Source organism: Natrix helvetica (assembly GCF_964273705.1).
Source record: "Natrix helvetica genome assembly, chromosome: 5".
Classification (NCBI taxonomy): domain Eukaryota; kingdom Metazoa; phylum Chordata; class Lepidosauria; order Squamata; family Natricidae; genus Natrix; species Natrix helvetica.
Window position 1 is genome coordinate 128751468 of NC_138551.1, and position 71562 is coordinate 128823029.

General features: G+C 47.1%; 1 protein-coding gene across 1 annotated transcript; it reads right to left on the reverse strand.

Moving 5' to 3' along the window:
* Window positions 1-16804: 16804 nt before the first annotated feature.
* LOC309392874 (uncharacterized protein) lies at window positions 16805-24745 on the reverse strand. The gene is made up of 4 exons (XM_081954415.1): window positions 24476-24745; window positions 18097-18234; window positions 17671-17830; window positions 16805-16997 (listed from the first exon to the last, which is right to left on the reverse strand). The coding sequence occupies exons 1-4, from the start codon at window positions 24516-24518 to the stop codon at window positions 16994-16996; spliced, it is 345 nt and encodes a 114-aa protein (XP_081810541.1). The 5' UTR covers window positions 24519-24745; the 3' UTR covers window positions 16805-16993.
* Between the last annotated feature and the right edge of the window lie 46817 nt (window positions 24746-71562).

Sequence of the window (71562 nt, forward strand, 5' to 3'; positions counted from 1 at the left end):
AAGCATAAAAAGATGCAGCAATCTCCAAAAAATTATAATAGGCCCTTTATTGGAATGGAATACTTAAGTTGGCATTTGAACTTAATCTAATTGTGGTAAATTATAGGGATGATACAGTAATATGATTTATATTTTTATAGTTTTTAATTTGTTTGCTATTGTCTGTTATTATGATACAATCTTGCTAAGTGTCTTTAATATTTTAAACAATGACTAGGAAATGTTTAGGAAACTATTCTAATACATTCATGAGAACCAGTTTGGATTTATTAAAAGCTAATAGTTTTCATTTGATCTGACCTCAAATATAAAACAGCTTTCTTCATTGCTCTTTCAGATCAGTTATGAACCTTCTTCAGAGGCTTTGAGTGATAAAAGTCAGTTCCCCTTTTTCCACCGGATGCTCCCCAAACAAGGGTTTCAGTACCCAGCAATTGTCCAACTGCTCCTCCACTTCAGATGGACCCTGATTGGCCTCTTTGCTTCAGACACAGAGAAGGGAGAGAATTTCATGAGGACTTTTCCTCATGTGCTTCTCAGGAATGGAATTTGTGTGGTTATATCACAGCAATTTTCAAAAACTGAACATGCAACCCCCCTCAGGGAGGCCCTCTCCAAGTGGAGACAGGTCAATGTCTTTGTTCACTTCATAGAACTTGATTCCATTTGGGACAGAATTAACCATTTTCATTTAACATTTATGGGTTTGCCAGAACCCATTGAAGGAAAAGTCTGGATCCTCACAAATTTTGTAGGGTACGTAATAAGCAAGCACGGACCTCTCAAATACATCCATAGTATTTCGAACTTTGGTTATCTAACAAAAAAGGGGTCAGAAGATGATGTTTTTGAACCCCATTTCTTTGTGGAAGAAAAGTTTCAAGATCATTATTTTCACTGTTCTCTTTCTAAGCACGTCTTTTCTTTCAAAGGCCGCAGAAGATGCACCCAGAAAATCCCACTGGAGACCCAGGAGAAAAGGAACAGGATCCAGATCACAAATTACTCTCAATATTACAGTCTCATGAGGACTCTGGCACAGGCCTTGAATGCTGCATATTCCTCCAGATTGAGGAGGAGAAGGAAGGAGGGAGAAAAGATCTTGGGGTCTCCAAGGCTGCAGCCGTGGCAGGTATGGGGGTCCCAATATGGATCCATTAATCTTAAGATCCTTTGGAGAAGGAATCCAGAGGAGAAGGAGGGGAACCATCTCAACAGATCTGGCCAATTTAATTACTCAAGGAATAATGGTTCCAAAGAGTAGACAACATGACATTTTGATATTTAGCACTGCTAATTTGAAAATGCTGCATTCTTTTTTAAATAAACTTTTGTATCTACCGTATTTTTTGGAGTATAAGACGCACCGGAGTATAAGACGCACCAAGGTTTTGAAGAGGCAAATTTTTTAAAAAGTAGGTAGGTAGATAGATAGGGAGAGAAAGAGAGAGATGTACATTAGGGAGGGAGGGAGGGAGGGAGGGAGAGAAAGAGAGAGTAGTTAGATAGGTAGGTAGAGAAAGGGAGAGAAAGACAGAGTGGGTGGGTAGGTAGGTAGGTAGGTAGGTAGGTAGGTAGGTAGGTAGAGGGATAGAGAAATAGAGAGAGAGAAATGGAGTAGATAGGTAGGGAGAGAGAGAGTAATTAGGTAGGTAGGTAGGTAGGTAGGTAGGTAGGTAGGTAGATAAAGGGATATAGAGAGAAATAGAGAGAGAGAAATACAGTAGGTAGGTAGGGGGAGAGAGTGTGTGTGTAGGTAAGTAGGTAGAGGGATAGAGAGAGAGAAATAGAGAGAGAGAGAAATACAGTAGATAGGTAGGTGTTTCTGCTGGCACAGCGCTTGATCAATGTAATTCTCATCAATCAGTTAAAGAGCTTTAAAGGGAAAAACAGTTTTTGCACTCTGCAAACCTCACAAAAACGGGTCAGTTTTTTCTTCAAAAAAAGACATGAATAGCTTTGGGGGGCGGGCTTGCAGAGTATTCCTAGAGGGGTCCCCCCCCCAACAACAAAAAATGGCCCATTTTGTGTCAAAAAATGGTATGCATAGCCTTATGGAGGCTTATAGAGTGCTGCTTGGGGTTGGGGGGGGGGGGCAAAAATGGTCAGGTTTTTTGCTCATTTCTGCCTTCCCCAGTCCCCAGGAGCTCTCTGAAAGCCTCCATAAGGGTATGCACAGCCATTTTGGTGAAGGGGACGGGGCTTCAGGAGGCAAAAAAATGCTGTATTCGATGTATAAGACGCACCCAGATTTTCAGCCTCTTTTTTGAGGAAAAAAGGTGCGTCTTATACTCTGAAAAATACGGTATGTGTTTGTGATTAGCATCGTGGAATTTTACCTTTATAAATTTGGAGGAGACCCTGAGACATCTAGCTCAACCCCTCCTCCCAGCAGGAATCCCAGTTCAAGCTTCTCTGACTGATGGCTGCTCAGTCTTTGCTCTCAGACAATCCATGAAGAGGAGACTGAACTTCTCTGCTTTACTGGCTCAGCTCTAAAACAGCTCATCCTTTTATCATATTTTTCTCTCATTCAATTAAAATCTCCTCTCTTGTAACTGAATTCATTTTCCCACGTCTGACACTCTGGAATAATAGTGAGCAGATCTTACACTCATGTTTAACAGGAGTCAGTAATTGGAAGAGGGCTGTATCCTCCCTTCTCCAACCGAGAGATTGTGACAGTTGGAAAAGGGGCTCCCAGACTCCTCTTGATCTTCAGCTCTTCTCCTTGTGGTCTTTCCTCAAGGCTAAGAGCAGTTCCTTTGATCTCTTCCTTGGCTTCCTTGTCCTTCCCTGAAGTTCACGTAGATTTTGTGCAAATTCTCCTCCAAGTTTGGTGCCTGCAAGGGGACCTGGTCCTTGAGTTGGGGTCTCCTTAATTCAGAATGTTCACTTCCTCAGATTCTTTTGGCTGCATTTGCCTTCTTTCCATGAACATCTCCCTGCTGACTCAGATTCTGTTTCCAGTTAACTATGAATTTGACATCGTTTTTACAAACATACATATCAAATTTGGTATCCTTCATCTTTCTTCCAGTCCATCACGAATGTTCTTATATGAGACTGTATTGTTAGTCAAGTCCTAGTAGCTAAAAATCAGATATTTTTCTACTGCTTTTTACTTATGCACCCTTCTCTGTGTGCTAATCATAAATATTGTTTCTGGAAACTTGATATTCCTCTTATTAAATTTTATTTAATTCAAAAAAGTAAACTACAAATAATAAAACTATTACAAAGGCGAAGCAAAATTAGATTTTTTTAAAAATTCTGCATTAAAAACAGGCAAAAGCATGCATATTGTCCCCTAGTTGAATACAATACAGCAATAATACTTCCTCCCCCTTGCAAAATAGGCCCTTCCATTATAAACTACACATCTATTTGCAACTACTTGACATATATCTGCTGTATATAAAATATATAGTTAACAGGCAATCCAACAATAAAGTTCAATTTCAAAACTTCAAAATGGTCTGTTCTCTTCTATTGGCTTTAACTCACAGAAAATTAAAAACAGATAAAATCATATATGCATATATTGTTCCCCAGTTGAATACTTACAGATGTATTATAGCAATAATAATTTTCCCCCTTGGAAAATAGACCCACAATTATAAACTTCTACAGAATATTTGCAACCACTTGGCTTGTCATCTATCTACTGCTATAAAAATATAGTTAATAGGCAATCCAACAATAAAGTTCAATTTCAAAACTTCAAAATTGTCTGTTAACTGCTATTGTATTTAACTCACAGAAAATTTACAGAGGCCTCTTATTTACCACAGACCAACACAATCATTACCTCCAGATTATGTCCAGATTTAAATATCTTTGTTTGATTCTTAATAATAATACATTGCCTTAAAATTTTAATTGGGATCTTTCCCAACAACTGCTTTCCATTCCCCAAAGTCATAGGACCTCCTGTAAATGGAAAAACAATGGCTCTTAAGACTTGTTTTCCATTTAAATATGACAAGTTGATTCCCAAATCTCCCTCAATCTTCTTGAAAGAATCCATTTCATCAGTCCTCCATTCTGTCCACTTTGAGTCTTCAGGGTCCATGGCCTCTCCAGCCATCTCCAAGCAGCCTCCCTTCAAACTCCTCCTTCAGGGATGCCAGCAGCAAGTTAAGTTCCAGTCCATCCAATTCAACAATTGTTGCTTGCTTCTGATTATCACATTTAAGTAGATTTAAAACCATCGTTATTTTATCAAACTTTTAAAATGAACTTTAAAATAAAGCTTGTAAGTTGAAATACTTTATATTCTATAAATCACATCAAATTAGCTTATTCTAAGATCGTATTAATGACCATATTAATGACAACATAGAAAAATAGATGACCAATGGCAAATTGTTATCCATCAACTTCAGGTTTCATAGGAAAGATTAAAAAGAGTTAAAATTATTTGAGTACTATTTTGAAGACAGTTTTTATACATTTAGGTATCATACCACCCCTCAGGTTCCCAATCACATCACACAATTCTTTGTGAGTCCTTTACTGAAATCCAGTTCTATCACCAGAGTTCCCATAATCTATTTAGAAAGTGCGATGATATGTGAGAATGACTTTTGGGATGAGGGGAAGGGAGGCTGCCTAGGGAAGGATCAGAGAAGAGGGGAGAATCCTGCAGCTGCATAATGGGAGAGAAAGAAACTCAGAAAGGATCCTCACTAACTTTTCAGGCTGAAAAAATAGTTGGTGGGAGATTTGTTCTTTCAGATTTGCAAAATGTTGTTAAATTTTGTCACATTACAATCAAGCAGAATTAGTACAACTAGAAGTGTTTTCCCATCAGGATGACCAGGGAGAAGATTAGCCTGACAACTTTCTTTTTTGATCAACCCATGCTTTCTGGGAATCAACCTGTTGTTTTCAAAGAATTAATTTTCTCTGTTCATTTTATTTGTCATCTGGTCTAGAATGTTCCCTACAATTGACCAACTGTGTGCATTATATTTTCTCTATATTTTGTCAGTATGTGATTGACAAATCTTTCTCAAACTTTTTCATTCACTTATGAAGATAATGGCAGTATTTGTATCCTATTTAACCATATTTGGCGATTAGACAATTATAGAAGAAAGATTCAAAGTGGGATAAGAAACAAAGTTTTCTACTTTTCAAATTCCTGGATGTTCCCATTCTAGTTTCATCCCTTTCTGGAGAAGAATGAATTTTGGAATATTTCCTACTTTAAACTGTACTTGAACCAAAATGGAGAGATAATAGCAGATCTATTTATTGTCAGCTTGTTGGTTCTCCCCAGGGATGACCCCAGGAAAAAGACTCTGGCGTATTTTGTAACACAGAGACTTTCTATCAACCAAGAGGGATGGAAGGAGGCTGGGGGGCAGAGCGGAAGAAGGAACCCCAGCAGCCCCACCTGGTTCTTTCAGGGGAGTCCCAGAGGATCCCATGGCTGGAGAGGTCCCAAGAGGTCATCTATCGTACCCCACCCCAAGCAGGAGCCCCTCCTCCCCCTCCCCCCTCTCAACCTTCCCCTGTGCTGAAGCAGGTCATCAAGCTAAGCCAGCATCTGCTTTATGTATTTTGGCATGGCACCTATTGCCAAAATAGCAGCTCTCTTTCATTAACCCGGGTTGAGGGTTTTGTGCAAACTCAGATTCACCACAGATTGGGCATGTGATGCCCAATGCAGCCCCTTTGCACGCAGGATGGAGAGCTTTCAAAGGATCCCCTTCTGGATTCGGGGTTTTCAGCAGTCGACTGCAATGCTTTACTCTAACTATGGCTAAGTGAAGGGGGTTTGGAGGGAGGGCAGGTTAAGGATTTCCCACAATTTCTGGACAAACCTGGATAGAGACTTGCAGAGCTTTGTGGTTGTGTCTTCAGAGGATCCAAGTGGATCTCCAGCATGGGATACTCCTCTGATGCTTGCTTGCTATCGGCTGCCATAGTAACGTGGGGGGGCTGGCATTTGGGTGGGGGGAGGGGGCTGGTGAGGGGAAGGCCCCTGTGAACTGAAAGGGAGGTTTGGTCTAAAGAACGACTGCGCTGCTGAGTGGAGTGGTTGACACCCAGTTGAGGCCAACCGTTCTGGGACTCCAGATGGGCCGAATACCTAAAGATGAGCCTCACACGACATCACCCTGAACGTTGGTTGGACCCTCAGCAAAAGACCCTGGGGGGAGGCAGGGATTTGGGGGAATTTTCAACCTGTCACTTTTGCGCCTTTTGAATCAAATCGTGCCTTGCTTTGGACACCATCAAATGTTTTTATTATTATTAAAAGTTTTAATAAGTTTTACAAGTATTACCCCTTCCCCTTCCCACCCTCCAACCCTCCCCCCCCCAACTTCCCAGAGCAAAATACAGGATATACTCTCAAAATACAGGAAAAAGACTCTGGCGTATTTTGTAACACAGAGACTTTCTATCAACCAAGATGCTCTTTCACAGCTTAAGCTACTCAATAAGGTAAGAGAAATTTTGGTGTCTCTTCTCTGTTTCCCAAAGCCTGAGGTCCCATTTCAAGTGGGCAAAGCCCCTAGTCTCCAGGGTGGTTGGCCTTCCATGCCAGTTGGTGTCATCTAATGGAAGTTCTTTAACAGATAGGACCTAAGTGGAGGGGCTTTTCAATGTTTTATGGAAATCTTTCAAGATCTTATGGTCAGAGGTTTATTTCTTCTTCACCGTTTTATTCTACATTAAAAATGTAATGGAATAAAAGTTTCCTAAATCTTTTACAATAAATTTTATTCCCAGTTTTAAAATGAATACATCATCATACTTCCATCTTTTTTCAACTCCATCCCTCAAGACTTTAAGTAGAAAATTACTTTATTGTAATATAAAATGCCAAAAGCAAAAGGAAGGAACTAAATGAAGAATCTGCCAGTTGTTATACCTCCTGCATCTGTTTAGAAGTAGTCAGAGGTTTCATATTTACCTCAGTGAAGACCAGAGGCTACTTGTCTCCATCCATTTCTCCCTCCATTTTCCATGGACGGAGAGTCCTAACATCTTTTCTTTGGCATTCCTTGTTTTTCTGCTCAGTCCTTGCCCGAGTCCAAATGTGTGGAAAGTTGTCATCCTGGATTTGTCAAGAGGGCTCGAGAAGGAGAGCCAGTTTGCTGCTACGACTGCATTCCTTGTCCAAAGGGGACCGTCTCCACTCAGGAAGGTGGGTCACATTGAGGAAAATGGGAGGCTTTGTGGAAATGGGTCCATCCAGAACATTTTCATGAAGGTGCAAGTTAAAAGACAGAAGCTCACCTTTTTTTAATTTTTAACATGCACAATTTCTTATCTAAAAGGAAGTAAATCAAAAAGACTTTGAAGGAGGGGCTGGGAGGGGCTGGGAGGAGGGGGTGGCAGACTGGGCAAGCTTTACTCACAGCAGAGGAAACATCTCTCTTCTACTTTTTGTTAGGATATGTGCTACTGATGTTAGCACATACATACAAATGTTACAGGATACTGTAAGTATTCTCCAAGCCAGTATATTAACTGCCATGTGGCAGGACTCAGGAGGTTTGCCTAAAATTATTATGTGATACATTATTAACCTTTTAATAATTTAGGTTGTTATGAAGCTTCTACACACTACACAGGAAATAATTAACACCTGGGACTTCCCTCAGCTTCATACATCTAACTACATTAAAAAAAATTAAATCCGTCTTATGCTCTTTTTAATGAAATCAAAAATGCCAATTTCTGTGCTATCACGTTGTCCAAAGAAGGTATTTCTTGTAAAATAAAAGGACAGAATATCAAAGAAAGTTTTTTTTTTGGTTTCTCAGATACCGAAAAATGCACCAAGTGTCCAGATGACAAATACCCAAATGAGGCCAGAGTCCAATGTATCCCCAAAGTTGTAACTTTCCTGTCTTATGAAGAACTTCTGGGCATCATCCTGGTCTCTTTTGCCCTACTCCTGTTCCTAACCACAGTCCTTGTTTTAATCATCTTCATTCAATACCTAGAAACTCCTCTTGTCAAAGCCAACAACCGGGACCTCTCCTACATCCTCCTGGTCTCCCTCCTGCTTTGCTTCTTGTCTCCTCTTCTCTTCATTGGTCAACCAAGGAAAGCCACCTGCCTTCTCCGACAGACGGTTTTCAGCATCATCTTCTCAGTTGCTGTTTCTTCTCTCTTGGCCAAAACCATCACGGTGGTGCTGGCTTTCCTGGCCACAAAACCAGGAAACCGAGTGAAGAGATGGTTGGGGAAGAGCTTGGCCAACTCCATCATCCTTTCTTGTTCTGCAGTCCAAATTATCATCTGCTCCATCTGGCTGGGAGTTTCTCCCCCCTTCCCTGACTCTGACCTCCACTCCCAGCCTGGAGAGATCATCCTGCAATGTAACGAAGGGGGTGTTGTCATGTTCTACGTCACCCTCAGCTACATGGGCTTCCTGGCTGCCATCTGCTTCACGGTGGCTTTCCTGGCCAGGAATCTGCCCGGGGCCTTCAACGAAGCCAAGCTGATCACCTTCAGCATGCTGGTCTTCTGCAGTGTCTGGGTGACTTTTGTGCCCACCTACCTGAGCACCAAAGGGAAATACATGGTGGCTGTGCAGGTCTTCTCCATCCTGGCCTCCAGTGCTGGTCTGCTAGGCTGCATCTTCATCCCCAAGTGCTACATTATCCTCCTGAGGCCAGACCTGAACACAAAGGAGCATCTCACAGCCAGAAGAAATGTGGAAATGTGAAAGAGCTGTTCTCCATACATGAATGAGCTAATTATTTTTCTTGAAATAATCAAAGAGTTGTTGGAAGATTGTAAGGAAACCAATTTGTTGGAGGAACATGTTTGTTAACAAGATAGAAATATAGAAGAAATGCATGGGGCAACCCTTACACCCTCATTTCTCCATACATTTTATCTGAACTGCTATGGCAACACAACTGATTATTTTTATTTACACAATAACAGTTTCTTGAGAATAGTAACAGTAAATGGTCTGGGAAGTAACTCGAAGCTTGCTAATTATAAATATGTATGCTTATATCATCTATTGACTATGATATATATGATTTTCTTTCTGTCCTTTCCTGAAATGTATAAATATGGTGCATCCTTTTGTCTGTGGGATTTCCTTCCACTATTTTCTGAAAGAAAATTCCTCCCGTGGACATTGAATAAATAGCAACTGCAGTGAGCCTGGATTATTGGTTTTTTGTGTTTGATTCCACAGAAATTGGTGTCAGGAGAGGGATTCCCACTCTTCAATCTGCCACCCGGGACAGCAGTTGGGGCAACCCTATAGGATAATTTAATTTTTTTGTGAGATTGATCCCATGCCCTTCCCATGATCACATAAAGGCACTACTGAGGAGTGTGTGTGTGAAGCCATGGTCTGTGTCTAAGTGTCTGTTGTGATTGGGGAGGTTTGTGGAGTGTATGTGGTCCCTTGCACCCCTGTTCTCAGCCACCCTGGTCCTGCTGCAACCTCAGCTGGGTGATGGCCGGAGGTGTCCAGGAAGGCAGGATGAATTTGGCTTTGGAGGGTGAGAGTGACCCTCCACATTGAAGAACGGAGACTCACCCAGAGACTCTGTCCAAACTCCCTTTTTCCTATTGTCTGAATGGAGGGATTGCCTGAGCTGATCCTAGACAGGGAGGGAAGTGGATGATGGGGCTCAGGCAGATGCTGGTTGGGGAAGGAACCTTTCCCAAAGAAATGTAGATAAACCCTCTGTGGCCCAGGGTTGGGAGAGGGTCTGGGGTCCTCACTTCTGCTTGAGAAGGTTTCTTTTTGTGGATTAATTTGCTCCAATATTGCAAGGCTGTTATCTGAATAACTGGGCAAATACTATCATGCCATTAGAAATAGAAGATTTTTTTTTTATTGATCAGCCTCCCTGTCAACTGGATTCCACACAAACCACCTACAGGATTGTGACGGATCCCATGCAAGCCGAAGCAGGCAGGCGTCTTTGTTGTTCTGCTAATGTAAAAGGATGTTGGGTTTTGCTTTGTTGTTTATTTGTTCATATGAATTTGTGTGTCCCTGTGCACAAAACTTCAGGTTGAAAACCGGTTGGTTTATATAGAAAGAATTTGGAAGTTGTATGTTTGTCCCTTTAAAAAGCTGAATTATGTTTGGTGCTGAGTGCGAATGTCCACATCCAGCACTTATTATGGATGGATGTTGTGATAAGTCAAGAAAGTGGAGATGTTTGTTTTTCCTGTTATGTATTTTTTCATTTTTTGAAGTCTTGAGTTTTTTGTTTTTCTTTCTCTTTTTTCTTTTTGCTTCAGCCTTCCCCAGCCGCCAACCCCCCCCCCCCGCCCCTGGATTTTTTAAGATTGGCTATTACAGGTAGTCCTCAACTAAGGACCACAATTGAGTCCAAAATTTCTGCTGCTGAGTGAGGCAAATTTTGCACCATTTTTCCTTGCCACAGTTGTTAAGTGAATAACTGCAATTCTTAAGTTAGTAACAGGGTTGTTAAGTGAATCTGGCTTCCCCATTGACTCTGCTTGTCAGAAGATTGCAAAAGGGGGTCACATGAGCCCGGGACACTACGACCGTCATAAATAGGAACCAGTTACCCAGCATTGATTTTGGTCACGTGACCATATAGACGCTGCCAGGGTCTTAAGTGTGAAAAACAAGTAATTTTTTTCTTTGACATTTTAACTTTGAACTAAATGAATTGTCGTAAGTCGAGGACTACCTGCACTGTCTCTATCTCTTGTCTGTCTCCATGCCTTCATTGGAGGCCACAAAGAGGAAGAAGAGGTGGAAAAGAGGAGACGCAAGGCAAGGCTTCCCCAAGAGACTCCTCTTTTCTTCAGTTTACTTTTTGCGATCTTTCCATCCACACCTCAAATTCCGTCCTTTGCATCTGCACCAAGAGTTCACGGAGTGTCTGTGCATGTGCAGAGTGCAAAGCCTGCAGGTTTCAGAGGGCCACTTTACAAAGGTACCATTTTTTAAGGCTGCCTTCTAAAATATTAATTTGTCTTCTATTGGAACTGCTTGATGGAAACAGCATATAGATAGACCTCGACTTAGGACCACAGTTGAGACCAGAATTTCTGTTGTTGAGTGGTGCCCAATTTTACAACCTTTTTGGCCATGGATGTTAAGCAAATCACTGCATGCAGTCATTACGTGAATCAGATCTTCCCCATTGACTTTGCTTGCTGGAAGCCAACGGAGAAGGTTGCAAGTGGCGTTCGGGGGACCCCGGGACTCCCCAACTCTTGTAGATAAATGGAGATTGCCCTGAGCCCAAATTTGTAACCCGTGGCGGTGGGGATGTTCCGTTGGTTGTAAGGGCAAGGACTGGTTCTACGTCACTTTTTTCAGTGCGGTTATAACTTTGAACAGTCACTAAAAGAAAGGTTGTAAGTCAGGGACGGCCTTTATTCCTAGGAGGGAAAAGGTGAGGTTACAGGTTTATGGCGTCAGATGAGAGGCTCCCTGATGGGATGAAAAGGAGCTCAAAGCGTCTTTAAGGGAAAAGGTGAATGATCCCTGTTAGATAGGGTAATGAAGGCACAAAAGGCAAGTGATGACAACAGCTCTTTATTAGGTCAAGTACAGGCATCCACTGACTAGGGGCCTGGCAGCTCCCCTTTTTAAGGGGAAGCTGCCCAGCTCTTCAGCCAATCAGGGTCTTCCTGTTCTGCCTGAAAGGAGAGGACCTGAGTGGAGACTGCGATTGTCCTTGTCAACAACTAGATAGGGGGGAGTATCTAACACCCCTCCCCCCTAGGATGGAACATCCTAGTAAGTGACGTAGTTGCGCAGGTAGGCGGGCCTCTGGGTCGACCTGCTGGAACCGCGCAGTTCAGATGGTTGGGTGTCCTCACGCTGGACGGTCGGACCCGTTCCTTCTCTGGACTTGTTGGATGGGGACTCCTGGAACCTTTCGGAGGTCTCGGCTGGTATCGTTGTTCGAGGACTTGCCCGTGCCCCGTCGGAGTCTGCTAAGTCCCCGGGTCCTTCCCCCGCAGTCTGTGGGGGGTGCGGCTCGACCTGCACTGGTGTCGGTGGCGTTTGCCGGCTCCGGGAGCTTTCTACTCGTCCCCGGAGTTGGTCGATGTGCCGCCTCCAGTGTCGTCCGTCCTCGAGCCTGACGGAGTATGATCTCGGTCCCGATATTCCGACGACGGTCGCGGGCATCCACAGGGTTCCCCCTGTGTAATTGTGGGCATAGACTGGGTCTCCGATGGTGAATGCCCGGATCTTTCCCGTTGAGTCAGGCGGTGTGTCGGAGGAGTAGTTGGGGTGCAGCCGGTCTAAATGGGATCTGAGTCGGCGCCCCATGAGTAGCTCCGCTGGGCTTCTGCCGGTGGTGGCGCTCGGCGTGATGTGTTGGATCAGGAGGTAGTGGTCTATACGGGTTCTCCAGTCGCCCGGGCCCATTCTGCTTAGTGCCTCCTTGGTAGATCTTACCATCCGTTCTGCCTGGCCGTTGGATGCCGGGTGGAATGGGGCGACAAGGGCATGCCGGATTCCCTGTGTTGCTAAGAATTCTTCGAAAGACTTGGCCGTGAACTGTGGCCCGTTATCTGACACCAGCATGTCCGGGAATCCGTGGGTCGCGAATAGTCCCCGGAGCATCCTGATAACAGCATCTGTGGTGGTGGATGTGATCAGGACTACCTCCAGCCACTTCGAGAATGTGTCCACCACGATGAGGAAGGTTTGCCCATGCATTGGCCCTGCGAAGTCTATGTGGATCCTGGACCATGGTGCCTGGGGTCGCTCCCATTCTTTCGGGGGTGCCTCTGGGGGAGCTGGTCTGGACTCTTGGCATGGTGTGCATGTGGCCACCCACTCTTGAATGTCCTTGTCCATGTTGGGCCACCACACATAGCTCCAGGGAAACGCCTTCATCCTCACTATCCCCGGGTGACCCTTGTGGAGGGCCTCTAGCACGGCCACTCGTAGCTGTTTCGGAATGACCACTCGGTCCCCCCACAACAAACAACCCCGGATGGCGGATAGTTCATCTCGTTTCGTGGCGAATGGGTTGAGCTCTGCCCCAAACGGCCCCTTGGGCCACCCCCTCCACACCCAGTTCAAAATTTGTTTGATGGTTGGGTCTTTCTCGGAGTGGTGTGCGACGTCCCTGGAGGAGATGGGGCCCGAGTCTAGGCAGTCGATTAGGAGTACGACGGTCTCGGGTGTTGGATCGGCGAGCAGCTCCGGTAGGGGGCATCAGCTCAGTGCGTCTGCGTGCCCCAGTGTGACGCCCGGACGGTGGATGAGTTGGTAGGAGTACACGGCCAGGAAGATCGACCATCGGGTCATGCGGGGGGAGAGGGACACCAGTGTTGGGCGGTCTCCAGCTAGCAGTCCCAGCAGCGGCTTGTGGTCTGTCACCAAGTCGAAATCCCTGCCGTACAGATATTCGTGGAAACGCTTGACCCCCGCCACTGCAGCCAGGGCTTCCCGGTCCAGCTGGCTGTAGTTCCGTTCGGCAGCGGACAGCGTCCTCGAATAGAATGCGATTGGGGCTTCCGTGCCGTTCAGCATCCGGTGGCTCAGGACAGCGCCAACTCCGAACGGGGAGGCGTCGCAGGTCAGTACCAACGGCAGGGTTTGACTGTACTGGACCAGGAAAGAGTCTGCTGATAAAAGTCCCTTCACGGCGGCGAACGCCTTGGCTTCGGCTTTCCCCCATGACCACTCCGCGTTCTTCGATAGCAGGCGGTGTAGCGGTTCAGCAACCGTCGCTTTCTGCTTGAGGAACACGCTATAAAAGTTAAGGAGTCCAAGGAACGCCTGGAGTTCAGCCTGATTCCGGGGAGTGGGGGCTTCCCTAATGGCCCTGATTTTCTGGTTGGTCGGGTGAATCCCGGAGCCGTCAATCATGTATCCTAGAAACTCCACCCTGGGTACGTTTATTTTGCACTTCTCTTTTTTGAGACAGAGGCCCTTTTTCCGGATTCTGTCTAACACAGCGCGAACTCTTTCTATGAGTTGCGCTTCATTTGCGGCGGAGACCAGGATGTCATCGAAATAGGGGATGACTCCCGGTATTCCCTGCAAAAGGCGTTCCATAATACTTTGGAATAACCCAGGGGCAATACTAACGCCGAATTGCAGGCGGTTGCACTTGAACGCCCCCCTGTGTGTTACTATGGTCTGGGCCTCTGCAGTAGCGCTATCTACTGGCAGCTGCTGGTATGACTGCGCCAAATCCAATTTTGCGAAAACCTTCCCTGGGCCGAGTGAATGCAGTAAGTGTTGGACTACGGGTACGGGGTACGCACTTTGTTGCAACCCCTTGTTGATTGTGCATTTCTAATCGGCGCACAATCTGATTGACCCGTCAGGCTTAACCGGAGTCACTATTGGCGTTTCCCACCGGGCATGATCAACGGGTTCGAGAATCCCCTGGCTCACCAGTTTGTCTATTTCTTTATCTATTTTAGGTCGGAGCGCAAAGGGCACTCTCCTGGGTTTGAGCCGAATTGGGGCCACGTTCGGGTCTAGGCTGAACGATATGGGGTCCCCCTTGTACTCACCCAGGCCGGAGGCAAAAACGTCCTGGAACTCCTTAAATATAGTTTCCGCGGTGCTCCCTGTGGCGGCAGTGGTTGCTTGGTCCGCTTCTTCTAGGGCATTGACTTCGGCCACGACCATTCCCAAAACCTGGAACCAGTCCAGTCCGAAAAGGCTCTGGGGGTTGTCCCGCACCACGATCGCCTGTAGTTTCTTCGTGATCCGTTTGTAGCGTACCGTGAACATGCCTTGTCCCACGAGGGGAACCAGGTTCCCTTGATAGTCACGGAGACAGATGTCGGGGCTCCTGAGGTCCCCCTTTCGCATCGTGGGGACCGTCCGTTTCAGCACTGCCCATGAAATGATCATAAGAGCTGACCCGGTGTCGATCTCTATCTCGCAGGGGGCACCTTCGATGAAAACTGTGACCTTGAGCTTCCTTGGGCGGCTGATCCGCATGTGCCGAACAGGGACCGTGACACTTGGAATCGAGTGATGCCCCTGGTGTTCCTGGTCAGATGCGGTGAGGTTGGCCACGTGGTCGTCAACCTCTGCCCTGCAGAGCTGCCTCTGGCTGGGTCGCTGCCTCCGATTCGGCCCTCTCTCTGTTCTCTCGGGCCGACCGCTGGTTGCAGGGAGTTCGCTGCGGCATACTCTGGCTATATGCCCCCTCCGTTCGCATCGCTGGCATGTCGTGTCCCGGAACCGGCAGGTTGCTCTTGCGTGATCGCCGCCACAGCTGGCACAGGGCAGGCCGGGCGATTTGAGTTTTCGTGCCGGCACTGCGCGGCTACTGCGCATGCGGTGGCTGACCTCCTCGTCGCTCTCGGAGCTCTCTTGTTCTACAGTTTTGCGGTGGACGCGGGTGCTCCTGGGGGCCTTGGAGGTTGCGGAGAGGCGTTGGAGAGTTTCAACGGACTTCTGCGCGGACTCGGTCGCCCGTGCCTCGTCGAGGGCATTCTGGAGGGAGAGGTTGCTCCTCGCCAGCAGCCTTGCCTGCAGGCCCCGGTCTCGGACCCCCATTATGATCCGGTCCAAAAGCGCATCGTCCAGATCCCGGAATTCGCAATGAGTTGCGGCTTTCCGGAGTTCGGCGATGTACTCGTTTATGGACTTGCCCTCCAACTGGTTCCTCTGGTGAAAATGATAGCGCCGTACGTACTTGGACGGTTTCGGGGCGTAGTGAGTCTTCAATGCCTGCTGTAAGGCGGACCAGGAGACGGCTGGTAACGGCGTCGGTTCCGAGAGGTTCTTGGCGGTGTCTAGAACTGCAGTGCCGCAGTATCCCAGGAACAGATTCTTCTTCCGGAGATCCGAGGCGCCCCCGAGATCGTTCGCCTCCAAGAAAACGTCGAACCGCAGCATATAGGCGTCCCAGTCGTCTGTGGCTGGGTTGAACCGAGGTGGTTGGGCATAGGTGGCCATTCTGACTCTCTCTCTGGGTTCACAAATGGCTAGTATGCTTCCCTGTGCTCCAGGCGGAATCCCTGTCTTGTGACCAAGCTCTTTGTAGTGAGTTTTGCTCTTTTGTCAGCCTAATTGCCTTCCAATCCATCCTCGTCGCCAGTGTTAGATAGGGTAATGAAGGCACAAAAGGCAAGTGATGACAACAGCTCTTTATTAGGTCAAGTACAGGCATCCACTGACTAGGGGCCTGGCAGCTCCCCTTTTTAAGGGGAAGCTGCCCAGCTCTTCAGCCAATCAGGGTCTCCCTGTTCTGCCTGAAAGGAGAGGACCTGAGTGGAGACTGCGATTGTCCTTGTCAACAACTAGATAGGGGGGAGTATCTAACAATCCCATTGATGGCAACGGAGAGGTGGAGCTCAGAAAGGGATTAGGCCAGGTGGGAGGGGAGCCCCTTCTCCCTCGGAGCCCTGCTTAAAATGGGAGAGGAAGACTCTGGATTCAGAAGCTTTTATCTATGGATCCTGTTTGGAAAAAGACATTGCTATGTAAAGGAGAGTGAAAAACCTCCACTCTGAACACAACACACCAAAAATGAAGTTCCACTTAAGTTGAAGCTGAAATTCAGCTTTTAAGAACATGAACAGTTGCCTTATAACTCTTGATTTACAAGATTCTGTTTTCCCTAAATCCAAAAGAGATTTTGTCCGTGAATAGTGATTCAACATGTTGGCACGTGCTATTGTGTGCTGATAACTCCTGAACATGGACAAAGTGCAGACCATGCTCCTTTACCTTATTGGGACCAGCTCTGTACTGGGAATTATGGAAAACTTCAGGTCGCCCCAGAGGCTGTTATTTTTACCTTATTGCTTTTCTCTTCTACACACACAGACACACGCGACACAATGGAATATTTCTTTTATTCAGTAACTTGTTTATATCTGGCCTCAGAGCTCTAGTAAAAATATTTGAACTTGAAAGAAAAATTCAGAATTGCTATCTAAATACTTTTACGTTCTGTTCTTCTTTAATATCATTTTTTCCTCTGAGGAATTCCACCTTCACCCCATCTCGTTTTCGAACCCTGCAACTCAGATCTTGATTCTCCTTTCTGGCTGGTCCATCTGCTCATCTGAAACATCAGGGCCAAAATAAAATTAGCCCTTTTAGGTTTTTTACTTGAATTATCAGTCTTATTTAAAATTAAAGCTGTTTAAAAATACCTGGTATTTTGTTTATTATCCTTAGCCTTACATTTGAATTAATTAAAAAGTTCCCTTTTGGAATATTAACTAATTCAGTTTAGCTTGGATTTAATCTAGTTATCAGGCCATAAATGACTCCCACAAGGAAAACTTTGATGGAGGTAAGAAATGTGACAGAAAAAGAGAGACCTCGGGGCTATTGAAAGCACATCTTTCCAAGAAGAAAGTGCAGCACACTGTTGGAAGAAATGTCCAACTGGGTTCAGTTCCAAGTGGGGAGAAAGACACTGGAAACATGGAGGCTGTTTGGAAAGATGGTTTACTGATGAACAGGGTCAAATGGGTTTGAAGTCCTGGGCAGCCGACCACATGGAGGAGAGAGGGAGAGGGGTATTTATATCCTCTCTGGAGGCTTGTCCTTGAGCTTCCTGTTTCTGTGCAGGAAATGTATTTTATTGGCTGCTGTCAGACTCCCATGGGGCTATGGCTAACTTTGTAGGCCGTCTAACAATTAAATAACAATAACAACAATAATAATAAAATATCTTTAAAATGGAAAAATAAAAGATGACAACCAAATTAATTCAAACACTTACTAACCTTCGCATTATAGACCAAGGAGGAACATCTGACATCCTTCGTTCATCAATTGAGATGATGTTGGGGTAGATGGGTTCAGGTATGTACACTTGCACCGTGATGCTATCAGCCTTCACATCTTCATTTCGTTGTTCTGGTGACACTTGCAAGGACTTTTTTTCTGGGGTTGAAGAAGAGGAAAAGAATGAAATATAACTGACTGGTACATTGGTTTCTTAACAATGATAATGAAGCTTATTCTTAATGGGGGCTCCAGATTTTCAAGAAAAGATTGGGGGTTGGACTAGAAGACCTCCAAGGTCCCTTCCAGCCCTGGGGGATTCTATCCTTTCTCCTGTTAATTCCACCAACATTTTGGGGGGCTTTCAGTGCCCCAGGGCTCCCCAGGTTGTGATGATGATACTCCCTTTAACAGGAGCAACTTACTTGCAATGGTGATAAAAAATGCAGAGGCCAACGAAGACACAGACCCCAAAGGACAAACAAAGTTCGCCTTCCAGGGGTCCCCAAGGACGTTCTGGGGTCTTTCCCTGGATGGCCACAACAGCTCATTAGGATCCATTTCTGAAAGAGAAAAGGGAATGGAAGATGTTTTAACAAATATTTAATGGGAACATCTAAGGACGGATTAAGACATTGATTTTCAGTGTGGAAATCAGGCCTTATTCCAGCATTTTTATTCCCTGAGATAAAGAACGGGTTAAAGAGGGTTCAGTCGGGATAAGTAGGGATGGGATGGATAGAAGGTCCTAATATTATTCCCCCCTAACAGCAGGGGGAAAAAGGATGAGGCCTTTAACTATATTGACCTTCTACTTGGGATTTGTATGTCCTGAAGCATTACACAGAGTCGTTTTTCTTCCCCTTCTTCATTTATGCTCGTTTAATCAGGGTTGGATGATCTCGGGGTGCCCCCAAGCAGAGCAGCTATCCCAGCTTTTCACTTTAAGTGGAAAGTGCAGAAAAGACGAACAGTATTCATGCTAGCGTCATGTATTTTTTTCCATTAGCCACCTGCCCTAGTCCTCCTACCCCCTCTGCCCCCCAACTCCCCTCCCTCCCTTTGGGGGACCCTCCCTGAATCCTGGCTGGAGAGGAGAGTAAATCTCCCCACAGCTTTTCTTTCCCTCAAAATGGAGGGAAAAAGAATCGCCTCAGAAAAAAGAAGCCACAAAATGGAGGGCGCTGTGGGGTCTTTCTCCGCTTTAGCTGTCCTGCTCGCTGCCTGTGGGGAGCTGCTGGGACTGAAATGCAGGACTGTAGACTGCTCCCTACAGGCAGTGTGAGGGACAGCTAAAGCATGGAAAGAGGATTGAGGACTGTCGCAGCGAGCCTGCAACACACTCGTTGTCCGAGGTTCTTAGACTTTCCTTGTCGATAACTCCCGCAGGAGCGAATTTAAAGAGCCCCTCGCAAGGGTGGATTAGCCAATAAAAGACACCACACAAAAGATTCTCGGAGTGAGAGAGCAAGGAAATGCCCGGGGTGATGTTGTGTATCCCCCGAACAGATCAAAGCAAACTCTTTTTATTAAGCAGTTTCATTAGGGCGGGGGGAATTACACGCATAAAGGAGTAGCATATAGGAATCACAGAAAAGCATGACTCATTACATACGTAACAAAAGCTTAATGCTTCGAGGAAAAGGAAACTTATCCTAGAAATGAAACTAAACACTAGTAAAGAAACGAAACCTAAATGTGGCTAATAGATAGCTCTGTTACACACCAAATATTAATAATAATAATAATAAATTTGGATTTATTAGCCGCTCCCTTTCCAAGTAGGACTCGGGGCGGCGTACAATGGAGCATATAACATAAAATATATAACAACACTAAACGTACATACATATACAACACACATACATATACACGGAGGAGGAAACAAATTACATCAATAGACAGTTAAAAATCTGCTATAAAATACCCCAATTGTAAAAACCCAATAAAATTAATATTTAAGAGCAATTTAAAAACAGTTTGGAGGAATGGGAAAATTACGATTGCGATTGAGCCAGGCCGGATAATTGAAAGAGGTGGGTCTTCAGCTGTACACGGAAGGAGCGGAGATCGGAAGTAATCCTGATGTCACGGGGGAGGTCATTCCATAGGGCTGGGCCCATCACAGAGAAGGCTCTGCTCCTGGGTGTCGCCCCCCGACACTGTTTGGCGGACGGCACCCGGAGAAGTCCCTCTCTGTGTGAGCGAATTGGTCGTAGGGATGTGTGGGGCAGGATGCGATCCTGCATATAACTAGGCCCTGTGCCATGGAGCGCTTTAAAGATCATAATCAAAACCTTGAAACGCACTCGGTAGACCACAGGCAGCCAGTGCAGCTCGCGCAGGAGAGGTGTTACAGGGGAGTATCTGGTCCTCCCCATAATCACCCGCGCGGCCGCGTTCTGGACCAACTGTAGTCTCCGAGTGCATCTCAAGGGAAGCCCCATGTAGAGAGCATTGCAGTAATCCAGGCGAGACGTCACTAGCGCATGGGTGACTGTGCGTAGGGCATCCCGGTCCAATAAGGGGCGCAATTGGCGCATCAGGCGAACCTGATGGAACGCCCCCCTTGCCACGGCTGTTACATGGTTATCCATGGACAGCCGGGTATCCAGGAGGACGCCCAAATTGCGCACCTGTTCCATGGGGGCTAGTTGGACGCCCCCGATGGCCAGAGATGGAAGCACCTGGTTGAACCGGGAGGCCGGAAGCCACAGCCACTCCGTCTTGGAAGGGTTGAGTTTTAGTCGGTTGCCATCCATCCAGACCCGTACGGCCTCCAGACACCGGGACATCATTTCGACGGCCTCATTGGGGTGGTTCGGAGTGGAAATGTATAGCTGAGTATCATCAGCATACAGATGATATCCCACTCCAAAACCACGGATGATCTCGCCCAGCGGTTTCATATATGTGTTGAACAGGAGGGGCGAGAGCACCGATCCCTGTGGCACTCCACATGTGAGAGGCCTCCGGGTCGAACTCTGCTCCCCTGTCAACACACGTTGCGTCCGACCAGAGAGGTAGGAGCCAAACCACCGTAAAACGGTGCCTCTGACTCCCAGCCCCTCTAGCCGGTGCAACAGGATACCATGGTCGATGGTATCGAACGCCGCCGAGAGATCTAATAGGACCAGGATAGAGGAACAACCCCTATCTCTGGCCCTCCAGAGATCATCGACCAATGCGACCAAGGCCGTCTCCGTGCTGTGCCCGGGTCGGAAGCCGGACTGGCGCGGGTCTAGATAATCATTTTCCTCCAGGTGACGTGGGAACTGCTGTGCTACCACACTCTCTACAACCTTCGCTAAAAAAGGAAGGTTGGAGACTGGACGATAATTGACTAGGTCCGTTGGGTCCAGGGAAGGCTTCTTGAGCAGGGGCCTCACCACCGCCTCTTTCAAGGCGGCCGGTAGAGACCCCTCACCCAACGAGGCGTTCACCAGGCCCAGGAGCCAGTCGCGCGTAACCTCCCAGGATGCCAGTACAAGCCAGGAGGGACACGGGTCCAATAAACATGTGGTGGGTCGCAGACGTCCACGCAACCTGTCCAAATCCTCGATGGCAACCGAGTCAAACTCCTCCCAAAGCGGTCCCTCAAGACTCGCAACGGGCGTCTCTACTGAACCACTGAAAGGGGTCCATCCCATCCAGATTTGAGCGACTTTGTCCTGTAGATAATTCCCAAACTCCTCTGCTCTGCCCTGTAGAGGGGCTTCCCGTGGTCTCTCAAACAAGAGGGAACGGGTCACCCGAAACAGGGCGGCAGGGCGGTTATCTGCAGACGCAATAAGAGCGGCGCAATATTGACGTTTGGCCGCTCTTAGTGCCACAAGGTACGTCTTCAAATAGGCTCGTGCCTGTGCTCGGTCAAATTCGGAACGGGAGGATCTCCAACGACTCTCTAGGCGTCTCTTGTGGCGTTTCATCACCCTTAGCTCCTCGGTAAACCAAGGTGCCAGGGTGGTTCTTCGCCGCAGGAGAGGCCGCAAAGGCGCCACCCGGTCTAGGGCCCCGGTAGCCGCACTATTCCATGCGACTACCAGGTCCTCTACTCGGGGGCGGGTCAGGTCCACAGGAGGTGGCCCAAGTTCCGTCTGGAACCTATCCGGTTCCATCAGGCGCTTGGGGCGGAACCATCTAATACCTTCCGGTTCCGCCTCCTCGCGGCGGGGGGTAGCACCAGGGAAGTCCAGCCGGAGAAGTGAGTGATCCGACCATGACAGGGGAATAGTGTCTAGATCCCCTATTCCCAGATCACTCGTCCATTGGCCAGAGACAAAAACAAGGTCCAGGGTGTGGCCTCCCTCATGAGTAGGGCCCTGAATTAACTGGGTCAGGTCCATGGCTGTCATGGAAGCCATGAACTCCCGAACCCCCTCAGACGCTTCTCCCATCGACGGCAGATTAAAATCCCCCATCACTAAAAGTTTGGGGGTCTCAACCGCCACCGATGAGATCAGCTCAAGGAGTTCGGGCAGGGCCGCTGAAGTATAGCGAGGAGCCAGGTATACTATCAGCAGGCCCAACTGCCTCCCTGGGCCCCATCTCACGACGAGGGACTCACACCCGGATGTCTGCGGCACAGTGAACTCTCTCGGCTCTAAGTCTTCCCGGATAATCACTGCTACCCCACCGCCCCTTCCCTGGGCCCGAGGCTGGTGAAATGCTCGATAACCTGGAGGGCACATTTCCACAAGGGGTAGACCTCCCTCGTGGCCCAACCAGGTCTTTATTAAAACTAAGCATCATATATACATAAATAGGCAATACATGGCAATTCTAAGGAAGCCTTAAAAGGTTATATTCTCTTGGCCTATTATATTAATAACAAATGCTGAAGCCTAAGCCAGACTTATATCCATATGTATCAAACTTGTATCCATAGAGGACCCTGAGTGCTGGATAGGGAATTCTGGGAGTTGAAGTCCACCCATCTTCAGGTGGCTGAGGTTGAGCAACATGTCTAGGAGGCCCTACAGGGGGCAGTTGGACAGATGACCTCTAAGGTCCTTTCTTACTCCGTTTCCCCATTATTCTAGCCACCTGCCTCTCTTGTCACAATAATAACAAGGCCGGGCTTTACTCATGACTAACTAAATGAAGGGCACCCTTGCCCTACTGTCAGAAGTCCTACCACCACCAGAAGCCCCTCTGAAATCCCCCAAAGGCCCCCCTGAAAGCCTCTCATCTTCCGCCAAGGGAGCTGCCGGCCCAGAGAGAGGGGACAGCGAGGGGGCCACCCCCCCAGTTTTGGTGTGGCTGAGCTGGGTCCCCCGTGGGTAAATGAGGGGAGGATGCAGGACCCTCCAAATGGAGCTTCTCCCAGGCTGGGATGGGGGACTCAAAGGGGGCAGAGAAGGGGCTGCATTGGGCCAGTTTTCCCCGAGCTTCTTTGGGGGCTCCTGCTGAAGGGAAGCCAGGGGTCACCTGAGGACATGGGAGAACCTCCTCCTCCTCCTCCAGGGTCACCCAGCACCCAAATCTGATACTGGATCCAGCAAGAGGCAGCTGGGTCTTCTGAGGAGACCCTCTGGGGGCTTCTGGGACTCCCTCCCTGCCCGCAATGGGCTTCGGCTCTGTTGCCCACCCCCAAAATCAGAGGGGTCCTCTATTGAGAAACAGCTTCTAGCATGTATTTAGGGAAAACATTCCTTTTCTTCTGGGTGTTGTGAATGCCAGGCCCTTTTGACACAACCTGGGGGACTAAATCCAGCAAGCTTCTTTGTTTTATAATATCCGGAAGGGTCTATCCTAGATTATTGATTATCTGCCTCTGCCATTCCCCTGCTGCATGAGACGGAAAAAAGGATTATAATTTCATAGAGTTTACTTTTTTTTCTCTTGAATCCAGTCTTTCCTGACCTTTCTCCTTTTCTTAGCCTAATAGAAGTGGAATCCACTGAAAAATAAAAACCATCTAGGGTCTGTTGCCTAATGCAGGAGTGGCCTAGCAAGGATATCTTAAATTGTCAAAATGAAAACATCCCAAATTTCAACAATTTGAAAGGGAAGAAATATATTATTACTGGTAAAAGAAGACACACAAAGTAGGTAGACGCTCCTTGTATTTTAATGGGATTTTCTTTATTTCAGTCTAGGAGTTGGTGAGAATTATTCAGAGCCAAATCTGATGTCATTGCAAGGAACTGTATTTGACCTGGGAGGAGAGTCCCCTCCAACTAAATGAGGACCCCAAAGGAGGAAAAGCAGCCAAAGAACCAAGAGGAGAAGCCATTTCAATGATTGAAGGCTGGAAAGAGTCTCAGGAGATCCCTCCCTTCCCATCAAAGGATCCCCTCAGGAAGAAACCAGAACAATGCATGGAATGAGGAAAGATTTTCACATTGAGTCCTTCTCTTCTCTCCCAGGAAAAGATGCAGAAGGGAGAAACCATCTGAATGTGAGGACTTGGAGGGAGCTGCAGGGAGAGCTTCACCTGGCTTCCCAGAGGGAGAAACCCTGAACAGGAGATGCAGGAAGGGTGGAAAGAGCTTCAGAGATGGGATCTGTTTGTTTGCCATTTGCCCACTCTGCTTCTGCCTAAACAGAATGGCGATGGAAGAGAGGCCTTGGGTGATGCTGCGTTCCTTCTGCAACGGAAAAGAGTCAGGTTCTAAGTTTGGGAGGCTGTGTGGTGTCTTTCCCCCAGGGTCCCCCGTGTTCTCCCTTTCAGAAAGGGAGGGGGAAACCCTTCTGAGTCTCTCTCCATCCCAGGGAATATTTTGCACCCCATTGAGACTGGGATTCACACCCGGGAGAAAAGCTTAGCTATGGGGCCCTCTAATTCCAAGGGGTACCTACTGGTTGGTCTGTCTTCTTCATCCTCTCCTGGACCTCTTCCCATAGTTTCTGGCTCCTCTGTCGGTCCCTTTTACGACAGGCAGCCTGATGGGGTACGTTCTCTTAACTTTTGATCTCCCTTTTGGTGAAGAGGAGCTTCTTCTTTTGTATGGTGTCATTTCTGGGGAAATCTGGAGAAGGAGAGGCAGGTGTTCAACAGAGTTTTAGCTCTCCCCCAGATGAAAGATTTCTCTGGTTGACAGAGCTGGTGGAGTCTCCTGGCCATGAGGCATCTTCCCACTGAGGCCCCAGGCAAACCTTGCTCTCTATATTCTCCCTTCCCGCTCTTACCAAGATGTGAATAAGTGTCACCGAACCATCTTCAAGGTTCCCTGAAGAGCCAATTGGAAGGAGAAGTCAATTGGAAGGATGGAGAAGAGCCAATTGGAAGGATGGAGAAGAGCCAATTGGAAGGAGAAGAGCCAATTGGAAGGAGAAGAGCCAATTGGAAGGATGGAGAAGAGCCAATTGGAAGGAGAAGAGCCGATTGTGGGGAGTCAACATAGAGGCAGAAGCTGCAGAAGGAGGGATGCTTAGTGGGTCAGGAACAGCCTGGCCTCTGACCCCTCCCTCTCTGCCACCTGGAATCTGCAAAGATGCAGGTGTGTGTTCTGCATATCCCTGCATCTAGGTGTCCCTGCCTAAAGGAAATCCTCCCCTTTTCCTCTCAATGTTCCAGCCCAATCCAAAACATCAACTCATCACATCACTCTTTTTTCTGCAGCTCCACATCCACAGCCACAGATGTCCTCTCGGTAGCCTTGATGCCGTCCTCCAGTCGATAGTCTGGAGAAGTGGGAGCATCAGCTGCTGGGCCCCTCGCCTTCTCCCTTCTCCCTCCGAAACAGGAAAAGCAGCTGAAAAAGCCCTAGAAGAGAGAAAAAGGGATGTAAGGAAAAGGAACAACTGAAGCCTGTTTTCCAGAATCTCCCTGACTCAAGAAACCAGAGTGGGAAAATAATACTCTTGGCTTGAGTTCCTCACTTTTAACCTGGGTTTGGTTTACATGACTAGATGTGTTGAGTTGATCTAATTTTAAAAGGTTTTTCTTAATTCGGAGGTCTATTGTGGACCTCTCCCCATTCTTAAAAGGTCTGTAAAGGGGGTGTGCATAAGCACACCAGCACACCTACCGTCCCTGTCTTACTGTCTCCATTTATCTGTATTTATTTCCTTTCTTCCCATGTTTATCTTCATACCTATACTTGTTATCTTGCGCATGTTTGACAAACAAACAAACAAACAAACAAACAAACAAACAAGCACGCAGAAAACTAATTAAATAAATAAAGATGCTATGTGATCCTAATCATATGGAAAGTAATCAAACCAGGCTCTTAGTGCCAATTAGGAATTAAAGAGAAAACTGCCCTGAAAAAAAATTGCGAACAGTTTCTCTTTCCTAAGAAGACAAGAAATGGCTGTTCCCACCCGTGAAATTTCCCACCCTCTGAGAAGTTGGCTACAAAATTGGGAAGAGCCCAGGAGTCCTTCTGAAGATTACTTACCTCCTGAAAGCCATCTTCACTCAGATGATTGACAGTTAGCGGACAGTTGAGCTGGAAGGATGACGTCATCAAGCCAGCAGAATCCCAAGGAGATGATCAAAGCTCACCTTCTCCACCTTTTCCACACACACCAACGCCAGCCCAAGGCCCCTGGGAAGCTACCAACAGATCACCAAAGCTGCCTGTTTCTCATCTTTTGGCTCTTTTGTTGTAGACTGCCTCATCATATGGAAGCTCCACTAAGCTAGATGACTGAGCAAGACTGACTGATGCAGCTCTTGGTCAGCTTCCAGTTCGATTACCTTTGTGTTGAGATGCTGGGGTTTGTTTGGTTTTTTGTTGCTGTGGTTGTCGCAACATCCCTCTGTCAGCTCCCTGTGTTTTTGCTGCTTAGGTTCAGGCATCTTTTTCTGCATGCCAAAGTCTTGTTTGATGATTTTTAAGGGCAGAAAAAGGAGAGAAATTCTCTGCCTGGGTTTTTATATGCAGACATCATTTCTGATGAAGCTGAGCCCCAAATCACAGGACTCTCTTTTAGACAAGTTCCAGTGGGGGGATCCAAGCCAAAAGATCACATTTTGCCAAGAGGCCTAGATCTTCTAAGGTAGACTGCCCCTTACTACTGAAGCTCTATGAAGCCACACACTCCAGTGAGACTTACTATGGCAGTTTTCTGCCAGTTGTTTTCTTGGCAGAGAGATAGAGAGGAAGGGAGGGAGACAGACAGACAGACAGAGGGGGAGGGGAGGAGGGAGGAGGCAGAAAGAGAGGGGGAGGGAGAGAGACAGGGGCAGGTAGAGAACGGGGGAGTGAGTGAGAGAGTGTGAGTGAGAGGGAAAGAGGGAGGAGGGAGGGTGGGAGAGAGGGGGGGAGAAAGACAGAGAGAGGGGGGAGGGTGTGGGAGTGAGTGAAAGAGGGGGAAGGAGAGAGGGAGGGAGAGATAGAGGGGAAGGGGGAGAGAGGGAGAGAGAGAGAATGAATATCCCCCCCAACCATGCCCCTCCCCAAGACAGGGAGCCGTGTCTCACGATGAACAACCAATTTCCACGTTTTCATTTCCAGTCCAATACCAGGTGAATTCTCCGACATGCAAAACCTGAAATCCAGAAGGGGAAGAAATGTTCAGATGAGCAATGAATTCGTGGGATCCCTGCTTAGTTGCTAAGAAAGAAATGCAGTTGAGTCTCACCTCTGCTGAGTGTTTCGGAGGGCAAAGCAGACTCAATTTGCACCCCTTTTAAATGGCTTCATTTCTCTCTAGCAAGGAGGATCCAGAGTTGGAGAAGCTCTGCTCGAGAGAGTTTTTCTCAGGTTTAACACAGTTAGTTTTCCAGAGCATCAGTGAGGTCTATCTGACTGCTACAGGAGGGTTGCTGCAAAAAAGATTATTGGGTGTGCAAATTGTCGTAAAAGCCCCTTCGTCTGTCTGATTTTATTTTATTTTATTTTAAAGAAAAATGGTTTCGATTGAGGTTTGGTAGTATTGAGAAGTCTGAGTTCAAGAGTTCTTTGAGTCTCCCTCTTGACTTTGGACTGACTCATAACTGCTAGGGAAGGGGGTTAATTGGGGGGAAAGTAGACTGGGATTGCTTCCTCTGCTGGGATTCAGCCCATTCTCCCCGGTTGTTAATTTGATGCCCAGTTCTGAGAACCGGCTGAATTGCCTCGGCCTGGCCTCTCCTCCCCCCCCCCCGGGTCCCCCCTCCCCCCAGAAAACGACCTGTCTGAAGATCCTATGGATCACTTTGGCTCAGGCAATGGAAATCCACACTGGTTAATTCTCTCTCCGCCAAGCGAAGGGATCACAGAAACTCTGCAGAGCCCAGAATGGGGCTTCCTCCAACTTTGGGATTGGGAGGGTCCGGAAAGAAGGAGGAACAATGGGAAATCTCCCTTCTGCAGCGTCATCGGTCTCCGGGCAGAATCTCGCTTGACTTCACCCAGTGCAGTAGAGCGTTCCAAGCAGAGAAGAAGCCCCAGTTGGTTCTTCAGGTCAAGATCCCCCCTCCCACTTTCCCCGCCTCTCTCTCTCCTCAGAACTGGTTCTCCTCCTTCGGATGAAGCCCCAAAGTACTCTGCTTGGAGACCGATGACGCTCAATAAGGGAGAATTCTCATTGGTGCTGACTCTTGTTCTGGCCCCAGGGCCGCCAAGAGGATTATTTAGTGCTGGAACAAGACTAATATGCCCCCCCCCACCATCTTTGTAAAGCCTTAGTAAGGCCACACCTGGAATCCTGCATCCAGTTTTGGTCACCACACTATAAAAAGGATGTTGGGACTTTGGAAAAAGTGCAGAGAAGAGCAACTAAGAGAATTAAAGGCCTGGAGGCTAAAACATACGAAGAACGGTTGCAGGAATTGGCTACGGCCACTCTAGAGAAAAGAAGGACTAGGGGAGACATGATAGCAGTGTTCCAATATTCAAGGGGCTGCCATAGAAAGGAGGGAGTCAAGCTATTCTCCAAAGCACCTGAAGGTAGAACAAGAAGCAACAGATGGAAACTAATCAAGGAGAGAAGCAACTTAGAAGTAAGGAGAAATTCCCTGACAGTGAGAACAATTAATCAGTGGAACAGCTTGCCACCAGGGTGTTCTATTACTGGAGGCTTTTAAAAAGTTTGAGCAGGGGGATGGACAAGAAGACCTTCAAGGTCTTAATCTCGTAAATTGTGGTCACATGACTACAGGAATACAGTTCAAGTGCCGAACACCCAAAATGTGGTCATGTCAGAACTTTGGAACAGAGTCGTAAGTAGTGGATGATCTGTCGTAAATTTGAATGGTCACTTAGTGACCGGTTGTAAATTGAGGACTACCTGTATATCTACAAAAGACGTTCCTTTCCCTACTTTAGAGAAAGGTTAGGAATTTGGTGGCCTTCAAGGGTTTTGTGATAATGCTTCACATCCCCAGAGGCTTCTCTTAATGAATGACGCTTAAACAAATTTCTCACACGATGCAAGAAGACTTTTATTAATTCAGAACTGGTTTTGGGTAGAGTATTTACACTTTATTCTTAAATGGTTATAAGCTTTGGATCACTCAGGGCTACTTCGGTTCTAAGCCCATGATGCCCACGAAACACCATCTCTCCGACACCTTAATGACATTGTGGTTTTCCTTGTTGCTGCTTGTTAGGCAGGTCCACCAGTTGGAGAAGGAGATCATCCATCCCGGTCAAATTCCTTTCCAGAGACGTCCGTCCTCTCTCGCCATTCTACTCTATGCAGGAAGGATCGCGGAAGCAAGCGTCTATAAAGGGATGGGAAGGAGAAGAACCCATTGAGTCAGTCCCAGACAGGTAGGGAAGACGGCCAAAGCTTTTCCTAGCTCTTGTTTGTGGGATTTTAGCAGCAACTCATTCTGGTGGGGTTAGGATGGTCCACAACCCATGGAGTTGCCACAAAGGGGAGGGGGCCAATCTATTTTCCAAGCACCAGGGGGCAGGACAAGAAACAATGGATGGAAACAAATCAAGGAGAGAAGCAACCAGGAATTAAGGAGAAATTTCCTAACGGTGGGGACAATTAACCAGTGGAACAATTTGCCCCTAGAAATTGTGGCTGCTCCATCACTGGAGGTTTTAAAGAAGAGATTGGACAACCATTTGTCTGGAATGATATAAGGTCTCCTGCTTGAGCAGGGGGTTGGACTAGAAGACCTCCAAGGTCCCTCCCAGCTCTATTCTGATTGATTGGAAAATATTCCCCTCTGGATTTCTGCAAATTAAAGGTTTAGGAATCGGTCAGTGTTCCTCAGCCTTGACCACTTTAAGATGTGTGGACTTCAATTCCCAGAATTCCCAAGCCACAAATCTTTAAGTGTTCAAGGCTGAGGAAGACTGAAGTTGGTAAGGCTGTTTTTAATTCCTGGCCAAAGAAAACACCTCCCGTTTCTATCACAGGAAGTTTTTTTTTTAATGGACTTTTATATGATTATGGGGAGCTGAGAAACCTGATCATGCAGTAGAAAAAATGCTGATACAGGTAGTCCTCATTTAGTGACTGCCGTTGGTTGCAACAACCCAGTGATTAAACAAAATATATTGAATGTATACAGAGAGAGAGGTGGGGGAGAGAGAGAGGGAGAGACCGAAAGAGAAGGAGGCTGCAAAGATCACTGCATGTTGCCACCTCATTTAGATAATTTTCTCTGGTACAGCCCCGTATGTCCAACTGTTTCTTTTTCCTCCCTCACAAGACAGAAAGCTGCTTAAACAAGCTCTTTTTTTCTGAGCTGCTCTCCTCCCTGGATTGTGCATCTTTAAAAAGTTCTAACTGCAAGTCAACAAGCTCAGTTTTGTCACCTTAGTTGATTAGAAGCCTCCCATCAGCTGGCAGCTGCTGCCTGAAACTGACTGGATCTTAATCAGAGTCACTCTGAAGACTTTTGTCATTCTAAAGGCCTGCCTTGCTTGGGAAATGAATTTTTAATCACCTCATCTTTGTGAACAGTCACCATCTGAGACCATTGATAAACAAGGGCTACCTTTATAGAAGAGGATGGTTTTTAAGTTGCTGAAATCTTTTCAGATGCCTCAAACTTTAACTCCCAGGGCTATCAGGAATTCTGGGAGTTGAAGTCCAACACATCTGGAGGGCATCTGTTTAGAGAACAGAATGCTTTAGGGGTTCAGCACCACCCAACATAACATTTGGCTGAGGATGAGTGCAATTAGATTTTTTACATTGTGTCTGATATTTCTTTTTCTCTTCATTTCCCCTTCCCCACCTCTGATTCCCCCCTCCTATAAATACCCCAATTGCAGCAAATGCCAGGGCTTCCGCATCGCCCATTCCCACTGCAGGGCGTTCTACTACCCTCACAGGGAGAAGGGTTATCGTTCTCCTCCGGGCAATGCTGACTCATCCAAGTCCCAGTAAAACAGCCCATTCCTTTTACACAACAAATGTTGGGCCCGAAGCAGGTCCCTCTGTTCTCAGGGCCGCAGGCCATACACTAAAAGAGAAATGAAAACAAGACAGTTAACATATGGAGGTATCTCCAAAAAAAGCACTTCTTCTCTCCCCTGGTTTAGCTGACAAAGCGAGGAGAGCCTGTGGCTTAGAGGTTAATACATCTATGCAATATGTAAGTAGTGCAGGTTCGAATATGGCTAGCTGACGAGAGCTAAATAGCTTGAAATGGATCAATCCTAGTTTCCCTTTAATTCTTTGTTGGTAAATATAAATTCAACCCAAAAATAGTTTCTCGTGAAAGTGACTGCCTGTGAAGGCTCCTGGGGCTGAAAGGCGAAAGCAGAAGCAGGATGCTCCCTCCCATCTTTGCCCTGATAGACCGGCCTCACCTATCTGGAAGCATGGGTTGATGCTAAGCTGCCATAGCTCCTTCCAACTGCTAGATCCCAAAACATTAAGGTAGACTGCTGCTGGACTTGGAGGTTCCCTAAATGGGTCACCTCAGGAGACCCATCTCCTGTACAATTTTTCAAGACTCTTTCGAAAGCCGGGTGACCGTCAAATGCTAGGCACACTTACACCCAGGAGTAAGTCTGCTATCGAGGCACACTGCAGAGTAAGTAAAGGTAGTAAAATGAAACATTGCAGGCGATTGGGAGAACAATGCACCCTTTGAAGGTTTGGTCTAGTAGGGGTTAAGGCACCAAGCTGGAAAGCAAGAGATGGTGAGTTCAAATCCTGCCTCAGCTATGAAACCCACTGGGTGACTTTGGACCAATCATCGGGACCGGTGGTCTCCTACCCAACCTTTAAATCTTTTTTGAATCGAACTCAGTTCCCAGGGATTATCTCTTGTTGTCTTGGCAACAATGGGGAAACCATGCCGTTTCCTTCTAGGATTTTTAAAAAAAAAAACTTTTCCCATGCTACTTGATGGCCCTGGGATTTCCTTGTGGCCTCTCAGTCTTAACCAGGTTCAATCTTGGTCAACCCTAACCCTAACCCTTCCAGCCCTATGAGACTCTGTGCCTCCTGCTTGTCCCTCCCAACTCTGTTATTCTCAACCAAGAAGCTTCTTCAGCTCAGCTCTTTCTCCAAGAAAGTCAGTTGCAGAACTGAAGCAGCCGCTTCCTGGATGGGTTGGACTAGAAGACCTCTGAGGTCCCTTTCGACTCTATTATTCCTCTATCGCCTTTCCATTGGGGGGAGGGATTGCCTTTCAGGCCAGAGGGGTGGCTCATGGACAGAGCTACCACTCTGCTGGGAGTTAAATATTTGGTGACATACAGAGACGGAAAAGGAAGAGAAGGCTGTGGAATTCTTCCTTAAGGAAGAAGACTGGAGGGGCAAATGCAAATAACCTGGGATTCTCTGACTTACCAGTCGGATTTCTGCCTGGCGCCCGGACCACTTTCCTCGTGGGAAGCATCTGTAGTAGTAGCAGCCTGCAGAGAAGGTGAGAAAGCAGGAGAGAAACACCAAAAGGATCCTGGAAGGCATCGTAGGGAGGCTGGCAAGCGGTTGTTCGTTCCTGCTGCTACCTTCCCTTCCCGCTGTTTGTATCGGATTCCTGGCTGCATCCCCTGGGTATTTATATTCTCTGCATCAACTGTTTGGAGCCCTGTAACGCTGTGCCCCCAACATTGTTACAGGTGGGGGGCTCTGCCCCCTCCCTCTACAGACCTCCCACCCGAAAACCAGCCTCCCACCGACACAAGTCATTGAGCCATTCGGTGCCATGAGCAGAGCTAATGGGGGGACAGAGAAGGCAAGGGACCAACCAGAGAAACCGAGCGGAGCTAATGGGAGTTGGGGAAGAGAGGAGACTAGTAGCAAAGCTAATGGGGATCAGGGAAGGCAAGGGACTTACTAGCGAGGAGAAATTGTTGGCCAAATCTGGGTCTCGGCTTGTGCTCCGGCAAGCACGATTAAGCTATGTGGGACAAGCAGATCATTTCATGAGGATTTATTGGGAACGTTCTGGTTCAAAAAGATTCTGTCCTACAAAGAGGGAACCTGGAAGTCAAAAGTTACAATCTTTTCTAGTTTAACTCGTCAAAGAAAAGTACAAAGGTCACAACCTCCTAAACCAACCACACACAAAAAAAACTAGCCCAGGTTAAAACTAACCACGTTTGGTTGCTGTGTGAATGCAACTGCTTGTTCTTTGACTTAATTAGGCCTGGTTGTGTGCACAGCTTCCCTCCAGTTAAAACTCTGAGGATTGATTGTGGAATGCCACAAGAGTTAAGTGGAAAATTGGATACAAAACAGCTCCCATTAAACGTATTGCAAGATGTGTCATATCATATATACTTCCTAGTTAATGTGTCTTCCTAGTTGGTAGAAAGTGGGGAACAATATATTGGCTTACAAGGCCGCGTCTAAAACGGAGCTCCTAGTGGCATAGAGATGCTTGGAGTGAATTTTGACTTTGAGTGACTTGTAGTCAAAAGAAGGACTGGGGGTGACATGACAGCCGTCTTCCAATATCTGAGGGACTGCCACGAACAAAAGGAGGGGTTACCTATTATCCACAACACCTAAAGGCAGGACAAGAAGCAACAGATGGAAAGTAAACAAGGAGAAAAACAACCTAGAACTAAGGAGAAATTTCCCAACAGGAAGAACAATTACTCAGTGGAACTACCTGCCACCAGAAGTTGTGGGGGCTCCATTACTGGAGGTTTTTAAGAAGAGATTGGACAACTATATGTCTGAAATGGTAGGTGGTTTCCTGCCTGAGCAGGAGGTTGGACTAGGAGACCTCCAAGGTCCCTTCCAACTCTGTTATTCTGTTCTTTGGTGTCCCTTCGTTTGTGTCAGAAGAAACCAAGGGGAGCTAATGGGATCAGGGAAGGCAGGGGACCAGCTAGGAGAAACTGAGCGGAGCTAATGGGTGGGGGGACATAGAAGCAGGGGTGGGATTCAGCCGGTTCAGACAGGTTCAGGGGAACCTAATGTTAATTTTAATCTGGTTCACGGAACCAGTAGTTGCAAGGACTGGCTGACCCCTCCCACCCCTTCCAGGAGTCTCCACACGGCCTGTTTTGAATGCGAGGTAACTGTAGGGCACTCGTGGAGGCTCTGGGAGGGTGAAAAGTGGGCCTACCGGAAGTCCAGAAACAGGCCCATTTCCGGCCTCCGGAGGGCCTCTGGGGCCCCGGGGAGGCCGTTTTCACTTCCTGGAGGCCCGAGGAAAACCTCCGGAGCTTAGGGAGGGTGAAAACACACCCCCTCTGGCCATGGTGCAGGAGACTGAGTAGGCCACGTCCCCATGGCCACGCCCATCCAGCAACTGGGCAGCCAACTGGATGCTGAAATTTTTCAATCCCACCCCTGCACAGAAGGGACCAGCCAGAGAAGCCGAGAGGAGCTAATGGGGGTCAGGGAAGAGAAGTCAAAAGTTACAATTTGTTGTAGTTTAACTCATCAAAGGAAAGTAGAAAGGAAAGTTTACCTAGATAGGACAAAACATCCTGCCCCCTTTACACAGAAAGTCAGTTATATGAGCAAAACAGAATAACTGAATAGCAGAACAATAGCCTTGGAAGGGACCTTGGAGGTCGTCTAGTCTAACCTCCTGCTCAAGCAGAGAACCCTCCACCATTTCAGAATAGTGGCTCTCCAATCTCTTCTTAAAGACCTCCAGTGTTGGGGCATCAACAACCTCTGGTGTCATTTCACTGCTTAATTCTTCTAACTGTCAGGAAATTCTTCCTTAGTTCTAGGTTGCTTCTCTCCTTGATTAGTTTCTACCTTTTGCTTCTTTTTCCTGTCTTCTGGTGCTTTGGAGAATAGGTGAACCCCATCTTCTTTGGGGCAGCCCCTCAAATATTGGAAGACTGTTTGTCAGATCCCCCCTTAGTCCTTCTTTTCACTAGACTAGAGAGACCCAATTCCTGCAACTGTTCTTAGTATGTCTCCATCCCCCTAATCCTCTTTGTTGCTCTTCTCTGCCCTCTTTCTGGAGTCTCAACATCTTTTTTTCTTTGTGGCGACCAAAACTGGATGCAGGATTCCAAGTGGGTTCCTACCAAGGCCTTATAGAGCGGCATTAACACCTCTTGTGACCTTGAGCTCTGTTAATGCAGCCTAGGACTGTGTGGGCTTTTTTGGCAGTTGCAGCACACGGTTGGCCCATGTGTGATTTGTTGATTCAGGATTTAGGATGTTAATGAATTTAATAGTACTTCAGGCTCGCCACTTTCCAACTGTCGCCAGGGGGGGTTGTGCAGATAAAGGGGGACCAAGTCCATGCCAATTCAATGTGTGCCTAATAAATAGATCTGTAAAGGAAGATGGATGCCTTGGATTTTATTTTTTGGGGCATGTTACTTGGAGGCTTAACACCTGGAACAGGTCCTGCGTGTCATTCCTGGTCCAGGGAGGTTTTGGGCATCACTCGGAATCTGGGAAGGTTTTGTGCCTCTGCCCGAGTCTGAAGGGCCAGGAATGGGCTGAATTCACAGGGCCTCCCAGGCTTTGCTCAGGGTTGGCTTAGGGCAGCCTCAGAACCAACCAGGGTGGCTCCCGAAAGACAATCAGGGTCTTAGGGTTACAAGTAAGTCCAATGAATTGTGGCATGTTTGGCTTCTCACTGTTAGAAAAAAATCATGGTTTGTACATTTTGCAAAACCGGCCAACGACTGATGAACTCTTCAAGTTCTTTTCCAAAATGGAGATAAGATCTTGAAAGTTGTTGATAGACACCAATATTTTTCAAACTTGGTAACATTAAGATGTATGGACTTCAACACCCAGAATTCTCCACCCAGAAATGCATGGGCTTCATCTCCCAGGATTCACTGGTTGCCATGTTGGCCAGGGAATTCTGGGAATTGAAGTCCTCTCATCCTAAAGTCGCCAAGTTTGAAAAATATCGGTCTGAATTCTTTCGTTGTGTCAGAAGTGAAGGATCTGCACCAAGATTTGGCTTCACACACACGTGGCTGAATAAGCCAAAGACAATTTTGCTGATGAATTCTAGGTTCTTTGGCTAATCCTGGTTAAGCTTCTTCCTTTTTAGACTGTTATTTTATATCTCTGGTCTGAGTAGCAGATTCGGCAAGAAGCCAGGAACAAGCTCAGAAACTGCGAATAAGCCTCACATTTCAAACATATTTACTTAAGGCTGACATTTATAATCCTTTGGTTTTAATCTCTATACATCTCAAGGGTCACTCTCTGTCAGTGACGTGCGGTGAGGTTTATGACTGGTGAGGCACTGACACAGTGCTGGGTTTCAAATATTTTTAGACTTGTGGACTTCAACTCCCAGAATTCCACAGCCAGGCATGCTCAGTTCCAATTTAAAGCGACAGCATTTGTTTTTCTCCTTTGCTCCTTCTTTCTTTTTCTTTTTCTTCTCCTTCCCCTCCTTCCTCCCTCTCTCCCTTCCTCCCCCTCTCTCAAACACACACACACACACACACACACACACACACACACACACACACACACAGAGACAGAAGTTGGATTGGACTATCTCTCCTACCCCTTCCCTCTCTCACTCACTCTCAAACAAACCCCCCCACACACAAAAGTTGGATTGGATATCTTTTCCAGTGGCTTGAAAGCAGCTCCTCTGCCACCACCACCCATTCCCCTGCTGCCTTTCCCAAACACCTCCACCATTGCAAATGCAGCCTGCTGTCTGGGTGGGAACTGCCTGGAACACAATAAAGCCCACCCATCACCTCCTGCTGGCAGGCTGGGGTGAGAGGAGAGGCAGAGAAGCCGGAGGGGAGCCAAGCCGAGCCTTCTAAAAGAAAGAGGCTGGGGGGAAGTGTGTGTACTACAGCATGGCTCTTTGCCTGGCTTCCTGCCTCCTCCTGTGGTCTCCTCAGTGCTCACTTGTGCTCTCCCTCCCCAAGTGTAGTTTGATTGCAGGTGGAGCCACGTTGCCTTTTCAAACTTGTAATCAGTGAAGCTGGGCTAGATTTTTATATAGTTTTATCCAGCTGTGTGTGTGTGAGAGAGAAATGAATGGGGGCCTGGGAAGGAAGTCACTACACTTGGGGAGGGAGAGCACCAGTGAGGTTAAGCAGAGTCATCCACGGTGAGGCAGCAACTAGCTCAGCTTTTTCCTTTTACTTTTTTTTTTTTCATGATGTGAGTGGTGAGGCTCTGCCTCACTTGCCTCACCTGACTGCATGTCACTGCTCTCTGTGGAGTTAAATTCCTTTTGCTAGAGAGTTTGATCTTTTTTTTCAAAGATTTTTTTTTAAATTCTCTTACATACCATTTTAAGTATACATTCACATAATTGTTATTCTTCTTTACATTTATCATTCTTATGCATTTATTATTTCATTTAATAAGTTATAATGTCCAATTTCGGTTGCTTTATTTACCATCCCTTTGTCAGCGTTCCAAATATCATGCAGAATTAAATCATTGTCCAAGGCAAAGTAGTCCTTAAAACTCCAATTTAATAAGACAGGCATGTTGGCATTATGCTGTTGAAATTTCAACTCTAAGGTACATCCGGTGAATTCCCCAAGTTAAAAGTTCATCACCTATCCCCACACCCCATAATTCATCACATGGTCCAATCTTCATCTTCCACGCTGGCATGTACACCCCTCTTCTTCCGGCCAGGTGTCGAGGTGCGGAGACAAAAGACGACCTTGAGCTTCTAAGAAATCCATAACAATACATTCCACAATCCTACTCCTTTCTATTCCCCCCTCCCAACTACTATACCAATGAAACAGCATAATATATATGTTTTAATTATGTGGCAGGCCAAAGATCCTAAAAGGAACAGAATTACAGGCCTGACACCCTTCCTCCTTTTGTAACACCTCCTTATTTTCCCTTTCTTTTATCCCTTCCACCCTTCTCTACTTTCTTCCTTCCTCCTCTCCTTCACCTCCCTTCTTCCCTTCCCTTTCTCCTACTCCTGCTCTTCTTCTTCCCCTTCCTACCCTCTCTCCTTCTCTTTCTCCCCTTCCATCCTCCTCTCCTTACCTCTTTCTTCTCCCCCCCCCGTCTTCCTTTCTTTCTCTCCTCCTCTCTCCCTTTCTTTTTCTATTATTGTTGGTGTATATTTCAAAAGTTTATATTTCCTTGGGATGGTATTTCCGTCAGCCCAAATATAATTTAGTATCATTTCTTATTCCCTTACCTTTGCTAGTCTACCCTACTTATGTTTCACCCCTCTCCTCAAAAGAAAAACGTTTCCTGAAAAGAGAATAACATAAATGTTAACTATCAAAATTTAACCACCTCTTCCTCCCCCAGGGGGACCCTTTGGCTTATCAGGGAATTTCTCATGGAATTGCTTCACTAATTTATCTGCTTTCAGATCCCAACTTTTCACCCATGTAGCTTCTGACAAAGGGTATCCCTTCCAATGCACTAAATATTGTAAACGACCTCTATACAGCCTGGAATCTAATATTTTTTTCACTTCATAATGTGTTTCCCCTTCTACCACTACGGGAGGAGGTGGATTTTGGGTGGATGGTCTCGTGCTAGACTCCCTTACCGGCTTCAATAAGCTACAATGGAATACCGGGTAAATTTTCCCTAAGAGTCTGGGTAGGCTGAGTCGAACTGTCACTGGGTTAATTATCTTTTCTATTGGGAAAGGACCTAGAAATTTTGGACCTAATTTCTTACTAGGCATCTTTAATCTTATGTATTTAGTAGACAAAAAAACTTTGTCCCCCACTCGAAAGGGGGGTTGTAGGGAACGATGTTTATCAGCTTGCTTCTTGTAGGCTTCTGCCACATCTGTTAGCGCCTTTTTGGTATTCTCCCATCCCTTCTTTAGTGTCTCCAGCCATTCATTCAGGGACATGGATGAGGGAGGTTCCTTAGGTAGTTCAGGCATGGGAACGAATTCCATGCCACTGGTAATCTGGAAAGGAGTTAATCCGGTACTGCTGTGAACCGTATTATTATATGCTACTTCAGCGAAAGGCAGCAAGTCCGACCAATTGTCTTGCTGATAGTCCACATAACACCGGATATACTGTTCCACCATCGCATTGGCCCTCTCTGCTGCCCCATTTGTGCTGGGATGAAATGCTGAGCTGAGTCCCTGCGTGGACCCGATCGATTTTAGGAATTCTCTCCAGAACTTGGCGGTGAATTGAACTCCGCGATCTGAAAGATCCTTTTTGGAACTCCATGTAGGCGATAAATGTGTTTCACAAACATTTTCGCTAATTTCTTTGCAGATGGTAGGCTTGAACAAGCGATAAAGTGTGCTTGCTTGGAAAACAAATCAATAACTGTCCAGATTACTTTATTACCACTGCTATCTGGAAGTTCGACAATGAAGTCCATTGCTATCTCTTCCCATGGTCGGCTAGGGTTGGCCACTTGTTGTAGTAGTCCAGGGGGCTTTCCCGGACGGGTTTTCATTGTTGCACAAGTAGCACAGCTTTTTACATAATCTTCCACCTCCGACCTCATCTTTGGCCACCAAAATTGACGTCTAGCGAGGTGGAGAGTTTTCAGGAATCCGAAATGACCTCCTAGTTTCGCATCATGACTCCGCTGTAGCACTTGCAATCTCATTTCTGCAGGGACGTACAGTTTGGATCCCTTCCAGGCTACGCCATCATTAATCGTTAGGATGTCTTTGTTGTTGTTGAACCATGGGTCTGTCTGGAGGGCCGCTTTCAGTTCGGTTCTCAGTTTATCTTGGCTTCGACTGGTGACTTGAGCTGCCTTTTGGTGAGAAGGAGATATGATGGGGTGGAAAATTTCTTCCTTCTTACTGTCAAACTGGGGTTTTCTCGATAGTGCATCTGCTAACAAGTTCTTCCCTGCGGGGATGTGTTTAATTTCAAATTTGAACCTTTGGAAATATTGGGCCCAACGGACCTGTTTGGGGGATAACTTTCGATGGGCAAGGAGAGTTTCGAGGTTTTTATGATCAGTCCATACCTCGAACGGTATATCCCCCCCTTCCAGGAGATGCCTCCAGGTGAGCATGCTCCATCTGATCGCGAATGCCTCTTTCTCCCAAATGGGCCACCTTCTTTCCGTAGTGGTGAGTTTCTTGGAGATGTAAGCGCATGGTAAGAGGTGGCCTTCTTTATTCTTTTGTAGTAGCACCGCGGCTATCGCGACATCACTGGCATCCGTTTGGATTATGAAAGGTCGCTCTGGATCGGGGTGTTGCAATATGGGTTCTTGGGCAAAGAGCCGTTTTAATTTCTCAAAAGCCTTTTGACAGTCGATTGTCCATTTTAATGGTTGGTTTGCTTTTGGTTTAGTAGGGGAAGGCCCCGTTCTTAATAGGTCAGTCAATGGTAGGGCAATTTCAGCAAAGGTTGGAATAAACTGCCTATAAAAGTTTGCAAATCCAAGGAAGTTTTGTAATTGTTTGCGAGTGCTTGGAGGTTTCCAATCTAACACCGCTTTCACTTTTTCTGGGTCCATTTCTACTCCTTCATTGGAGATACGATATCCCAGATAATCTAGCGAGGTCTTGTGGAATTCACACTTTGACAATTTTGCATAAAGTTTGGCAGCTAGAAGTTTTTTCAGGACTTGCCGTACCAGTTTCACATGTTCTTCCATGGTCTCAGAGAAGATCAAGATGTCATCTAAATAAACGAGTACTCCGCGGTACAGGTGGTCGTGTAGCACTTCATTTATGTACTGCATGAATACTGCGGGTGCTCCTTGTAGTCCGAAAGGCATGACTTTATATTGGAAGCTGCCTAAAGGAGTATTAAAAGCGGTCTTCCACTCATCCCCTTTCCGGATTCGTATACGGTAATACGCCTCTCTCAAATCCAGCTTGGTGAAGATCTTGCCCTTAGCCAAGTGGTTCAACATATCTTTCATGAGAGGGAGGGGATAGGTATTCTTTTTGCATACCGCATTCAAAGCTCGTAAGTCCACACAGAGGCGAACCCCCCCCATCTTTCTTTTCCCTGAAGAGCACTGGGGCCGCTACTTTTGATTTTGCTGGTTCAATAAACCCTCTTTTCAAATTGGTGTCGATGTACTTCCTCAATTCTATCATCTCTTTAGGCGTCATAGAGTACATTTTGGGCTTTGGTAAGGTTACCCCAGGTTTGAACTCTATGGCACAATCTGTGGCGCGGTGAGGTGGAAGGTAGTTTCCGTCTTCCTCACTGAACACCTCCGCCAGATCCCAATAGATCTTTGGGACTCGTTGGATTCCCGGAAGTTTAGTGTCTGCTGCGGTTGCTGCAGGTTCTGGATGGGTTGGGCTGTTAGGTTCCAATGTTCCTGGGTGGCCTTTTGGTTCCACTGGTGGTAACGGGCCAAGTCCAATAGTCACCTTTCTAACGCCATCCTCCCACTTTATAGTAGGTTCCCACTTGTCCAACCATGCAAGCCCTAGGATAACTGACTCCTGCATTCCAGGGGCCACGATGAATCTGAGGAACTCATAGTGGCGGCCTATCACCAGTTTTACTAACTCAGTGATCTTTGTAGCCAGAGCTCCCCCAATTAGGGTTCCATCCACTTGCTCAAACGGAATGGGTTGTTTCAAGGGTTTGGTGCGTATACCTAGTTGCTCCACTATTGACATGCTGATTAAGCATCGGGTGCAGCCGGTATCTATAATCACCCCAACTTCCCCTTCTACCCCCGTTTTCGGTATTTGGAGTTTGGCTTTTATTTGGAAGGGGCGGATAGGTGCACTCACCATTGGGTCGTCTTCTGGGGTTCCTTCCTCTTCCTCCTCTGAAGTGTCCAGGGCGTTTTCAGTGGCTCCGCTCTCTGCCCCTGCTGGCTGTTGTGCCAGACGACTTTTTTCTCGTGGTTTTCTGGGGGTTTTCTTGACTGTGCTGGCAGGTGGTTGGCGTGGTTGTGGAACTGGGGCTGGAGCCCAGCATGTAGATGCCCGGTGGCCAAGCTGACCACAACGGTAGCACTTTATTTTGGGGCCCCAGGAACGAGGGGTTGGCGGGAGCTTTTCAGTTTGCTGCCTCTGCGTTCGGTGGGCTAACGGTTTTTTTTCAGGGGTTCTGGTACCAGGCTTTGGATAGGTATTAATCTCGTGGTCCAGTATGATTGCAGTGGTGTACCATTCTTGGATACGATCTGGGGTCCCCCTTACGGCACAAGCTTGTTTCAGTTTGGGATCTAAGGCCTTTTTGAACGTATAGACCAATAGTCTCTCTGGCCAGTAATGTAGTCTTCCAGCTATTCTCCGGAATTCCCAAACTAATTCTTTGACCGGCCGACCCCCCTGTCGTAATTCCTGGATCTGGTCTTCAGCATCTACCTGTTGGGCCACATCATAAAATCGGGCCCGCATCAGTTGGATGAACCCCGTTATGTCATCTAACTCAGGAGCTGCTTCTTCATGGAGTTCCGCTATCCATTGTGCTGCCTCTCCTTCATTCATCCCCTCTGCTATTTCTTGGATCAGTTCTCGATCTGTCAGGTATTGTGGGCCTACTTGGTCAACGTATGCCAATACTCGATTCATAAAGTAAGCTAGTTTGTCTCGGCTGCCATCATAGGTTGCACGGAACCTTGGGGGTGTGGGAGGAGGAGGGGGTGCTGGTGTTTGAACCGGAGCAACCTGTCGGCCTGCTGCTTGGGGTGGTAAGCTTCTTTGTGGGGCCACACCCATCGGTTGGGCAAAAGCCTGCTGAGGCATTGGTGGGGGGGGCTGGACCCTGTGGTGGTCCCAGTCCCTGGCTCTGCCTCTGGGCAGCTATTTGGGGTGGCACCATTAGTTGGGAAGGGGCAGGCGTCCACTGGCATTGAGCCCATCCATGACCCGGGAAGAAAGCCCAACCTGGATTGGCTTGATTGATGGGTCCAGAGCTATCACTTTGCAGAGGGGGGGAGGTGAAAGTGTTCCAGGCCCCTTTCGGCTGGTTAAGTTTTACTTCCCAACATTTTTTTCTCCAGGAGGGGGTGTTGCTGATTCGCTGGTGGCTGTGTGGAAAGAACCAAGGTCTCCACTCCACTGCGCAGCAGTTTCTCTGCTGGGAAAGGATAATGTGGGCTTTGCTAGGCTCCACCCGGGTGGTTCTGGGGGCCCCAGGGGTTTTTGTTCACTCACATTTAGGCGTCGGAATTGGTCCGGAAGGCCCATCAAAGACTGGCTGCGTGAGAGCGACTGAGATCTCCATTCATTTGCTCTTCTCCCCATGCTCCAGTCGTCTGTCAGAGTTCCCTTCGGGGGGCCCCCTCCTTCTAGCAGGCATTCCTGAGAAGCAATAAATCCCGAAGCTTTCTCTCGCAGGTCTAACTCCGTCTTTGAGGAAAATCTTGGTTTCGGTTCCTTTTCCCTCGCCTCTGCCTGTTGAACTATTTCTTTAGAAGGTGCATAGATAGTCTCGACAAAATTAAGCGATCCATCATCCTTAGCTTTCTCTGCTGCATTCTTTCCCTCCTCCATCTTCACTGAAATTTCGTCCTGCCCAGGGTTGGGTCAGAACTGGGATTCAGTACTCCAATGAAAGAAAATTTTTTATCAGAGAGTTGAAATAATGTCAGCGTTCCAAATATCATGCAGAATTAAATCATTTTCCAAGGCAAAGTGATCCTTAAAACTCCAATTTAATAAGACAGGCATGTTGGCATTATGCTGTTGAATTTCAACTCTAACGTACATTCACCCAGTTAAAAGTTCATCATCTATCCCCACACCCCATAATTCATCACATGGTCCAATCTTCATCCTCCACGCTGGCATGTACACCCCTCTTCTTCGTGTCGAGGTGCGGAGACAAAGGACGACCTTGAGCTTCTAAGAAATCCATAACAATACATTCCACAATCCTACTCCTTTCTATTCCCCCCTCCCAACTACTATACCAATGAAACAGCATAATATATATATTTTAAATATGTGGCAGGCCAAAGATCCTAAAAGGAACAGAATTACAGGCCTGACACATTTATTTATTTATTTATTTATTTATTATTAATTTGACTTCTTAGTTGCCCCCTCTCCCCCAGGGGACTCGGAGCGACGTACACTAGCAACGGTCACAACAATACAATATGGAGGAGGTGAAACAATAAATAAATAAATTGCAATACTTTAAAACAATTAAAACCCCAATGATAGTTAAAATTTAAAAATTAAAATTAACAATTAAAAATGCCCAAGAGGTGGAGAAGCTCTAAGTTAAGCCAGGCCGGCTAGTCGGAACAGGTGGGTTTTAAATTTCATACGGAAGGAGCGGAGGTCAGTTGTTGTCCTAATGTCTGGGGGGAGGTCATTCCAAAGGGTAGGGCCCATCACAGAGAAGGCCCTACTCCTGGGCGCCGCCCTCTGACACTCTCTGGAGGACGGCACCCGGAGAAGTCCCTCTCTGTGCGAGCGAATGGGTCGCAGGGATGTGTGGGGCAGAACGCGATCCCGCATATCCTCCCAATAACCGATAGGCATCCTGGCCATTCTGACATTGCTTAGCTCCAATGGCTGCTTAAGGCCGAGCAGACTGTGGTTGCAGCAAAGGTGGCTCGATTCTCCACAGCAGCACTGGGGATCCATGGGAAATACGTGATGAATCCACCATAGCTATTTTACACAACTGATGTAGGAAACCCTTTTGCATTACTACTGCTTTGTCTTTTAGTATTTAATGGCGATGGGCCGCACAGGTTAAGGAGTGATGTTATAGTATCGTTAGGCCATGTGTAACTGACAGATTGGATGTCAAATTGTGATTTTAATATAGATTTCATCTGTGGTTTATTATTTCATTCTACAATTTTTAACTGGGTATTCCTTGAGTGTTTTTATTTGTTCTGGTCTTTGATTGTAATAAACTTGATTTGATTTGATGCAATTCCATTGACCAAGAAGGGGAGCTAAGAAGACATATGACAGAGTTGACTGTTCCCCATTTAGTGAATACTTTCCTCAGATAAAGGAACAATTCATGTGTCTTCAAGAAATGCACCATCACACAGAGGTTGCAGTTATCACATTTAAAGAAATAGGACAGAACCGACCATTAATTACTGGACACGGACCTTCCACCTGTTGATTCATGGCTCTTAAGACTCTACCAGTTGTGGATAATGAATGAGAACAGCCTGCCCCAATCTGGTGGCCTCCGGATGTTAATTCATGCATCCTCGTGATTCGTGCTTGGCAAGAAATAAAGCCACCTTCCTCCGAGAAGGGGGACCCAGGTGTGTTTGCCAACACTGGTGCGGCTCCATTTGTAGACCGGAGACCGAACCTTTGATGTTGTGCCTGTTGCTGCTGCAGCCCTGGGAGACCTAGAATAAAAGGGGACCTCAACATTGTGACCAGATCCTTGGATTTTCACTTGGACCGGTAGCTCCCAGTCATTGCCCAGGCCCCTCTCCTCTTGTAGGGCACCTCAGTTATCTGGATCCTTATTGGAGAGAGCATAGAAATGGCCTCTCTGCCTTTTGGTCTCCCACCTTGGAAGGGGAACTTCGTGGGCCTGATTCCTCAAGGAAATCCTGCTGTTCCTTGCAGCTTCTGAACAGTTACTTAAAGATGTCAACTGGGCTTTGGCTATTCTAACTATGGGTGTCCTTTACGGAAACTGCTGCATAAAACTTTATATCTTGCATAGATGAAGACTTTCTGAACTCTCTGTGTGTGTGTGTGTGTGTCTTGTGGCACAATGGTCCTTTTTCTATACTTATCTTTTTTTCTTCTTTCTACTCCAGCTTAATTCAAGAAATTTAAAACTAATAATTAATAAATTTCAGTTACCGGAGAGGACAAACACTGGATTAAACAGTATAGGAAGCTCACAATTTGGTTCCTTTGGGTTTATGTCCTCATGTCTTTCCTGAATCCAGTCTGCAAATTGCACACGAGTGGATGGCCTCTAGGAGCCCACTTCCCCATTCCATCATCTGGCAGGTGCATCAACTACAATTCCAAGAAGGCCCAGGGCTGGGTGGCCCATAGGTCAGAAGCATCCATGATGATGCAATCAAAGCTCTGCTGGGAATTCTGGGAGTTGTAGTTGAACCTATCTGAAATGGCCAAGCTGGGGAAAGCCATCCCAGGGACAAATTAAGAGAACTCCTGGATTCCCTCCTGGAGATCCACTCGGGCGCTCTTTCCGCTCTCCCACTTCCTGCCTCCTTCCTCAGTTCCAGGAAAGAGGAAGAATCCCCTGCAATGAGTCATCCTGATTGGCAGCCTCCCACTTGTGGGTCTTCTCCTGCCTTTGCTGCTCTGGAGAAGCCACTCAGAAGAAACCTCCAACCCTCCACAAAAGTCCAACAAGGAAGAAGTGGCTCAGGAGTCCATCACATCCATCTTGAAATAAAGTCAGCTAACCATCCTTGTCCCAAAAAAAGGAAGGAAGGAAGAAGTCCATGGGGTGTGGGCAATGGGGAAGTCCTTCAATGATGACCTGGCCAGCTTCTCAGCTGAGGGTCCAGCCAGGTGGACTCAGGGCCCATGGCTCACCTGTTTCTGACCTCCGTGCCGGTTCCTGTTGCCCACAGCAGGCAGGAAAAGGGATACAAGAAAGGGACAATTTCACAAAAGGATTTTCATCCTCCTAAAGAAACCCATCGCAGCTCCAGTCTCCAGAGAGGCTCCAGGCCCCTCGCAGAGTCTCTTGCATTACGAAGCTTTTCCACAATGGAGCCCAGACTTGGCTGACTCTTCCTTGGAGGTCTTGAGTCAAGGAAGCCCCTGAGAGTCCTGGAGACCCCCAACCTGGCCCAAAGACCCCTCCCTCCCTTAACACGGAGTCTGGACTCCCTTCGGTCAATGGGGGTGAGAACCTCCAGGGTGGAGCTGTTTTCCCAGCCTTTGCCTGCTGTCTCAACGCCCCTCTTGGCTTCCAAAAAGCTGGCAAAGGGCTCCAGGGAACTGAAACCCTCCAGCAGGAGCAACCTGGGTCCCAAAGCCAAGAGGAGCAGCAGGGAGCCTGTCTCCAGCTCTGCTGGTGGAGGAGGCACATCAAGGTTGGCTCTTCTGCAGAGACCCCTTGGAGCAAGGACAGGAAGGCTGAGGGAGGCCGAAGGGCAGGCAGCCCTCCATGGAAAACCAGACCTTTGCCGACCCTTCACAATTACAAGTGGCACTGAAAAAGGTCCTCACAGTTACGGCCGTCGCAACGTTCTCACAGTCTCATGATCAACCTTTGGGCCTTTGGCAGCCAGCGTGTATTTGCCAGGGTTGCCGTCTTTCGGTCGTGTGGCCTCCATTGGCCACTTTCCCAGCCGGCTCCCAACAAACGGAGTCGATGGGAGAAGCCGGTTTCCCTTAAGGATCTCGGGGTTCCTTCCGCAACTGCAGTGGTTTCTTTGCCATCTGGGGCACAAGAGGTCGGAAAATTGCCTGTGACTCACTGAAGGACAGTCCTTTGTATGGAATGGTCTGGGGTCTCCTGCTTGAGAAGGGGGTTGGACTAGATGACCTCCAAGGTCCCTTCCAGCTCTATTCTGATTGAATCTTAAGGGGAGGAGCCTCGTTGTCAAAAACTGCTCTGTGGACAACAGCTCATCCTTGACTTACAGTGATTTGTTTAGTGACTGAAGTTACAACAACACTGAGAAAAATGACTCATGACCGGTTTTCATACGTACGACCGCTGCAGCCCTTCCTGGTCATGTGATCAAAACTCAGGTACTTGGGAACTGGCGTGTATTTATGAGTGTTGCAGTACCTTGGGGTCATGGGATCACTATAAGGTTTCCTTAACGACCGCTTGATTTACTTAATGACTGCACTCATTTGCTTAGCAACTGTGGCAAAAAGGTTGTAAAATGACACAGAACTTACTTAGCAACAGAAATTGTGGTCATGAGTGGAGGACTACCTTGATTGCCTGATAGTCCATTGTAATTTATCTTCAGAGACGTTCAGGATCTCATAATTAGAACTTCCCCTTTCTTCTCCCTTCTGCTCACTTCCTGGGAGCCTGGAGCAAAGTCCTTCTGAAGGGCTTATTTCTGGGGCTTCTGGGACTGGAAGCAGCCTGAGATGACTGAATGGAACCCACCAGGTCAGGCCTTCAAGGGTTGCACTGCTGGGCTTCCCACATTGGAGAGAGAGAGAGACCCTCTTTCTTCCCTCTGATGGAGTTTGAGAAACACCCTATCTCCTGCTTGCAACTATTCACCTGGTGCAGCTACAATGAGCCCAATCTCCTCAGGATGCAATCTGACTCTCCTGTGGGGTTTCTCCACCCACATCTTCTGGACTCCAGTCTCAACCTGGCCCATGCATTGGGGGGGAAAATTGGCTGTTTGTGATGTCCTTATAACCCAAAAAACAGGATGGAGACAGGATGGTGGATCTCATGGAAAAGCCTCTTTCACAGGGCAGGAGCAGCTATGGAAAAGGTGGGCTAAGTAGGTCTCCTTGGATGAGAACATCTAAGCAAGAGGACCTGGAGGCCCCCACCTTCTCCGGCTTGGTGGGATGGCCAATGGTTCTCATGGAGATTGTCAAATAACATGGTAGTTGGAGCTTGGCTCCCATAGAATCTATCTTACCACTTTTCCTATTCATTCTCTCACACATACACTTTTAGTGCTGTCCATAGGAATCTTTTTTTAAAAAAACGTTTTTTAAAAGGTGTCAAATTCATTGGCAGTTGGTGAACAACAAATTCCCCTGAATGACTTTCACAGAGTTTTCTTTAGCAAGATTTATTGAAGTGAAAAGGAAGGCAGTTATAATAATTAAAATCCTTCAACAATTTCCCATTTGGAAACATGTAGATATGTCCTTTGATTCCTGCATACTATCTAAGTGGAAATAATTCAGGCATTCTTTCAAATAAAAGGACATTATACCATTCTTAAATATCATGGTGCTTTTTCTCATGTTTTTACATTTGTTCTGGCTGTGAGATGCTCCTTTGTGTTCAGGTCTGGCCTCAGAAGGATAACGTAGCACTTGGGGATGAAGATGCAGACCAGCAGACCAGCACTGGAGGCCAGGATGGAGAAGACCTGAACAGCCACCATGTATTTCCCTTTGGTGCTCAGGTAGGTGGGCACAAAAGTCACCCAGACGCTGCAGAAGACCAGCATGCTGAAGGTGATCAGCTTGGCTTCGTTGAAGGCCCCAGGCAGATTCCTGGCCAGGAAAGCCACCGTGAAGCAGATGGCAGCCAGGAAGCCCATGTAGCTGAGGGTGACGTAGAACATGACAACAGCCCCTTCGTTACATTGCAGGATTATCTCTCCAGGCTGGGAGTGGAGGTCAGAGTCAGGGAAGGGGGGAGAAACTCCCAGCCAGATGGAGCAGATGATAATTTGGACAGCAAAAGAAGAAAGGATGATGGAGTTGGCCAAGCTCTTCCCCAGCCATCTCTTCACTCGGTTTCCTGGTTTTGTGGCCAGGAAAGCCAGCACCACCGTGAAGGTTTTGGCCAAGATAGAAGAAACAGCAACTGGGAAGATGATGCTGAAGACGGTTTGTCGGAGAAGGCAGGTGGCTTTCCTTGGTTGACCAATGAAGAGAGAAGGAGACAAGAAGCAAAGCAGGAGAGAGACCAGGAGGATGTAGGAGAGATCCCGGTTGTTGGCTTTGACAATGGGAGTTTCTCGGTATTTAGTGAAGATGATTAAAACAAGGCCTGCAAGCAGGAACAAGAGCAGGGCAAAAGAGACCAGGATGATGCCCAGATGTTCTTCATAAGACAGGAAGGTTATAACTTTGGGGATACATTGGATTCTGTCCTCATTTGGATATTTGTTATCCGGACACTTGGTGCATTTTCCTGCATCTGAGAAAAAAAACAATATTTCCTTACTATTCTCTACTTATACCTTTCAGGAAATACCTTATTTGGACAACAAGTGATACCAGGAGATATTGTCTAGAACATATTTATTAGTACCTCTAGTGAGAGGCGGTAAGTAGCAAAAAACTTTTTTTTAAATCATTTTTTGTTTAATCGTCTATGAAAGTGAGAGAAGAATTGGGACCCAAATAATTTCCTGTGTGATGCTCAGAACCAAACTTTATTATTTGATGTATGTAATGAATCAGTTCCACTTCCTTTCCTCCAGTCTCACCCACCTTCCTGAGTGGAGAAGGTCCCCTCCGGACAAGGAACGCAGTCATAGCAGCAAACTGGCTCTCCTTCTCGAGCCCTCTTGACAAATCCAGGATGACAAATTTCCACACATTTGGACTGAGGCAGGGACTGAGCAGAAAAATGAGGAATGCCAAAGAAAAGATGTTAGGACTCTCCGTCCATGGAAAATGGAAGGAGAAATGGATGGAGTCAAGTAGCCTCTGGTCTTCACTGAGGTAAAAATGAAACCTTTGATTACTTCTAAACAGATGCAGGAGGTATAACAACTGGCAGATTCTTCATTTAGTTCCTCGCTTTTACTTTTGGCATTTAACATTACAATAAAGGACTTTTCTATTTAATAAAGTCAGAAGGGATAGAATTGAAAAAAAGATTTAAGTATGATGATATATTCATATTAAAACTGAGAATAAAGTTTGCTATAAAAAATTTAGGAAACTTTTATTCCATTAGATTTTTTAAAGATAGAATAAAACTGTGATAAAGAAAAAAACCTCTGACCAGTAAGATCTTGAAAGGTTTCCATAAAACATGGCAAAGCCCCTCCACTTAGGTCCTGTCGGTTGAAGAACTTCCATTAGATGACACCAACTGGCATGGAAGGCCAACCACCCTGGAGACTGTAGGCTTTGCCCACTTGAAATGGGACCTCAGGCTTTGGAAAACAGAGAAGAGACACCAAAATTTATCCCACCTTATTGAGCAACTTTAGCAATGAAAGAGCATCTTCTTTGATAGAAAGTCTCTGTTTTTGAAAAAGCGCCAGTTTCATTTTCCCGGTATGCCCCTTTGGGAGAACCATGCAGCTATGAATGCCAACATCTACTGTTATCTCTCCATTTTGGTCCAAGTACAGTTTATATTGAGAAATATTCCAAAATTCATTCTTCTCCAGAAAGGGATGAAACTAGAATGGGAACATCCAGAAATATGAAAAGCAGAAAACTTTGTTTCTTATCCCACATTGAATCTTTCTTCTACAATTGTCTCATCTCCAAATTTGGTTAAATAGGATACAAATACTGCCATAATCTTCATAAGTGAATGAAAAAGTTTGAGAAAAATGTGCCAATCATATACTGACAAAATATAGAGAAAATATAATAGACACAGTTGGTCAATTATAGGGAACATTTTAGAGCAGATAACAAATAAAATGAACAGAGAAAAAAAAAGATTATTCATAAACTCTTTGAAAACAACAGATTGATTCCCAGAAATCATGGGTTGATCAAGAAGAAATCTGTCAGGCTAATCTTCTCCCTTGTAATCCTGATGGAAAACACCTCCAGATCAGAGCTGGGTTCCTACCTGTTTGGACCAGTTTGGCTGAAACGGTAGTAACCTGGTGGCCTGGGTTGCTGGAACCAGCAGCAACCCAGGCTGACCACGCCCCTGAACCGGTTCTCTCGGCCATATTGTTTTTAGCTTCTGCGCATGCGCAGAGCAACCAGCAGTAGCGGTAGCCAGAACCCACCCCTGGGTCGATCCCACTTAGGAACCTCAGTTTACTCGTGAGCCCCATTGGCCTTTCTCCCTGCCTCTCCCGGCCAATGTTGCTCACGAGTAAACTGCAGTTAGGATCTCCTGCGTGTTGCACGCCCAAAAACGGCATGGAGGCATGGGCGAAAGCTGGGAGGGGGGTGCAACACACGGGGTGGGACCTGTTCAGCCCTGCTGTTGCAGTAGCTGCCTGGGCGAGCCACTCCCCACCTCCCCAGACCAGGCCCTCAGCTCATGTCAGACTGAGGCTGCAGCCGCCACGCACTCCTTTGCCAACCAGCTGGCGGGAGCCACAGCAGCGCCAGTCATGGCTGAGAGCTTTCTTTGCCAGCTGGCAGCCGAAAAGTTCTCCCTTTTCAAAGCCTCCAGTGATGGAGCATTAGGATCCAACCACTCTTTAACCAACCAACCAACCAACCAACCAACCGGGGCTTAGTTTGGAAACAGAAGAAGAAAGAACTGATGAGTGTCTGTGTCCAGGCGTGGGGGATGTTGGGGGGAGCCTGGGGGGGGAGCCAGAGGGTAGGCGGTCTCTGAGCAAGTGCTGGACAAGAAGGCGGTGGATGACCTCACTTTCCAGTCGCTGGTGAGTGGCTGCATCCAGCCGGGGGATCAGAGGGGGCAGCTGAGCAAGGGCTGGGCAAGCAGGCAGGAGGGAGACCTCGGAGGCTCATTGTCAACCCAGCTTTGCGCCCAGTTGGCTCCGCTTGCATAACCGTCGGTTGGCTTAATGGTCGGACACGGGGAGTTGGGGGACGCCGCTTGGCAGGAGCGGTTTGGCTCAGTTGTTCACCGGGCGGCAAAGCAGACGGACTCAAAAAGGATGAAGGGGATCTTCGGTGGAGCCGGTCGAGGGAGCAACCCCTGGCTTATTGAGTCTTATTGAGTTGATGGGCCTTGCCTTGGGGTGAGGGGTGGGCACAAATTGCACCCCACTGCAGGCATCTCTCAGCCGTTGTGTGCAGGGAAAAACCTTGCACAGTAAAGAAAACCTTCTCGTGAGTGTGAGGTCATTAACAATTTCTCAAACTCTTGGGAAGTTGTTCTTTACTGTGCAAGGTTTTTCCCTGCACACAACGGCTGAGAGACGCTCACAATGAGGTGCAATTTGGGGGTGGCGGGTGGGGCAGGGGATGGGATGGGACAGGCCACGAGATGCACATCTTACTGGAAACTGGCAGCTCTGGATCTTGTGGCTTTTGGGGGGTTTTCTTTTAAAAAATGCCTCTGCAGAGGAGCTGAAAACCTCCGAGGTTGCTTTGGGAGAGGGAAGACAGACAGCATTCCCCTCTCCCCCCCCCCCCCCCGGGTGCCTGCAGCCTTGGAGCAACTCTGGGCCCTTCCACAGTAAAGAAAATCTTCTGGCGAGTGAGAAGTTGTTCATTGCGTTCGCTGTGCAAGGGCCGGGAGTTGCTGCAGGATCCGAGGCTGCAGGCGCCCAGGGAGGGGGGAATGCTGCCCATCTGCCTGCCCCCTCCAGAAGCAACCTGGTGTTTTTTGGAGGGGTGGATCCTCAGAGCACCCTTGGAAAGGACTTTGGCGAATGGCCTACCACTAAAAGCAAACAATGAGGCGAGGGGCAGAGATGGTTGGAAGAGGGAGGGAGGGAGGGAGGGAGGGAGGGAGGGAGGGAGAGAGAGAGAGAGAGAGAGAGAGAGAGAGAGAGAGAGAGAGAGAGAGAGAGAATGTAACGGCCAGTTTCATCCAAATGAGTTTTTGTTTCGGGTGGATTTCTTAGCTTTGGAAGGAGGAAAGGAAGGGATACAAAGAGAAAGAAAGAAAGAGGGTGAAAGGGAGAGAAAAAAAGAAGGGAGAAACAAGAAAGAAAAGAAAAAAGAAATAAAAGGGAATGAAAGAAAGAAAGAAAGAAAGAAAGAAAGAAAGAAAGAAAGAAAGAAAGAGAGGGAGGGAGGGAAAAGAAAGTGAATAAGATATAGATTGGTGGATGGATGTATATATACTGAACATACATGGAGGGAGGGAGGGAGAGAAAAAAGAAGAGAGGAAGGAAGGCTCCAGAAGACTCTTTGAAACAGCACAGCAATCTAGGATTGGAAGGGATCTCGGAGGTCATCTAGTCCAACCCCCTGCTCCAGCAGGAGACCTTATATCCTCTCGATTATTTTGGTGCCTCTAAGAGAGAGGAAAATTGCCAGAAAAGGGAAGGAGTTTACTAGGACAAGGCTGCCATGCAGAGGAAGGCAGAGACAGTCCTTGACTTATGACAATTGAGCCCAACATTTTGGTTGCTAAGCAAGAATGTTGTTAAGTGAGTTTTGCCACATTTTACTCAATCCATGACATCTCCTGGCTCTAACAGTCATGTGCAGGCTAGGGAAGAACATCTGAAGGCCTGTGTAATGTTCTAATGTGCAGAAGTTAAAGTTAAATATGTGGCAGAAAGTGGACTCTGGGTGTGTTTAAACGCAGTAAGTGACATTGAATGTGTACAGTTTTAGAAGAGCTGTGTGTGTGTGTGTGTGTGTACATACACATACAGTGCATAAAGTAGATAATGTATCTTTTTGTGTGCCTATACACACCAGTGCCGTGCTGTGAGGTTAATGGCTGGTGAGGCCGGTGACATCATAAGGAAGGCGGGGAATGGGACCACGTGTGCTGGAGGCACACATTTCTGCCTCCGCCCTCCGCAGCTCCCGGGCGTGAACGGACGGAGATAGGCAGAATGGCGCCGATCCGATCCGGCAGGCGAGCGACCGAGGATCGGGCTGCCTCGCTCGCTCTTTCGTCCGCCCGGATCGCCTCGGTGTCACTGTGGCTACCTCCGTCCGTGCTGATGTTGTCGGCACTCCCGGATGATGTCATCCGGAAACACCGAGGTTTCTGCCTCCGCCCTCCGCAGCTCCCGGGCGCGCATGGACGGAGGTAGGCAGAATGGCGCCGATCCTATCCGGCGGGTGAGCAACCGAGGATCGGGCTGCCTTGCTCGCTCTTTCGTCCACCCTGATCGCCTCGGTGTCGGATGAAAGAGCGAGCGAGGCAGCCCGATCCTCGGTCGCTCGCCCGCCGGATCGGCTTGGCGCCATTCTGCCTACCTCCGTCCATGCGCGCCCGGGAGCTGCGGAGGGCGGAGGCAGAAATGTCGGCGTTTCCGGATGACGTCATCCGGGAGCGCCGACAACATCAGCACGGACGGAGGTAGCCACAGCGACACCGAGGCGATCCGGGCGGACGAAAGAGCGAGCGAGGCAGCCCGATCCTCGGTCGCTCGCCTGCCGGATCAGATCGGCGCCATTCTGCCTATCTCCGTCCGTGCGCGCCCGGCAGAATGTCGGCGTTTCCGGATGATGAAGGCACAAAAGCGACAGTCGACAGTCGTTTTTGTGCCTTCGTCATCCGGAAACCGCCCTCCGCAGCTCCCGGGCGCGGCCGGACGGATGTATAATATTATAATATTATATATACATATATATAGTATATAATATTATATACTATTATTTCATGAAGAGAGGTGAGGCTCTGCCTCCCTTGCCTCCCCTGACCGCACGTCACTGATACACACACTATACCTTGTAATATGTATGTACACATATGGCATATATACATAGGATTAAATTGTGTATTTTGGATGTTCAGTAGTAGTAAATAAATAGACAGGGAAATTGTATCTTGTTGACGCAAGGAGAGGCCAGGCAAGGTACCCCTTGATGTGAGTGATGTCAAGTTGGCTACACCCACCCAATCACATGACCACCAAGCCACACCCACCCAGTTACATGACCACCAAGCCACACCCACCAAGTCACACAACCAAGCCACTCCCACCCAGTCACATGACCACCAAGCCACGCCCACAGAACAGGTAGTAAAACTTTTTGAATGCCACCACTGGATACAGCCCTCTTCCAATAACTGACTCCTGTTACACATGAGTGTAAGATTTGCTCACTATTATTCCAGACTGTGAGATGTGAAAAAATGAATTCAGATACAAGAGAGGAGATTTTAGCTGAATGAGAGAAAAAAATATGATAAAAGGATGACCTGTTTTAGAGCTGAGCCAGTAAAGCAGAGAAGTTCAGTCTCCTCTTCATGGATCGTCTGAGAGCAAAAACTGAGCAGCCATCAGTCAGAGAAGCTTGAACTGGGATTCCTGCAGAGAGGAGGGGATTGGGCTAGATAGTCTCAGGGTCTCCTCCTAATTTATAAAGGTTGTCATGCCACAGCATGTACCGTATTTTTCTGAGTATAAGATGCACCGGTATAAGACGCACCAAGGTTTTGAAGAGGCAATTTTTTTAAAAAAAGGAGTTAGGTAGGTAGAGGGAGAGAAAGAGAGAGAAAAACAGTAGGTAGGTAGGGAGAGAGAGAGAGTAGTTAGGAAGGGAGGGAGGGAGGTAAATAAAGGGATAAAGAGAGAGAGAAATATAGAGATAGAGAAATACAGTAGGTAGGTAGGGATAGAGAGAGGGGGGGTAGGTAGGTAGAGGGATAGAGAGAGAGAAATAAAAAGAGATAGAGAGAGAAATGCAGTAGGGAGGGAGGGAGAGAGAGAGAGTAGGTAAGTAGGTAGATGTTTCCAGGTGTATTTATCCATGTGCTGGAGAAGGAAATCACTGACAATCTGCAGCACCTAAGACTTTGTTTCTTCTGGTAAAGCACTTGATCAATGTAATTCTCATCAACCAGTTAAAGAGCTTTCCAAGAGGGGGAAATTTTTTTTACACTCTGCAAACCTCCCCAAACAGCCTGTTTTTGTGAAAACTCCCCCCCCTTTAAAAAAAGTCATGAATAGCCCTGGTGGGGGGTGAATGAGCAAAAAACGGCCAGTTTTTTGCAAAAACAAGCCCGTTTTTTGAAAAAACAAGCCCGTTTTTTGTCAAAAAAATTGCATGCATAGCCTTATGGAGACTTATAGAGTGCTGCAGGGGGTTGGGGAGGCACAAATGGTTCATTTTTTGCTCCTTACTGCCCTCCCCAGCCCCCAGGGGCTCTCTGAAAGCCTCCATAAGGCCATTTTGTGAAGGGGCGGTGCTTCGGGAGGCACAAAATGCTGTATTCGATGTATAAGACGGACCCAGATTTTCAGCCTCTTGTTTGAGGGAAAAAGGTGCGTCTTATATTTTGAAAAATAAGGTCACTATTGTGATGTTGTTGCTCTAGCCCCACCTAGTGGCCGGGGGCAGATAAACCTAACTATATTGTCTGAAGCCAGACTCCATTTTCTGTCAGCCTTTGGAGAAGACGGAAGCAGCCGTTGTGACCGAGACCCCTGGTCATCCGGAGACCCCTCCTTCCCTCACACGGAGCATCGCTGGGGAGATTCCAGCTGCTTCTTTGCTAGCTGTTAGTTAATGCTGCCTATTTCGGCTTTCTATTTGATTTCCACTCTTTGCATCTCCTCAGTTTCACCTGCCCTCTTCTCCCAATAAAGCATCCAGATCCACGCCAGTCTCCCTTTCATTGGAGGAGAATAGGGGTGTTATGTATTATAGTTTTCCCTCTGGTCCGTTCCACCAGAGGGCGCTGTGCTCGATGCTGATTGGTTCCCGGTCTGACAGCCCGGCATATATAAAGGCTGTCAGAGCAGGGCACAGTTGTTGCCTGTTAGCTACGCGCGCGTAATGGGAAGCCGCACTGGCAACCTTGTTATTCAATAAAGCTGTTAGCTGCTTTTAAGTCCTGGCTCGCCTCTCTCTGTCACCCGAGTTCTACCAAGCTAGAACATTGGCGACGAGGATGGGATACACAGAAGAGGAGCCCAGGCAGAGCTGTTGAAAGTCACTAAGCTGAGCTGAGTCACAGAGCTGAATTTTCCCTCAGGGGAAAACACTCGACGAGAGGTTGAGTGAGTCACTGATTGAAGCGGGCCGCAAATTACCCCCACAGGAAGAAGATTCTCCTCAGAATGGCATCGATGAACACTCTGGCTGTGTTTAATGGGGCCACGGAGACTTGGGACTCTTTTATCTCCCGATTTGAATGTTTTGTAGAAGCCAACGACTATACTGATTTAACTGAAAAGCGGAAAAAGTCGTGCTTCCTAAATTTATGTGGAACTGAAATGTTCAATTTGGCAGGAAATTTAGTGGCCCCTCACTCGGTTCATACAGTGTCCTGGGATGAGCTAATGGAGAAATTAAGAAGCCATTACGCTCCCACTTCATCTCGCACAACTAGAAGATTTGCCTTCTACAGGCGTTTTCAACGTGAGGGAGAGTCTATAAATGAATACGTGGCTGCTTTAAGGGCTGCTGCTCTCCACTGTAAATTTAAGGATTTGGATGAGGCACTGACAGACCAAATTGTGTGGGGGGGGGGGGGGTTAGAGACCTCCGCATCCAGCGTCGCCTGTTTGCCAAACCTGAGCTGGACTTGCAGACGGCTCTGGATGAAGCTCGAGCAGTGGAGCTGTCAAATAAATCCACTGACGAGATTCAGGGTTTCTCTAAGCTCCCTACGCCAGATAAACACTCAGAGGTTCATCATGAAGACGTTTTAAACAACGACGGGGCCGATGGGAACGATGACATCCATCATTTGAAAACGGAGCAAGCCAGAGGTTGGCAGGGTAAGAGCAAACCCCAAATTAACTGCCCCGGGTGTGCAGGCAGGCATGATAGAGCGGAGTGCCGTTTTAAAAATGCTACCTGCCTCTGCTGTGGGAAAAGAGGTCATTTGGCTAGAGTCTGCAGGGGTGCAGCCCCTTGCGCAAGCGCGCTTGAAGGCAGCTCGCAAAATAGCAGCCAAAATATTAAAAAACCTTTCAGATCAGGCAAGCCTCAGAGTTACAGGAAAAAGGATTCCTGTTTCTCAGTGCAAGATGATAGGGAGGAAGCTGAAGTGGACATGATTGTCCATAGCCCACGGGGAAAGATTTTCCTGACAGTGAGATTGGAGGGCCGCCCCTGTAAAATGGAGATTGACACGGGGTCAGCCGTCTCCATTGTGTCTTGGGCCACCATCAAGCGACTGGTGCCCTCAATTTCTAAAGCCAGCCTTAAACCCTGTCAGTTGAGGTTGAGGGATTTCCAAGGGAAATCCATTCCTGTCCTAGGGAAATACAATTGTCAGGTCTCCTTTAAGCAGTACAGTAAACAGCTGCCTCTTATAGTTTTCAATGGGCCACGGCCAAGCTTGCTGGGCTTGGAATGGTTTGAAGCCCTTGGATTGGCCATCACTGGCATCAATCAGATCCAGAGCAATCCTCATTTGGATATGCTCATCAAGGAGTTCCCTGATGTTTTCGACGAGGGTCTGGGAAGGTACACTGGTACCCCCCATTTCATTTAATTTAGACCCCCAGGTGCCTCCACAAAGGCTGAAGCCGCGTAGAGTGCCGTTCGCATTGAAGCCAAAAGTAGATGCGGAAATAGATAAGCTGCTGGCCCAAGGGGTATTAGATCCCATAGACCATGATAGGTGGGTCATCCCAGTTAAGGGGGATGGGTCTGTGAGAATCTGTGGGGACTTTAAATGTATCCTCAATCGCGCCCTGCAGCAGAGCGCGTACCCCGTGCCCGTGGTGCAGCACCTGCTGCATTCTTTGGGCCAGGGCACCATTTTTGCGAAGTTAGACCTTGCCCAAGCTTATCAGCAGTTGCCTGTGGATGAGGCAACTGCTGAAGCCCAAACAATTGTCATGCATAGAGGGGCATTTAAGTGCAACCGACTCCAATTTGGAGTCAGTGTGGCACCGGGGCTCTTCCAAAATTTGATGGCAAGGCTATTGCAGGGCATACCAGGCGTCGTGCCATATTTTGACGACGTCCTGGTCTCTGCCCGTTCCCTGACCAACCTCCTGGCCCGTTTACGCACCGTGCTTCGTCCTTTCCGAAGCGTGGGTTTAAAGCTAAAAACCACAAAATGCAAAATTGCGGTGCCTCAAGTTGAATTTCTGGTTTTCCTAATTGACAGCAAAGGAATTCATCCAGCCCCAGAAAAGGTGATGGCCATTAAACAGGCTCCCACGCCAACATCAAAAGCCGAATTGCAAGCTTTTCTTGGACTTTTAAATTTTTTTAACATTTTCCTGCCACACAAGGTGTCCGTTGTGGAGCCTCTCCACAGATTACTTGACTGCTCAGCCAAAAGGATCTGGGGTAAAAGGGAAGCCTCTGCTTTTGAGACTGTTAAGAAATTGCTAACTTCTGACAGAGTCCTCCACCAATACAACGAGGCGCTTCCTGTAGTTTTAACTTGCGACGCCTCTCCCTATGGAGTCGGGGCTGTCTTGAGCCACCGGCTGCCCTCTGGTAGGGAGGCCCCCATTGCTTTCTTTTCCCACACGCTGTCCTCTCCCGAGAGGAACTATAGCCAGTTTGATCGGGAAGCATTGGCTATAGTGGCTGGGGTGAAGCGTTTTCATGCCTATCTTTATGGCCGCCACTTCCACATGGTGACAGACCACAAGCCCCTGCTGGGAATCATCGCCGGGGATAGGCAGACTCCCCAGATTCTTTCCCCAAGGTTTACTCGATGGGCTGTGTTCCTGGCTGCGTACAACTACACCTTGCTCCACCAGCCAGGAAAGCACATTTGCCATGCCGACGCCTTAAGCCGATGTCCCCTGCCCATCACGCTGACCAACCCTGCTCCTGCTGCCGATGTCCTGCTCATCGACGAGATGAACCTACCGATCACAGCAGCTGATGTGGCCGCTCACACGCGTCGGGACAAGCTCCTCTCCACGGTGCTGAACTGGACTATGCGAGGTTGGCCACCTAAGCCAGTGGGCACTGAGTGGCAACCTTTCTCCATGCGACAACACGAACTCTCTGCACTTCAAGGCTGCCTACTGTGGGGCAGCCGAGTTGTCATCCCTGCGTCCTTAAGAGAAGCGGTGCTCACCACCCTCCATGACGGCCACCCAGGCATAGTTCGAATGAAGTCACTGGGCCGGAGCTATGCTTGGTGGCCGGGAATGGACCAGGACATTGTGCGATGGGTCTCTGGCTGCTCACGATGCCAGGAGTCCCGTCCAGCAGGGCCCAGAGCGCCCATCCAGAACTGGGAGCAACCAAAGGCTCCATGGTCCAGAATACATATGGACTTGGCTGGCCCAGTGAAGGGCCAAATGTTTATTGTTATTGTAGATGCATATTCAAAATGGGTTGATATTGCGTTATTGTCTTCCACTACTGCTCATGGTATTGTAAAAGTGTTAAGAGGGTTGTTTGCCACCCATGGGTTACCTGATCTTGTCATCTCTGACAATGGGCCCCAATTCACATCAGCCGTCCTGAGCTCGTTCTTCACTCAGCTAGGGGTCCGACACGCGTTTGTTACCCCCTTCAACCCCGCGGCCAATGGTCTGGCAGAACGCGCGGTGCGGACGGCTAAGGATGCCTTAGCTAGGTTTGGCCCCCAACACTGGTAGGAGGACATTGACAAATTCCTCCTATGGCAGCATGCCACTCCATGCTCCACCACAAATAAGAGCCCGGCGGAGCTATTAATGGGATGGCGCATCAGGACCACCTTAGACCGGCTGCACCCTGATTATGCCCCAGGGCGTCCCTTAGACTCCCACAGCATGCTAAAGGGTTTTGATATTAGCGCTGCTGTATATGCCAGGAACTACGCAGGCCACCCCCTTTGGGTTCCTGGGGTAATCAAACAGATCACGGGCCCCTGCTCGTACGTAGTAGAGCTGGAGGATGGCCGGGTGTGGAAACGGCATTTGAACCAACTGAGAAGCCGGCAAGAAACTGCAACAGAAGCAAACCATGGGCAGGGCCTACCCCTGCAAACAGCAGAGTACGAGGAGCCTAGGCCCCGGTCTACCTCCCCTGCTCAATCAATAAGTGGTAATAACTAAAACCCAAGGGCCTTACCTGTTCTTCCCCAAGAGTCTCCAGCGATGTCCAGGAGGGAAGAGGAAAGGTCTGGGCCCAGAAGGTCAGTAGTTCCAGAGGCTGGGGCAGAAGTTCCCCCCAGAAGGTCCGGGCGCGTTCAGCACCGCCCAAGGTATTTAAATGACTATGCATGCGTGTTCTAAGTGTGAACGAGTGTTATGTATTATAGTTTTCACTCTGGTCCATTCCACCAGAAGGCGCTGTGCTCGATGCTGATTGGTTCCCGGTCTGACAGCCCGGCATATATAAAGGCTGTCAGAGCAGGGCACAGTTGTTGCCTGTTAGCTACACGCGCGTAATGGGAAGCCGCGCTGGCAACCTTATTATTCAATAAAGCTGTTAGCTGATTTTAAGTCCTGGCTCGCCTCTCTCTGTCACCCAAGTTCTACCAAGCTAGAACAAGGGGGACTTAGCTGCCTGTCCAGCTGCACACAGACCCACCTGCAATGGGGACGGAAGAAAGGTGGAATTCCACAAGGCTAATTACAAACCCACAAATACAGGAATTTATTTTGAAAAGAATACAGCATTTTCCAATTAGCAGTGCTAAATATAAAAATGCCATGGTATCTACTCTTTGGAACCATTAATTCCCTGAGTAGATAAATTGGCCAGATCTGTTGAGATGGTTCCCCTCCTTCTCCTCTGGATTCCTCCTCCAAAGGATCTAAGATTAATGGATCCATATCGGGACCCCCATACCTGCCATGGCTGCAGCCTTGGAGACCCCAAGATCTTTTCTCCCTCCTTCCTTCTCCTCCTCGATCTGGAGGAATAGGCGGCATTCAGGGCCTGGGCCAGAGTCTTTGTGAGACTGTAATCGTAGTAGTTATTTGGGGCCCTTAATCTGTCCCTTTTCCACTGGGTCTCCATTGGGGCTTTCTGGGTGCATCTTCTGCGGCCTTTGACAGAAAAGACATACTTTGAAAGAGAACAATGAAAATAATGATCTTGAAACTTTACTTCCACAAAGAAAGAGGGTTCAAAGGCAGAATCTTTTGGCCTTCCTTTAGTCAGATAACCAAAGTTCCAAATACTATGGATGTATTTGAGAAGTTTGCGATTGTATATTTGATATGGTGCAAAATTTGTGAGGATCCAGACTTTCCCCTCAATGGGTCCTGGGAGACGCAAAAGTGTTAAATGGAAAGGAAGAATTCTCTCCCAAATGGAATCAAATTCTATGAAGTGAACAAAGACGTTGACTTGTCTCCACTTAGAGAGGGAATCCCTGAGGTATGCAGTATATCCAGTTGTTGAGAACAGTTGTGATATAACCACACAAATTCCATTCCTGACAAGCATAGGAGGAAAAATCCTCATGAAATTCTCTCCCTTTTCTGTGTCTGAAGCAAAGAGGCCAATCAGGGTCCATCTGAAGTGGAGGAGCAGCTGGACAATTGCTGGGTACTGGATTCCTTCTTTGGGGAGCATCTGGTGGAAAAGGGGGAATCGGCTTTTATCACTCAGAGCCTCTGAAGCTGTTAAATGACTGATCTGAAAAAGGAATTGAAAGGATTAGAGCTGTGATGGGGAACCTGTGGCATGCAGAGCGTCCTCTCCTGGCAGGCCAGCCACCCCAGCCCAGGTCCACTAGCATCCACATGCAGGCGCTCCTCCTGCCAGCCAGCTGGTTTTCGCTCCTTTGTGGAGCGCCTGGGGGGGGACGCTTGAGTATGCAGTGGGGGGATCACCTTGTGCAGGAAACTCCAGCTGGCTGGAAGTGAGTGTGAATGCCCACCCCCCCAGTGTTTCCTGGCTCAGTTGGAGGCTTCCTTCAGCCTTCAAAAAGTTGCAGGGTTTTTTTTGGGGGGGGGGTTGCTTTCAGGTTGGTGCAGGAGGCTTTCCAGGGCCAAAATGGGGCGTGGAAAGTGCAGGGTTCCCCCCCCCCCATTATTCCCGAATTGTGAGCTCTTAGGAAAGAATCCCCTCCTTGTGAGTTGCTAACAGTGGTGGGTTTCAAAATTGCCAAGGGCCAGGGCGAGGGATGCATGAGTATGCAGTGTGTGTGTTTGTGTGTGTGTGTGTGTGTGTGTGTGTGTGTGTTTGTGTGTGTGTGTGTGTGTGTGTGTGTGCTCACATTGTGCAGGAAACTCCGCTGGGCTGGAAGTGAATGGTCTGGGCCTCCAGTGCTTCCTGGCTGAGTTGGGGGCTTCCTTCAGCCTTCAAACATTTGCAGGGGTTTTATTTTTTATGTTTTGCTTCCAGGTTGGTGCAGGAGGCTTTCCAGGGCCAAAATGGGGTGCAGAAAGCACAGAGGGTTTTTTTCTTTCCATTTTGGCCCTGGAAAGCCTCCTGCACCAACCTGGAAGCAAAAAACCCCCAAAAGCCCTGCAACTGTTTGAAGGCTGAAGGAAGCCTCCAACTGAGCCAGGAAGCCCTGGAGAGCCAGGCCATTCACACTCACTTCCAGCCCACCAGAGTTTTCTGCCCCAGGGCAGAAATGAAAACCTGTCCTGTGGAGCCCACTGCCACTTGGGCGGAGGAGGAGGACGACACGAAGAAGAAGAGGAGGAGGAGGAGGAGAATGGCGAGGCTTTGCAGGAGCCGGCAGGGAGCAGGTCAGGTGGGGCTGGCTGGCTGGCTGGGGAGGGGGCAACCATGGTGCTTAGGTGGCAGCAGCCTGCATGCCCCAACTGTGCTGGAGAGGAAATAAGAGGCCCTGCTTGAATGGGGATGAAAGTACACACACACACACTGCCTCCCTGCTCAGGTGTCGGCCACACCAGTTTGGGTGCCCTGGCTGAAGCACGCTTTCTCTGACACACACACACAGACACACACACAGACACACACACACACTTAGATTTCTCTCTTACCCTCCCTGTCTCTGTCTGGCCCCATTTGCATGCTCAGCTGTCGCCCACACCATTGGCAGCAGTTTGGATGCCTTGGCTGAAGTATGCTTTCTCTGCCAAATACACTTGGATTGCCAGTCTCTGTCTGGCCCCATTTGCTGCTCCTTGAGACAAAGAAGCCTCATTAAGTAGCTAAGTGGAAAGTAGTTGGGGGGAGGGGAGGAGCAGGAGACCTTCAGGTAACCACTTTCCCCACCCATCCACCCACCCACGAGTATGAAATTTTCTGGATCCCTGACTCTGCAAAAGAAGATGGGTGCCTGAATCTGCACAATATTATAGCACCCAGGAGTGTCCATTCTCAGCACAAAAAGCATTTCCCAGCCAACTCTCCTCTCCCTTCTTCAAAGGCAAAGAAGCCGAGAAACAAGAGAGGAGACAGAGGTTTGGAAAGTAAGTGAGTCCTTGTTGCAGGAAGGGAGGGAGAAGCAGGAGGTATCTTAGTGGGTTGGGGAGGCCTTGAGGGTCTCTTCTATCACTAGGACCCCACTCTGAGATACAATACAATAGCAGAGTTGGAAGGGACCTTGGAGGTCTTCTAGTCCAACCCTCTGCCTAGGCAGGAAACCCTATACCGTTTCAGACAAATGGCTATCCAACATCTTAAAGACTTCCAGTGTTGGGGCATTCACAACTTCTGGAGGCAAGCTGTTCCACTAATTAATTGTTCTAACTGTCAGGAAGTTTCTCCTCAGTTCTAAGTTGCTTCTATCCTTGATTAGTTTCCACCCATTGCTTCTTGTTCTACCCACAGGTGCCTTGGCAATTAGTTTGATTCCCCCTTCTTTGTGGCAACCCATGAGATATTGGAACACTGCTATCATGTCTCCCCTGGTCCTTCTTTCTATTAAACTAGACATACCCAGCTCCTGCAACCGTTCTTCATATGTTTTAGTCTCCAGTCCCCTAATCATCTTTGTTGCTCTTCTCTGCACTCTTTCTAGTCTCCGCATCTTTTTTACATCGTGGCGACCAAAACTGAATGCAGTATTCCAAGTGTGGCCTTACCAAGGCATTATAAAGTGGTATTAACACTTTATGTGATCTTGATTCTATCCCAATGTTGATGCAGCCTAGAACTGTGTTGGCTTTTTTGGCAGCTGCTGCACACTGCTGGCTCATATTTAAATGGTTGTCCACTAGGACTCCAAGATCCCTTTCACAGTTACTACTGTTGAGCATTTTGTTTTTGTTGCATAAATGTAGAACCTTACTCTTTTCACCATTGAATTTCATTTTATTAGATAGTGCCCAATGTTCAAGTTTGTCAAGATCCTTCTGTATCTTTAGCCTATCTTCTGGAGTGTTGGCTATTCCTGCCAGCTTGGTGTCATCTGCAAATTTGATGAGTTCCCCACTTATTCCCTCATCCAAATCATTGATGAAGATGTTGAAGAGGACTGGGCCCAAAACAGAGCCTTGGGGTACTCCACTGCATACCTCCGTCCATGTAGATGCAGTTCCATTGAGGACTACACGTTGAGTGCGGTTGGTCAGCCAGTTACGAATCCATCTGGTGGTGGTCATGAGCACATTGGTATCCTTGAATTCTGAGCTCTTAGGAAAGTATCCCCTCCTTGTGGGTTGCAAACAGCTGTTTCCAGTGAGGAAAAAAGGACAAAGCAATTGGGGAAATAGTTTCCTTTGCTATATTTCCAATCTGAATTAGACCATGGCAGGGTCCCTATGGAAGAGCTCTTTCAAGGATCATTATGTATTCATAGTAAAGCAACTAACTTAGCTCTGCTCTTAAATGCTAAAGCTGTTGTACATAAAAAACAGAGGAACTCTGATCAACTACCAGAGCCATCATTTTGACAGTTTTGCTGTCCTGTAGTCTGTTCCCATGAAATGCAAGCATGGAATAAACTGAGCCTGGTTTGTCCTCGGTCTTTTCAGTGACCACAAACTACTAGCAAAAGTGGCATTTGATCACAAGGCAAGGAATGTTTCCCCTTTTGCATTGGAGCATCCAAGAAGGGACAGGAAAGACAAAGAAAAAGACAGAAAGAGGAAAAGAGAGCAAGGAAGCAAAAAGAAGGAAAGAGGGGAAGAAAGAATGAAGAGAGAAGGAAAAAGAAGGGAAGGAAGGAGATTATAATGAGAGAGGGTGAGGGTGTGAGGTAAATCCTGCCTTAGCACTTGATCACCAACAACCCTGTTGCCTTTTACCATCTCCTTGTCCCATCCTCCTGATCTCTCCTGGTGGTCTCCCATCCTATCATTGAGGATGCTTTGGTTACAAAGCTAGGTCTCGTAAGGAGAGAGAGTGGGCCTCCCTCTGACCCACATACTTTGACTTCCTGCACACACCATGGGTAACCAAGGAGAGTGAGCACATCAGCAGTGGGAGCTGGCCGTGCCCACCATGGCCTCCAAAGTCAACCACAATGGGGCCCTCATTGAAATTGAGTTTGACCCCCCTGGACTAACAGATGACCTGAGTGCTGCATGTGTTGCTCTCAAACTTACAAAGTAGGAGTCAAGGTTAGAAAAATTATCAGCTTGCATTCAACAGCAAAAGTCACATTAATCAAAAGCATGCCAAAGGCAAATGTTTACCTTTCAATAAAAAGGTGTTTGTATCATTGAAAGTGCTGTTAGTGTGGAGGGGTTTTCAGAGAAAAGACGTTAATCATGTATGAGTTGTTTTTCTAAACCAAAACCTCATTATTCAGGTTAAATTGCCATGTTGGTACTCCGAGATAAATAAATGGGTTTGGGGTTGTGGTTTGGGCATTCGGTCTCTAAAAGTTTTGCCATCACTGCATTAGAGCATAACAGAGTGTAACCTAATTCAGCTTTTGTTAAATTGCTGTTGAGAGAAGCTCCATTGTAACCTAATGTGACAATTACATAGATAAAACTTCAAACGCCAAGAAGGAGACCTTATACCAGGGGTCCTCAAAATACGTCCCACGCACCGGATACAGGCCACTGAAGCCATTAATCCAGCCCACATGGAACCATGAGGCTAGCCCGCCCAAATCATCCCACCCATTTGCCAGTCCCCACCCACCGGATGAGTGCAGGCCTTACCTTCGCAAGCCCCACGGACTAAAACTGCAAAGTAAGACCAAAGTTTTTGGACGGTAGAGTACTTCTGGGGGCTGGGGAGGCCAAAAATGGGATGTACGGAGGCCCCAGGAGGGGAAATGGTGCCCTCTGCTTCAGATTCTTAGCTTGGGCTAAGTGAAACGCAATGCCATGTCTACTGGCACGCAGGGCCTTGCCCGTTGCTTTTCCCGGTTTCTTGTGTGCATGTGAGCACGACGATCAGCTGGCCTTTACATGCGCGGCAGTGCCAGGAACTGGAAGAGGAGCTGCCTGGTGCGCATGTATGCACCGACATGCACACTGGTCAACTCCTCTTCCAGATTGCATCCCTGACAAGAGCACTTGGTGCCAAAAGGGTTTGCCAACAATGCCCTATTCCAAGGGTGGTTTTATCAAGGCATTATAAAATGGTACCAATACTTCATGTGATTTGGTTTCTATCCTTCTGTTGATGCAGCCTAGGATTGAAATGGCTTTTTTTGGCTGCTGTCACACATTGTTGGCTCACATTTGAGAGATTGTCCTCTAAGATTCCAAGATCCCTTTCACAGTTACTGCTATTGAGCCAGGTTTCACCTAATCTGTACCTGTACATTTGGTTTTTCTAGCCTCAGTGTAAGACTCAGGGATTGCCACAAAGAAGAGGGAGTCAAACTATTTTCCAAGGCACCTGAGGGTAGAACAAGAAGCAATGGGTGGAAACTAATCAAGGAGAGAAGCAACTTAAAACTGAGGAGAAATTTCCTGACAGAACAATTAATCAGTGGAACAGCTTGCCTCCAGAAGTTGTGGAAATCTTTAAGAAGATGTTGGATAGCCATTTGTCTGAAATGGTATAGGGTTTCCTGCCTAGTCAGGGGGTTCGACTAGAAGACCTCCAAGGTCCCTTCCAACTCTGCTATTGTATTACTTTACTTTTTTCTATACTGAATTTCCTTTTGTTAGATAGGCCCAGGGTTCAAGTCCATCTAGATCCATCTGGATCTTGAGCCTATCTTCTGGGCTGTTGGCTATTCCTGCCAGTTTAGTGTCATGTGTAAATTTGATGAGTTCCCCATCTATCCCTCATCCAAACCCTTGATGAAGATGTTGAAGAGTACTGGGCCTAAAATTGAACCTTGGGGTCTCCCACTGCTTATTTCCCTCCGTGTAGATGTAGTTCCAGTGAGGACCACAGGCTGAGTCCATCTGGGGTTGATGCTGTCTATCCCACATATTTTTAGCTTACCAAGTAGTAGATGGTGGTTTACTTTGTCAAAGCCTTTCTAAAATCCAAGTACTGGAAACTATGTGCACTACATTTCACTGGTCCACTAATTTAGTAATTTTTGTCAAAGAATGAAATAACCTTTATTTATGATCTGTGTTTGGATCCTTCATTAGTTGAAGTAAATTGTCAATATGAAGAGAGAATAACAAGCATTCAAATATGCATCCTTCCCTTCCTCCTTGGTAAGTATCAATCCTTCTTCTAATTGCTCCATTGAGCCCCAACCTCCCTCTCAAACAAGGACCTGGAGAAAGAGCCTGGATCAGGACTAACAGGTGGAGCTCCATTTTGAGGGCAATCAATTTCCTATATAATATTTCTCTGTTAATTATGACAAATGCACTAACATCTAGAAAGCCAGCAAAACCGTGTTTTCTTCGCTGATATAGATTAGATATATCAAGACAAATTTGTTACCAATATTAGATTATTGACATGCAATATTTCTTATCAAATCTATATAGCTATTCACTACCTAAAACCTTCTGTTTCATCTGCAAGGAATGCATTTTTCTCAAGTTTAACTAAGAGGATCCAGGCATACATTTCAGCCACAATATCTGCTAGTCTATTTGGCCTATAATTGCTAGAGTCCTTTTTATTCCACTTTTTAGATTGATAAAATGCTACTATTGCCAACTTCAATCCAACTGGATGTTATTTATATGTGGAAATGAAGATGCCAATAGAGGCCCCAACAATCAGGGAGATTTTTTGATCAGTTAAATAGTTGGTAGAATGTCTTCTCCAGGGAATGTATTGCTTGCATTTCAGGGCTTTTATGATTAATCTCAACATGAACGTAATGGGGTAAAATATTGTCATTTTTGCTAATAGAAAAGCAGCTCTTGAATTTCATGGAAAAGACATGATTGCATCTATTGCTCACCCACCACCACCCACCCCTCACTTTACCAGAGAGAGAAAAACACACACAAACCTGTGGGACTTTGTAGGTGCCTCCTAATGTTGACATCTGGATGGAGATCTCCCTGGTAGCTGCATCAAGAAGAGCCAGAAGGTTCTCCTTCCTTCCACAGCCGTAGTTGGGGACATTGGCTTCTCCAGTGGAGAGAATGTCCAGCAAGGCATCTGAAGTGTGGAAAGTGCTCCAATAGTTGTAATGGATGTTGTAGCCAAGTGTGAGATTGTGCAGGAGCTGGGAATTCTTGTTGACCATTTGAATGGCAAAAATGAACATTAAGGCATCTAGAAAACCATAAAGATCCCTATTGTAAAAAAAATGTTATTATAATAGGCAGCAACAAATACTTTTTAAAAATATATAAGCCTCCAAAAGCCTGCTGAACCTTAAACCAACATTGATCCAAAAGCAATGATCAGTTATACAAATATGGGAATGGGCTAAGGTACAGCAACTACAACTGGTTCCACCACTACTTTAAATAAAATTCATTATTCAAGTGATAAATTAAGGATTGAACTGAGAGAGGAAAATAATCTGCAGCCCTTTCAGCTTTTTTTTCAGGCCTATTTTTCGATTTGAGTTTCTTTCACAAAATCAGACAAAAGAGAGAAGCCATGGAAATCAAAATCATTCAGGAAATTAGACATAATCTCCAATATAGGAATAAATAAAAAATAAAAATAGAAAAGAAGGAGAGTTTAGAATGGAGGGAGTGCAACTCTATCAATCTGAATGACTTACGGATCACGGAAAACCAACTGAAGAGAAGGAGCCACGTTGAAAAGCAAGTTTGTATGCAATTTTTCCTCTCCACTGATGACTATACCGATGAGATGGTCTCCTGGGCTGAAAAAGCTCTGTGGCTGTTTTCCATCCTGGTGCTTCAAACTCTGCGGGCATTTCATTCTCAGCTTCCCAGAGACTGGATGGGACACCAGCAGCATCAGAAGCAGAAGCAGGAGGTCCATCATTCATGGGGTGAATCAATGAATCCCTTTTCTGTTTCTCAAGAAGGATTAGAAGAATTCAAAGGACTCTCACAAGGTGGAATATGATCCAGTGTCTTTCCTGATTGAAACAGAGAGAAACACTCAGCTTCATCTGGAAAGGAGAGAGATGGACATTCAAGAGCACAGACTCTGCCTGTCCCTAAACTCCATATTTCTCTGCCCAAAGTCTCCCCTGGAGGATTAGGCCAAAGAGCAGAGCTGAAACTTTTATCATAATTCTCCCTCTCAGGAGGGATCCCTGGATAATTCAACCAGTTCTTGGACTCAAAGGTTGTTGGGAAATTCTGTAGATGGAAATGAAAGGGAAATAATCCCCATGTGATTCATAATAACAGGGGTTGATATCGAATTAAAGCCATCATCTAGAATTGAGAGATTTGGGGTCTCCATGCTTGAAACTGAGCCCAGAGGGAATACACAGCACCTGTGGCTGAAGAAACAAATAAATCTGAGATTTGTTGGCATAGTGATAAAAGACAAAACTCCAGGGACCAGTTAATGGCAGAGCATATCACAGAACTGAAATAGTTGGCAGCTGAGTTGGAACCTAAATGTACTTTATTTTGAAAGCTAATGCTCAAGGGCACCACACAAAACGGCTGATGCTATAGTATGGCCTGTCTCCAAGAACAAAATCAACTTTATTGAAAAACTGGTTACCAGAATTTTGCAGAGTTTAAAAAAAATGAGAGAGGGGGGAGGGAGGGGGGAGGGAGAGAGAGAGGTTAGAAAAAACGAAATCAGGGCTGCCTCTCACCCCATGGAATGAACACAGGAAGGAGGGAAGGAAGGAAGGAAGGAAGGAGAGGGGGGAGAAAAGTTAAAGGAAATGAGTGAAAAGATGTCAAAATCAAGGCATGAAGTAAGCATGCCTTAGGAGATAAATGCCTCTTTGCTGATGTTATGATATTACTTTTATAGTTTCAACTTGGGTTGTTGAGAAGAGTTGGTTCCTATTGTGCTAATAATTGTTTTAAAATTAATAAATGAAAGTCAACAGTTAGGGTGTTTGGAAAATAACATCATAGCCATAGATGGCTATTTGATGGTGAGTCAATAGAGTGAATTAACATCTTTCCTTATTTAGGGTATTTTTCTCCAGAACTGAAAGTTCACTTACTCTTGTTCAATGAAGCGCCTTTAGAGCAGGGGATTCAGTGAATTTGCTGCTTAAATTTTAAAAACCATCCAG

Bases quoted from the DNA above. Each gene is read 5' to 3' on its own strand.
- LOC309392874 (XM_081954415.1), bottom strand. From the start codon at position 24,518: ATGGGAAGAGGTCCAGGAGAGGATGAAGAAGACAGACCAACCA. The intron at 18,235-24,475 runs GTAGGTACCCCT...TTTCTCTTTCAG, and splicing joins TGAAGAAGACAGACCAACCA to AAATGGATCCTAATGAGCTG. The intron at 17,831-18,096 runs GTAAGTTGCTCC...CTTCAACCCCAG, and splicing joins ATTTTTTATCACCATTGCAA to AAAAAAAGTCCTTGCAAGTG.